This window comes from Staurois parvus, unplaced genomic scaffold, assembly GCF_062004578.1.
Source record: "Staurois parvus isolate SC_StPar_1 unplaced genomic scaffold, SC_StPar_1.0 ptg000479l, whole genome shotgun sequence".
NCBI classification, from domain to species: domain Eukaryota; kingdom Metazoa; phylum Chordata; class Amphibia; order Anura; family Ranidae; genus Staurois; species Staurois parvus.
Window position 1 is genome coordinate 1,903,961 of NW_028318275.1, and position 72,089 is coordinate 1,976,049.

At 43.7% G+C, this 72,089-nt stretch overlaps 1 protein-coding gene across 2 annotated transcripts; it reads right to left on the reverse strand.

Annotated features, from left to right (window-relative positions):
* Window positions 1-13,249: 13,249 nt before the first annotated feature.
* TTLL1 (TTL family tubulin polyglutamylase complex subunit L1) lies at window positions 13,250-60,083 on the reverse strand. 2 transcript variants are annotated; one of them, XM_089689513.1, is made up of 10 exons: window positions 59,953-60,083; window positions 59,208-59,324; window positions 55,858-56,066; window positions 46,989-47,169; window positions 43,726-43,860; window positions 38,257-38,365; window positions 34,945-35,088; window positions 23,718-23,804; window positions 21,002-21,165; window positions 13,250-16,587 (listed from the first exon to the last, which is right to left on the reverse strand). In XM_089689513.1, the coding sequence occupies exons 2-10, from the start codon at window positions 59,318-59,320 to the stop codon at window positions 16,458-16,460; spliced, it is 1,272 nt and encodes a 423-aa protein (XP_089545639.1). In that variant the 5' UTR covers window positions 59,321-59,324; window positions 59,953-60,083; the 3' UTR covers window positions 13,250-16,457. The 2 variants fall into 2 exon arrangements, with proteins under 2 accessions (XP_089545639.1, XP_089545640.1); XM_089689514.1 differs by having other exon boundaries at window positions 59,910-59,962.
* Window positions 60,084-72,089: the final 12,006 nt, after the last annotated feature.

The window sequence follows — 72,089 nt, forward strand, 5'->3', positions numbered from 1 at the left end:
TGAAAGTGGCACATGGCAGCAGAGTGTGGCGATGGAGACAGCAGCAATGGGAGGCCGTACAGGGACCCATGACAGACTCTAGACTTGGCAGCAGCATGAGGAGGCGGTATATAGGGGCCCATGGCAGATTAGGGGCCTGGCAGCAGCTATGTGAGGCCCGTAATCTGCCTGCACCCTATGTCAAAAAATTTAACACACCAGCAGTGTGAAGAGACCTGAAAGTGGCACATGGCAGCAGAGTGTGGCGATGGAGACAGCAGCAATGGGAGGCCATACAGGGACCCATGACAGACTCTGGACTTGGCAGCAGCATGAGGAGGCGGTATATAGGGGCCCATGGCAGATTAGGGGCCTGGCAGCAGCTATGTGAGGCCCGTAATCTGCCTGCACCCTATGTCAAAAAATTTAACACACCAGCAGTGTGAAGAGACCTGAAAGTGGCACATGGCAGCAGAGTGTGGCGATGGAGACAGCAGCAATGGGAGGCCGTACAGGGACCCATGAGAGACTCTAGACTTGGCAGCAGCATGAGGAGGCGGTATATAGGGGCCCATGGCAGATTAGGGGCCTGGCAGCAGCTATGTGAGGCCCGTAATCTGCCTGCACCCTATGTCAAAAAATTTAACACACCAGCAGTGTGAAGAGACCTGAAAGTGGCACATGGCAGCAGAGTGTGGCGATGGAGACAGCAGCAATGGGAGGCCATACAGGGACCCATGACAGACTCTGGACTTGGCAGCAGCATGAGGAGGCGGTATATAGGGGCCCATGGCAGATTAGGGGCCTGGCAGCAGCTATGTGAGGCCCGTAATCTGCCTGCACCCTATGTCAAAAAATTTAACACACCAGCAGTGTGAAGAGACCTGAAAGTGGCACATGGCAGCAGAGTGTGGCGATGGAGACAGCAGCAATGGGAGGCCGTACAGGGACCCATGAGAGACTCTAGACTTGGCAGCAGCATGAGGAGGCGGTATATAGGGGCCCATGGCAGATTAGGGGCCTGGCAGCAGCTATGTGAGGCCCGTAATCTGCCTGCACCCTATGTCAAAAAATGTAACACACCAGCAGTGTGTGAGGAGACCTGAAAGTGGCACATGGCAGAGTGTGGCGATGGAGACAGCAGCAATGGGAGGCCGTACAGGGACCCATGAGAGACTCTGGACCTGGCAGCAGCATGAGGAAGCGGTATATAGGGGCCTATGGCAGATTAGGGGCCTGGCAGCAGCTATAGGAGGCCCATAATCTGCCAGCACCCTATGTCAAAAAATTCTACACACCAGCAGTGTGTGAGGAGACCTGAAAGTGGCACATGGCAGAGTGTGGCGATGGAGACAGCAGCAATGGGAGGCCGTACAGGGACCCATGAGAGACTCTGGACCTGGCAGCAGCATGAGGAGGCGGTATATAGGGGCCTATGGCAGATTAGGGGCCTGGCAGCAGCTATAGGAGGCCCATAATCTGCCAGCACCCTATGTCAAAAAATTCTACACACCAGCAGTGTGAGGAGACCTGAAAGTGGCACATGGCAGCAGAGTGTGGCGATGGAGACAGCAGCAATGGGAGGCCGTACAGGGACCCATGACAGACTCTAGACTTGGCAGCAGCATGAGGAGGCGGTATATAGGGGCCCATGGCAGATTAGGGGCCTGGCAGCAGCTATGTGAGGCCCGTAATCTGCCTGCACCCTATGTCAAAAAATTTAACACACCAGCAGTGTGAAGAGACCTGAAAGTGGCACATGGCAGCAGAGTGTGGCGATGGAGACAGCAGCAATGGGAGGCCATACAGGGACCCATGACAGACTCTGGACTTGGCAGCAGCATGAGGAGGCGGTATATAGGGGCCCATGGCAGATTACATGTCTGGCAGCAGCTATGTGAGGCCCGTAATCTGCCTGCACCCTATGTCAAAAAATTTAACACACCAGCAGTGTGAAGAGACCTGAAAGTGGCACATGGCAGCAGAGTGTGGCGATGGAGACAGCAGCAATGGGAGGCCATACAGGGACCCATGACAGACTCTGGACTTGGCAGCAGCATGAGGAGGCGGTATATAGGGGCCCATGGCAGATTAGGGGCCTGGCAGCAGCTATGTGAGGCCCGTAATCTGCCTGCACCCTATGTCAAAAAATTTAACACACCAGCAGTGTGAAGAGACCTGAAAGTGGCACATGGCAGCAGAGTGTGGCGATGGAGACAGCAGCAATGGGAGGCCGTACAGGGACCCATGAGAGACTCTAGACTTGGCAGCAGCATGAGGAGGCGGTATATAGGGGCCCATGGCAGATTAGGGGCCTGGCAGCAGCTATGTGAGGCCCGTAATCTGCCTGCACCCTATGTCAAAAAATGTAACACACCAGCAGTGTGTGAGGAGACCTGAAAGTGGCACATGGCAGAGTGTGGCGATGGAGACAGCAGCAATGGGAGGCCGTACAGGGACCCATGAGAGACTCTGGACCTGGCAGCAGCATGAGGAAGCGGTATATAGGGGCCTATGGCAGATTAGGGGCCTGGCAGCAGCTATAGGAGGCCCATAATCTGCCAGCACCCTATGTCAAAAAATTCTACACACCAGCAGTGTGTGAGGAGACCTGAAAGTGGCACATGGCAGAGTGTGGCGATGGAGACAGCAGCAATGGGAGGCCGTACAGGGACCCATGAGAGACTCTGGACCTGGCAGCAGCATGAGGAGGCGGTATATAGGGGCCTATGGCAGATTAGGGGCCTGGCAGCAGCTATAGGAGGCCCATAATCTGCCAGCACCCTATGTCAAAAAATTCTACACACCAGCAGTGTGAGGAGACCTGAAAGTGGCACATGGCAGCAGAGTGTGGCGATGGAGACAGCAGCAATGGGAGGCCGTACAGGGACCCATGAGAGACTCTGGACTTGGCAGCAGCATGAGGAGGCGGTATATAGGGGCCCATGGCAGATTAGGGGCCTGGCAGCAGCTATGTGAGGCCCGTTATCTTGCAGCACCCTATGTCAAAAAATTAAACACACCAGCAGTGTGAAGAGACCTGAAAGTGGCACATGGCAGCAGAGTGTGGCGATGGAGACAGCAGCAATGGGAGGCCGTACAGGGACCCATGAGAGACTCTAGACTTGGCAGCAGCATGAGGAGGCGGTATATAGGGGCCCATGGCAGATTAGGGGCCTGGCAGCAGCTATAGGAGGCACATAATCTGCCAGCACCCTATGTCAAAAAATTCTACACACCAGCAGTGTGAGGAGACCTGAAAGTGGCACATGGCAGCAGAGTGTGGCGATGGAGACAGCAGCAATGGGAGGCCGTACAGGGACCCATGAGAGACTCTAGACTTGGCAGCAGCATGAGGAGGCGGTATATAGGGGCCCATGGCAGATTAGGGGCCTGGCAGCAGCTATGTGAGGCCCGTAATCTGCCTGCACCCTATGTCAAAAAATTTAACACACCAGCAGTGTGAAGAGACCTGAAAGTGGCACATGGCAGCAGAGTGTGGCGATGGAGACAGCAGCAATGGGAGGCCGTACAGGGACCCATGAGAGACTCTGGACTTGGCAGCAGCATGAGGAGGCGGTATATAGGGGCCCATGGCAGATTAGGGGCCTGGCAGCAGCTATGTGAGGCCCGTAATCTGCCTGCACCCTATGTCAAAAAATTTAACACACCAGCAGTGTGAAGAGACCTGAAAGTGGCACATGGCAGCAGAGTGTGGCGATGGAGACAGCAGCAATGGGAGGCCGTACAGGGACCCATGAGAGACTCTGGACCTAGCAGCAGCATGAGGAGGCGGTATATAGGGGCCTATGGCAGATTAGGGGCCTGGCAGCAGCTATGTGAGGCCCGTAATCTGCCAGCACCCTATGTCAAAAAATTAAACACACCAGCAGTGTGAGGAGACCTGAAAGTGGCACATGTTTGAGGCATGATTCATGGCGGATTTAGTCAGTTGTGTCAGGAACTGGTGGTTTGAAATCCAGACTAATCCACGCCTGATTCATTTTCACAAACGTGAGTCTCTCCACACTTTGGGTGGACAGTCGTGTCCTCCGCGGAGTTACAATACCTCCTGCCGCACTAAACACGCGCTCCGATGCCACGCTACTGGCCGGGCATGACAGCCTTTCAAGGGCAAATTCAGCTAGTTGGGGCCAAAGGTCAAGTTTCGTTGCCCAGTAGTCAAGGGGATTGTCTACCTCGGTTGGCAGGGTGCTGTCCAAGTAGGCCCAAGCCTGTTGTTTGAGCTCCTGCTCCAGGTCCACCTGATGCTGCTGCTGCTGCTGCGGCTGGTTAGTAGTTTCCTCACTGCGCTGGTGAAGAAAGCTACTCATCATCGACTGCAGACTGAGGCAGCCGCTGCTGGTGGAGCTGCCACTGCTCCTACCACCCCACCCCTCCCCTGCTGCCATGCCAGCGGAACGCGAGCGCACAGGGCCCACAGTGTCTGAGGATGGACGTTGGCGCACAAAGGCAGAGACCAACTGACTACATAGGTGGTTTTTATAGTACGTAATTTTGGCCTCCCTCTCAGCAGGTGTGAAAAAGGCCACCATTTTGGACCGGTAGCGAGGGTCCAACAAGGTGGACAGCCAAAAGTCATCCCTCTGTCTGATGGTTATTATTCGGCTGTCGCTACGCAAGCAACCGAGCATGCTATGGGCCATTTGTGCCAAGGAATGCGAGGGACTCCCTGCCTCCATCTCCACAGCATACTGCCACGGTGCGTCTGGGTCCTCTGTCTCCTCCTCCTCCTCCTCTACCAGATGCTCCTGCTCCTCCACTCCTGTCCGCTGAGTGGAAAAACCACCCATTTCACTCAATAATTCCTGAGCACAAATGTCCTCCTCTACCTCCTCCTCTTCTTCCTGTCCTGCCCCCACAGGGGTCATGTGGCGTTGAGATCTGTGCGCCACGTCTACCGCACCCTGACCAGCCATTGTTAACAGCATTTGTTCCAGGACGTGCAACAGAGGAATGACGTCGTTCATCCCATAGTCCTGCCGACTCACGAATAGCGTGGCCTCCTCAAAGGGCCTGAGCAAGCGGCAGGTGTCACGCATGAGCTGCCAATGGCTGACATCTAAGTTACACAGGGGAGTACCTTTATCCGCTTGTAACATCAGGAAATCGGTGATGGCCTTTCGCTGCTCGTAAAGGCGGTCTAACATGTGTAGGGTTGAATTCCACCTTGTTGCAACGTCGCAGATCAGGCGATGCTGTGGAATTCCGTTCTGCCGCTGCAGCTCAATGAGGGTGTTCTTTGCGGTGTAGGAATGGCTGAAATGCATGCACAGTTTACGTGACATTTTAAGGATGTCTTGCAGTGGGATGGTGGATTTTAGGAACCGCTTGACAACCAGATTGAACACGTGAGCCATGCATGGCGCATGGCACAACCTTCCTTGACGCAGAGCAGACACCATGTTCTTTCCGTTGTCAGTCAACATGGTTCCGATTTTTAGTTTGCGCGGAGACAGCCATCTGTCGATTTCTCTGTTCATTACACTCAGCAGTTCCTCCCCTGTGTGACTACGTTCGCCAAGGCATACCAGGTGCAGCACAGCGTGACACCGTTGCGCCCTGCACATGTGATATGCCGGTCGGGTAATGGGACTTGGCACGGGGGTGGCGGCTGAGGACACGGCGGAAAAAGAGGTGGTAGAGGCGGACATGCTTGCTGGACCAAGGACGTGCAAACGTGGAGGCAAAAGCGTCGTGACCTGTCCAAGTTGCTGGTGCGGCTGTGCCGGCACCACGTTCACCCAGTGGGCCGTAAATGACATGTACTGTCCCTGACCGTAGTTACAGCTCCACACGTCGGCGCTGCCGTGCACTTTGGCAGAGACCGACATGCTCAAAGACTGGCCCACCATCTCTTCTACATGTGAATGCAGGGCTGGCACTGCCTTTTGGGCAAAGAAATGACGGCTTGGCACTCTCCACCGCGGCGCGGCACAAGCCATCATTTCTCGGAAAGGTGCTGAGTCCACCAGTTGGAAAGGGAGGGACTGCAGCACCAGCAACTTGGACAGGAGGACGTTCAGCTTTTGCACCGTCGGGTGCGTGCTCGCAAACTGTTGTCTCTTGGATACGGATTCCAAGAAAGACTGTTGACGGAATCCGAGAAGAGGAGTAGCAGGAGAAGGAGCATCTGAACGAGCGGAAGATGCCAATGAGCGACAACTCCCCTCAGCAGAGGTGTTGGAGCCTTGACTGGCTGATAGAGGGCGATTGACGACGTCGGGTGACGGAGCAAGTAACGGAGCGGGTGATGGAGCGGGGGCTGGGGCAGGCAGAACCGCCGTATGTTTATCACGGTTTTCCCAGGCCACCGAATGGTGACGCTGCATATGCTGACGCAATGCTGTAGTCCCAACATGGGCCCCCTGGCCACGCTTGCATTTCTGGCCACATAGTCGACATACGGCTACGTTTACTTCCTCGGGCGGCTTGAGGAAAAATTGCCACACCACCGAGTAGGAAACTTTGCCCCCGCTACTCTTCACTGGCTGACTGCTACTTCCTCCGTGCGCAACGGCACCACTACTGGCCGTGGTGGTAGGCTGCAGTGGAGCTGGTGCTCTACTCCGTGGACGTTTGGCTCCACTGACACTGATGCGACCCTGCTGCTGTCTCCTGGGCAACCCACCGACTGTTTTGCTCGCTGCCAAGCTGCCACCCTCTTCTCCTGATGATGCGGAAGAAATTGCCTGATGACGACGAGGCTGCCAAGTGCGATCAACCTCCTCATCATCAAGTAGGGTCTCCGCCTCACTACTAGCCCCCTCGGCTGCGTCTGGGTCAGGAGACAGACCTGTCTCTAGACCGGCTACCGAGCCACTCTCCTCGCCAGTACTTGTTCGCTTGGCTGCTGAAAAGGCCGATGTCTCCCCCCGTTCCTGACCGCCCTCTGTTAGCTCTTCCTCACTGTACAGTGGGGCTGAGCCCACAGCATGCGATACTTCGCTTGGTGAGGGAACAGCAAAGGACAGGGGCAGGTAGAGGACACGTGATTTCAGTGGGCTTGGTCCCGGGCCATGCCAACTAACGGTTGTGTCTGACGTACCCACCGACCGTTGGCTGTAGGTGTCAGAGGTGACCTGGGAAGAGGAAGACGACCGAGCCAACCAATCAATGACGGCAGGGTTGTCGGTGGAGACACGACCGCTGGATGACACCGGGAGCACTGGCCTCTGGCTGCGAATACTGCTGCCTCGACCCCTTCCTCTGCTGCCACGTCTGCTCGCTCCTAAAACATTGCCTCCTCTGCCACTCCTCTGCATGTTGTCTGACATACTATTTAATTCAACGATTAGGTGTCCCTGAGTAACAATTCTCTGGCACTCAGTAACAATTCTGTCTGTCCCTGAGTATGAATTCTGTGGCCCTGAGTAACAATTATGTGTCTGTGCGAGTAACAATTCTGTGTCTGTGCGAGTAACAATTCTGTGTCTGTGCAAGTAACAATTTTGTGTCTGTGCGAGTAACAATTCTCTGGCACTCAGTAACAATTCTGTCTGTCCCTGAGTAACAATTCTCTGGCACTCAGTAACAATTCTGTCTGTCCCTGAGTATGAATTCTGTGGCCCTGAGTAACAATTCTGTGTCTGTGCGAGTAACAATTCTGTGTCTGTGCAAGTAACAATTTTGTGTCTGTGCGAGTAACAATTCTCTGGCACTCAGTAACAATTCTGTCTGTCCCTGAGTAACAATTCTCTGGCACTCAGTAACAATTCTGTCTGTCCCTGAGTATGAATTCTGTGGCCCTGAGTAACAATTCTGTGTCTGTGCGAGTAACAATTCTGTGTCTGTGCAAGTAACAATTTTGTGTCTGTGCGAGTAACAATTCTCTGGCACTCAGTAACAATTCTGTCTGTCCCTGAGTAACAATTCTCTGGCACTCAGTAACAATTCTGTCTGTCCCTGAGTATGAATTCTGTGGCCCTGAGTAACAATTCTGTGTCTGTGCGAGTAACAATTCTGTGTCTGTGCAAGTAACAATTTTGTGTCTGTGCGAGTAACAATTCTCTGGCACTCAGTAACAATTCTGTCTGTCCCTGAGTAACAATTCTCTGGCACTCAGTAACAATTCTGTCTGTCCCTGAGTAACAATTCTCTGGCACTCAGTAACAATTCTGTCTGTCCCTGAGTATGAATTCTGTGGCCCTGAGTAACAATTCTGTGTCTGTGCGAGTAACAATTCTGTGTCTGTGCAAGTAACAATTTTGTGTCTGTGCGAGTAACAATTCTCTGGCACTCAGTAACAATTCTGTCTGTCCCTGAGTAACAATTCTCTGGCACTCAGTAACAATTCTGTCTGTCCCTGAGTAACAATTCTCTGGCACTCAGTAACAATTCTGTCTATCCCTGAGTATGAATTCTGTGGCCCTGAGTAACAATTCTGTGTCTGTGCGAGTAACAATTCTGTGTCTGTGCAAGTAACAATTTTGTGTCTGTGCGAGTAACAATTCTCTGGCACTCAGTAACAATTCTGTCTGTCCCTGAGTAACAATTCTCTGGCACTCAGTAACAATTCTGTCTGTCCCTGAGTAACAATTCTCTGGCACTCAGTAACAATTCTGTCTGTCCCTGAGTAACAATTCTCTGGCACTCAGTAACAATTCTGTCTGTCCCTGAGTAACAATTCTCTGGCACTCAGTAACAATTCTGTCTGTCCCTGAGTATGAATTCTGTGGCCCTGAGTAACAATTCTGTGTCTGTGCGAGTAACAATTCTGTGTCTGTGCAAGTAACAATTTTGTGTCTGTGCGAGTAACAAATCTCTGGCACTCAGTAACAATTCTGTCTGTCCCTGAGTAACAATTCTCTGGCACTCAGTAACAATTCTGTCTGTCCCTGAGTAACAATTCTCTGGCACTCAGTAACAATTCTGTCTGTCCCTGAGTATGAATTCTGTGGCCCTGAGTAACAATTCTGTGTCTGTGCGAGTAACAATTCTGTGTCTGTGCAAGTAACAATTTTGTGTCTGTGCGAGTAACAATTCTCTGGCACTCAGTAACAATTCTGTCTGTCCCTGAGTAACAATTCTCTGGCACTCAGTAACAATTCTGTCTGTCCCTGAGTAACAATTCTCTGGCACTCAGTAACAATTCTGTCTATCCCTGAGTATGAATTCTGTGGCCCTGAGTAACAATTCTGTGTCTGTGCGAGTAACAATTCTGTGTCTGTGCAAGTAACAATTTTGTGTCTGTGCGAGTAACAATTCTCTGGCACTCAGTAACAATTCTGTCTGTCCCTGAGTAACAATTCTCTGGCACTCAGTAACAATTCTGTCTGTCCCTGAGTAACAATTCTCTGGCACTCAGTAACAATTCTGTCTGTCCCTGAGTATGAATTCTGTGGCCCTGAGTAACAATTCTGTGTCTGTGCGAGTAACAATTCTGTGTCTGTGCAAGTAACAATTTTGTGTCTGTGCGAGTAACAATTCTCTGGCACTCAGTAACAATTCTGTCTGTCCCTGAGTAACAATTCTCTGGCACTCAGTAACAATTCTGTCTGTCCCTGAGTAACAATTCTCTGGCACTCAGTAACAATTCTGTCTATCCCTGAGTATGAATTCTGTGGCCCTGAGTAACAATTCTGTGTCTGTGCGAGTAACAATTCTGTGTCTGTGCAAGTAACAATTTTGTGTCTGTGCGAGTAACAATTCTCTGGCACTCAGTAACAATTCTGTCTGTCCCTGAGTAACAATTCTCTGGCACTCAGTAACAATTCTGTCTGTCCCTGAGTAACAATTCTCTGGCACTCAGTAACAATTCTGTCTGTCCCTGAGTAACAATTCTCTGGCACTCAGTAACAATTCTGTCTGTCCCTGAGTAACAATTCTCTGGCACTCAGTAACAATTCTGTCTGTCCCTGAGTAACAATTCTCTGGCACTCAGTAACAATTCTGTCTGTCCCTGAGTAACAATTCTCTGGCACTCAGTAACAATTCTGTCTGTCCCTGAGTAACAATTCTGTCTGTCCCTGAGAATGAATTCTGTGGCCCTAAGAATTCTCTGGCACTCAGTAACAATTCTGTCTGTCCCTGAGTAACAATTCTCTGGCACTCAGTAACAATTCTGTCTGTCCCTGAGTAAAAATTCTGTGGCCCTAATAACGTTTCTGTGGCCCTAAGTAACAATTCTCTGGCACTGAGTAACAATTCTGTCTGTCCCTGAGTATGAATTCTGTGGCCCTAACTAGCGTTTCTTTGTCCCTAAATAACGATTCTGTGGCCCTCATTAACAAGTCTGTGTCCCTGAGTAATGGTTCTCTGTCCCTAAGTAACTTCTCTCTGTCCCCAATTCTCGTTTCTGTGGCCCTAACTCTGTCCCTGTCCCTAGTACAGAGCGGTCTGCCTCTGTTCAATGACTGCAGGCAAATGAAGATTTCCAAAATGGCCGCTATATATACCTCGACCATTACACAGTGCTGGCTGGCTGGCTGCTGATTGGCTGATGCGATCACATGTCGTTGAGGAATGCATTATGGGGCAGCGCGCCTTGTCTGCGCGCCTTCCCCGACATCCCCGCTCCGTCGCCGCACATGTCAGCCGCCATTTTCGGAAAAATTTCGATTCGCGCGTCCGAATTAGGCTGTTTTTCGGATTCGGCACGAATCGAAATTTTTCCGATATTCGACTCGAATTCCACTTCGGATACTTCGATTCGCTCATCTCTAGTTCCAATACATACAAAGGGAATAAACATGTGTATAGCAAAACATGTGTTAATGCAATACCTTTTTTGTGTGAAATACTTGATTTTCAGGAAAAATATCAAGGGTGCCAACAATTTCGGCCATGACTGTATATTTCTAACTCACATCTTCACTTTAACCACTTGCCTACAAGGTACGTTAACCCCCTTCTTGCCCAGGCCAATTTTCCGATTTCAGCGCTGTTGCACTTTGAATGACAATTGCGTGGTCATGCAACATTGTATAATTTTTTTCACACACATAGAACTTTCTTTTGGTGGTATTTAATCGCCACTGGGTTTTTTATTTTTTGCACTGTAAATGAAAAAAGAGCAAAAAATTTGAAAAAAAAAAAAGTTGTCTTTGTTGCTATTATAAAATTTTGCAAACAGGTAATTTTTCTCCTTTACAGATGTGCATTGATGAGGCAGCACTGATAGGTAGCACTGACAAGGCGGCGCTGATGAGGTGGCACTGGTTGGCATTAATGAGGAGGCACTGATGATGCACTAATAGGCAGCAATGATGGGCACTGACGGACACTGTGAGAGCATGACGAAAGTGCAGCCGATAACCAGCAACTGTATTTACATTGTGATCTGCTGTGTCATTGAAATTCTGAAGGACCCTCTGCACACTGGTATATACCCTTTCAAGCAAACTATGCAACAAATAGGGATATTTGGTTCACACATATTGCAATACATGTTTAAGCTGGCCAACTGCGTCAAAGTAATTCCTCTATGGCCAGTCCTACTCTGCCCTGCCTACACAAGTGCTACTGTGGACACAATGCCAGCATAGGGGAAAAGACACAATGGGGAGAGCTACAAGGTTCAGGTCTGGCTACTGACCCAACAATACAACAAACAAGAGATCCCTGTGCTCAAATCCATACAGCTAATGCATGCATTAGCTGTATGGATTTGAGCACAGGGATCTCGTTTGCTGCTGTGTCATTGGACACAGCAGATCATGTGTTAAAAGGCCACTGTGATTGGCCTTTTACCTCATCACATGATCAGCTGTGTCTGTAGGACACAGCGATCGTTGACAGCACCGGGTGCGCACCGCTGGGGGCGCGTTCTGGGAGGACACCCTCCCAGAACTGGACAACCATGTTGTAGCCGTCTTTCAGCTATAGTGCAGTTGGGAAGTGGTTAAAAGACTAAGGAGGCAGGTCCCTTTGAGAACGTGCATGTGCATAAAATGTGTCAGCCTGCATGCTGACGTCACGCCGCCACAGCCATGCATGGTCTGGCAGCCATTCATGTAAGTTCGGCCACTTAGTCTTTTATCTACTCCATGTGGATTTTATTGCTATTTGAATAAAATACTACACTATGTATGTTTCCTTGGGCTCCGTGTGTGAGCTTTTTTTTTTTATTAAGGTGCATCTTGGTCACTTCTGTTGGAGTCAGCTATGAGGAAGGAGTGAAGGAGTCCATCACAGATCTTAATATGATTTTGGGCATATGTTTGCCATATTTCTGGTGAGTGCATAGGGGTGAAGGTCTCACAGAAGAGGTGTCACCACTGGATTGTTGTCACTGATTTTCATGTTCAATAGTCAATGGACTTTATTATTTATTAGTCACTTTGCACTTTTCACTCTTTGGTGCATATTGTTGTATGTTACTACTACTAACATTGTATACCTTACAGTTCATAATGTTATTATGTGATTCACTTGTATATTCTGATTGCGATTTGCTATATACAATTTACATGTAGCATTTTTAGAGCTGTACATTCTGTTGTTTATTTTTTTTATGTGGGTTGGTCAACTTTTAGTGCTAGCAGCTTTTTTTTATTTCCAAGTGCTCACTACACCCTGTCTGTTTATACAAAACAACATAAGCAGGGTATTTATTATACTTTAAAAGAAAAAAATTATATATCCTTAAAAGAAGAATAAAAAAAATATTTATGTAGGCAAACATTATTGCACAGTTTACCAACATTTACTTGCACTATTAAACTTGGTCTGGTCATTTAGGCTTCAGTGAGTATTTATTCTAACCTTATGTCTTACAGGTAGATTTTTGCCATTGTACTGTATGACTTTTTGTTTTTTATTAGGGGACTTGATTTAACAAGTGTACCTAGAATTTTACTACAAGGCCAGCTTTAAGAAACACGTCTGTTATTTAGTACTCATGCACACGGGGCGTTTTGATAACGCTGGTAATGTTAGCAGTGTGAAGTTATGCTAAAAACACAATTTTTTCGGCTTTTTTTTATAGCATTTTTCCCACGTTTTCCCACGTTTGCGTTTTTAGCAGTTTTTTTGCAAAAAAAAGTCCATAAAAGACGGTTTTTCAGCGTTAGAGCGTTTCTACAGCTAAAAGACTCCTCTAGAAACCCACTAGTCCTGGGGGTTTTTTCCAGCCAAAAAAAGTTGATTACAGTCTATGTGTGCATTAACACATAGGATAACATGCTGGCGGGTTTACTTGCTGTAGAAAAAAAATGTCAAAAGCCAAAAACAGCAGCTGTAAAAATGTCAAGTGTGAATGAGGGCTTAAAGTCAGAAATCAACATCTTCACGTAAATTGCTACTAACATTTATGTGTCAGGAACAGATACATTTTATTTTTTTGGTGTGTAATATACAGTATCTAACAACACTTAATAAATAGACAGGAATATTATGAACTATCGTCCTTGAACTTGACAATATCATGTACATATTCACAAAATACTGTTATCATGGTTATGTGGGAAATACAGTTGGTCATTTCTACCATCATCAGGTTTGGTTTGAATGTTTGTGGTCATATTGAAGCAGTGTACATCTGATCCAGCTCTGTGCTCCCTCCCCTTACAGGCTGCTTGCTGATAACAGGGAGCAGTATATCACTACTGCTGCAGAAATGCATCACATCCCCCCACTGAAGCAAAAAAAAAGTAAAAAGATAAAAAGTAAAAAAAAATATATATATAAAAGTTAAATAAATATTTAAAAAATATATGGAAATGACACATTCTTTGTTAATACCTAGGACTCAATAAACATGTCAAATGACATTTGCACTTATGCTGTGAGCATCAAATGCTCATACAAGCATGTACAATGTCATTCAAAATCTCAGAAATTACAGATCCTCCAGAATGGTGCTGTCCATTCTTCTCAAACCCAACTCCATCATATGCTATTGCTACACTAATGACTTAACACAGATTTTTTTTTTTGCCAATAGAGCATCACAATGTCATATTGTAAAAGAAAATGCTCTCCTTGCAGGATGAACTCTGAGCTTGATTACATTGCTATATTACATCAAAATCACACTTCTGTGATATATTTGTAGTCAGTAATCACTGCATTTTTGGATCTGGGTTTGCAATTTATACACTATATAGCCAAAAGTAATGTACAGTGGGGAAAATAATTATTTGATCCCCTGATGATTTTGCAAGTTTGCCCACTTCCAAAGAAATGAAGGGTCTATCATTTTTATCATAGATGTATTTTTAATGACAGAGACAGAATATCAAACACAAATCCGGAAAAAACATGATACAAATGTTATAAATTGAGTTGTAATTCAGTGAGTAAAATAACTATTTGATCCCCAAGCAAAACATGACTTAGTTCTTGGTTGAGAAACCCTTGTTGGCAAGCACAGAAATAAGATGTTTCTTGTAGTTGGTTATCAGGTTTGCACACATCTCAGGAGGGATCTTGGTCCATTCTTCTTTTCAGATCTTCTCTATATCTTTAAGGTTTCTTTGATGTTGCTTGGCAACTCGAAGTTTCAGCCCCCTCCATAAATCTTCTATAGGATTAAGGTCTGGAGACTGGCTAGGCCACTCAATGACCTTAATGTGCTTCTTCTTGAGCCACTCTTTTGTTGCCTTGGTGGTATGTTTTGGGTCACTGTCATGCTGGAAGACCCATCCACGACCCATCTTCAGTGTTCTGGCTGAGGGAAGAAGCTTCTCATCCAAAATTTTACAATACATGGCCCCGTCCATTGGTCCTTCAATGCAGCAAAGTCGGCCTGTACCTTTAGCAGAGAAACAGCCCCAAAGCATAATGTTTCCACCTCCGTGCTTGACTGTAGAGATGGTGTTCTTGGGGTCATAGTCAGCATTTTTTTTCCTCCAAACACGGCGAGTCAGGTCAATGCCAAAGAGCTTAATTTTGGTCTCATCTGACCACTGCACTTTCTCCCAATCCTTCTCTGAATCAGTTAGATGTTCATTGGAAAACTTCAGACGGGTCTGTACATGTGCCTTCTTGAGGAGAGGGACCTTGTGGGCGCTGCAGGATTTTAATCCATGGCAGCATATTATGTTACCAATGGTTTGTTTGGGATTGTGGTCCTAACTGCCTTGAGATCATTCACAAACTCCTCCTGTGTAATTATGGGCTGATCCCTCACTTTTCTCATGATCAGCCTTACCCCATGAGGCGAAATCTTGCATGGACCTTCAGCCCAAAGGCGATTGATGGTTATTTTGTATTTCTTCGATTTGCGAATAATCGCTCCAACAGTTGTCTCCTCACCAAGCTTCTTGCTGATAGTCTTGTAGCCCATTCCAGCCTTGTGCAGGTCTACAATCTTGTCCCTGATGTCCTTTGACAGATCTTTGGTCTTGGCCATGGTGGGAGCCAAGAAAGAGATTCTGTGGATAGGTGTCTTTTATACACATAATTAGTTGTTATTAGAAGCACCTTCCTATATTGACAGGAGTAAACTGTGTACCATATGAGCACATAGCCAGTCTGTGGGAGCCAGAATTATTGTTGGTTGGTAGGGGATCAAATACTTATTTTACTCACTGAACTGCAACTGAATTTATAACATTTGTATAGTGTTTTTTTTCTGGATTTTTGGATGATATTCTGTCTCTCTCATTTAAAATACACCTATGATAAAAATTATAGACCCTTTATTTCTTGGTAAGTGGGCAAACTTACAAAGGCTGCATGGGATCAAATAATTAATTTTCCCCACTGTATGTGGACACCACTATTTAGCTCAAATGTTTCCAGTTAAGGGAACAGTTAATGCTACAGCATGCAAAGGAATATTGGACAAATATGAGGGAAGTGTACACGGAGAACTGAGTTCTAGTAGAGTTGAAGCTTTTCTTAGAAGGTGGGACATGGACTACATTCTTCAGACTAAACAGCCATATTGTGCAGAATCCTCTAACAGGTCCAAGGTCTGATTGCACCAAAGGGAAAAAAAAAAGATTTTAAAAAAAAGGTATACAGGGGTCACTATGACTACACGAGAAGACCTTATTTCTGATTTTGTTGGAGTTCCTCTTTAATTCTGTGTTCCTTTTTTTCTGAGAATTGTAAACATACTCAGCAAATTCTTCAGAGCCAAACTACTTCCATAGACAAACAAACGAAACCAGCGCTCAAATCTCCATGCAGACCAAGAGGAATTCACAATGGCAAACGAAGCGGTGCAGCCCTTCAAAGATCGGGAAATCCGGGTACTGATGAACAAAAAATGAAAAAAGGGCGCACTCTCATCGTGCGTTCGTTACCATGGTAAACCACGTGTTTATTGTATAATCAAATAGATATATACTCACAGAGCTCTGAGGAAGGGGGTTTGTCTCCCGAAATTCATCAGCTTATCCCCAATTGGGGCACAGCATTGCATTGACTACCATTGCGGACTATTCATACTGCTTTTATTATCCTTTGGTTTTTTGAGTATAAATCTATTTGATTATACAATAAACACATGGTTTAACATGGTAATGCACGATGAGAGTGCGCCCTTTTTTCGTTTTTTGTTCAAACTACTTCCATGTTGTAGTAGCAGATCTTCCAGAGTCCCTTGCCCGACTTCCTTTAATTCCAAAAGTCTGTCCAGGTCGGCTCCTCATGTCTCGATCTAGCCCGTCAGCTTGTGCTGCTTCTTCATCGTATCTAGAAATTTAAGATTATAATATCTTATAATAGAGCACACAATATGATGAGCCTTTAGCTTATTGAAGCAATTTGGCTAATCAAAAGCAGTTGTCATGCTATAAAACACGTTGTTTTGTATAACCTCCCCCGGATGACCAGGCTTTTCCCCTTCCACTTCATATGTGCAACTCCGTGTTGGTCATATGATCTCTCCTGAAGGTGAGATCAGCCAATCTGAACTTTGATACTCCTTAAAAAACAAACAAAAAAACAAAAAAAAAAAAAACACAAAACGATAGCCTATGGTTATGTGAGCAGTGCTATGGGGAGCTTGATGCAGCATTTTCTCTGGGACAGGTGAGTATTTTTGCCCTTTGGCTACTTATTTATACCTACAAACATGCTTATCAATGTTCCTATATGTTAAACAGATCCATGTTAACATCTAAAAACTACTGTATTGTAAAAAGCAAAAAAAAAAAAAAAAAAAAAAAAGCAAAAGAGAGGAGGTGTATTTCTAGAGTGCCATTAATAAACGGAGGTCAATGCACATTCAAATGACTATGATCTGAACTGTTACTAGACAGGTCAGATCACAGTTGCGATGTACAGAGCCAGAATGGCCTTGAACTTTGTGATTAAATGTAGTGTCTGCTCACTCACAATAAAAGAAGCTCCACTTTGTTTGTTGTTATTCTCTTGTTGACCGTGTAATGCATATATGAAGCAGCAAATAGGGTGTGCTTTAACAAAAACCACACATATGTGGCTGCGGCAACCTGAGGTTGCGTGCAGAGAGTGCGCCAACTACTCCCTCCAAGCACACTAACCGAGCTGTCAACGGTACAGGCTCCCGAATATGTGACAACTGTGGGAGCTAATCATACCGGTCACAATAGAGAAGCTGCCACCTCCTGGGAATTAAAGCCCACTTAAAGGGCTGCCAGGAGGCAGCATGAAGGGGTTAGTAGGCTGATTGTTTGTAAACACAAAAATCCCATCATTGGTGGCATGGGATGATGTTGTCATTTTTTTTTTTATGGTGTGTGTGGTCATATTCCCTCTGACTACCAATGACTGTGAAATTGCTTTTGTTGGGGGGGGGGGAGGGGGGGGATTAGGGAAACACAGGCCACCAATCGTGGATTTTTGATGTTGTGGGAGTTAAACTACTTCTGACTGCTGAAGATTGTGGGATAATTTTTTTTGGAGGAAAAAAAAATAGGCAAACCAAAATGTTACCTTTACATAGTAAAAGATGAAAAATCCAGTGGATATTAAATACTACCCAAATAATTGTCAGTCAAACTATCACGTCACTGAAAACTGTCTTGGCAATGAAGGAGTATTACAGACTGGTATTCAAGTGGATAAACACTGTCAGTCTTTGTATATAAATGTTAATGCTCATGGAGGCATCTGTATTCTGTGAAATTATCACCCACAGTAACTGAATCAGCGGTATTACAAATATTTAAATTTCCATGGTTGTTCTAAAAGATACTAGAAATGTCTGATCTCATTGCCAAGTTCTACTCCTGAATGGTTTTCCTCCCAAGTGCTCTCTTGCTGAACAGATCATACAAAGATTTTTTAAGTACACTAGAAAATCATCTGTTGCAGGTGCCATGGGCTTTTCATGAGTACTCAGCACTTCTCATCTCTAAATCATTACACTTCCCAAATATCTCTAACGAAGTTTAGATCAGTGACTCAGAAAGAAACAATTCAGTAGTATCAGGCCTTTCATACCAAATATGGTAGAGATTAATGTGAAATTCCTGCCTAACATAACTATTATTAAAAATGCCCCCTCCCCTCTCCTGCTACCTAAGCTGTCTACCCTACGTAAAAAAAAAAAAAAATCTGCATACTTCTCTTTCTTCGGCCCACTCAGGTATTGTCACATGATCTAGCAGCTCTGGCTTTCCTGCGTCAGTGAGCAATCGGCTGCAGGAGAGAGGAGGGAGCTCTGAAAATGGCTGGGCTATTGGAACTAATGGATGATGTCACTGCTCCCAGAATTCTCAGCTGTTGTTGAGTACTCCCTCCTCTCCCTGCAGCAGGCTGTAAAATATAAATTAATTACATAGGGTAGACCGGATAGGTAGCAGGCGGGGTTAGAGGTCATTTTTAAGAATAGTTATGGTTAAGCAGGAATTATTATTATTATACAAGATTTATATAGCGCCAACAGTTTGCTCAGCGCTTTACAATTAAAATGGAGACAATACAGCAACAATACAGTTCAATATAAGAGGGTTAGAAGGGCCCTGCTCCTGGAAACTAACAATCCTATAGGGAGGGGCTGGTGGAGCAAAAAGGTAGACACTGTGGGGGATGAACTGATGGGAGAAATAGAAGATTCAGTTATTAGCTGAAAGCAGGATAGGCTTCTCTGAAGATTTTCAGGGATCGCCTAAAAGTGGACAGAGTATGTGATAGTTGGACAGATGGAGGTAGAGAGTTCCAGAGGATGGGGGAGGCTCTGGAGAAGTCCTGGAGGTGAACATGAGAGGAGACAAGGGAGCTAGAGAGCAGGAGGTCTTGGGAGAAACGGAGAAGACGGTTTGGATGATATTTGGAGACAAGATTGGTGATGTAATTTGGGGCAGAGTTGCAAATGGCTGATTATGTTATTGTTAATGTTTTTAATTTTATTCATCGGGAAATGGGAAGCCAGTGGAGGGATTGGCAGAGAGGGATGGCAGACATAGAACAGTCGGTAAGGTGGAGGAGTCTGGCATCAGCATTCGAGATAGACTGAAGAGGGGATAGCCTGCAATTAGGTAGGCCAATGAGGACGGAGTTGCAATAGTCAAGGAGAAAGATAACAAGGGAGTGAATAAGCTGCTTAGTGCTTTCAGTGGTGACGTTACGGAGGTGTGAACAAGATTTGGGCACTGATTGGATTTGGGGCTGAAAGGACAGATCAGAGTCCAGGATTAATCCTAGTACCCTGGCATGAGGGGAGGGACTGATGGTTGTATTATTGATCTTGGTGGAGAAATCAGGGGAGGGGGCACAGGCTGGAGGGAATATTATGAGCTCAGTTTTAGAAAGATTGAGTTTGAGGAAGTGGTGTGACATCCATGCTGATATGTCAGTTAGTAAGGTAGTAATGCGAGAGGAGACTGAAAGGGTGAAGTGAGGAGTAGAGAGATAGATTTGTGTGTCATCAGCATAGAGATGGTACTTGCAGCCATGGGAGTTTATCAAGTGACCAAGGGAGGAGGTGTAGATGGAGAAGAGAAGGGATCCAATGACAGAACCTTGGGCAACCCCTACAGCAAGCGGAAGTAGGAGACAGAGTTAAAGGCAACACTGAAGAAGTGCTGCGATAGGTAGGAGGAGAACCAGGAGACAACGGTCTTGAAGGCCAAGAGAGTGGAGTTTTTTGAGGAGGAGGGGATAGTCAACAGTACAAAAAGCTGCAGAGAGGTCTATTAGTAAGTGTATGAAGTAGTGGGTTTTAATAGGGCAGTTTCAATGGAGTGTAGTGAGCGAAAGCCAGACTGTAAGGGGTCAAGAAGGTTGTTGTCAGATGATTGTAGACTAAGCATCCTAAGAGTTTAGAGGTAAACAGGAGCAAAGAGATGGGTCTTAAATTGTTCAGGTTGGTGGGGTCAAGTGAGGGCTTTTTGAATATAGTAAAAAAAACAAAAAAAAAAAACTTCTAGCTTTACAACCACTTTAAGCAGTGGTATAGCCACAGTTAGGTCATACCGTATTGCACCTTTTATATAGGTCTATTTTTTAACACAACAGCTGTAGAGAAGAGCTTCTATGCAGCACACTAGCTGCTAGCTGAAAGTGGTAATTTTAAAAAAGTAATATTCAGCATTTCTTATTTACCTGATTAAAAAGAACATAAAGAATGGCTTTTTAAAATTCTGAACCTAAAGTAAAATAACAGCCCCACACTCTTGCCCATCCTACTGACTTTAATTCAGTTACATAAAAAGAACCCCTGAAATAATTTAATGGAAAAAAACTGCAGCTCACGCAATCCAGCCAGTCATATGGCCAACTCCTAAGGACCTGAAAGTGAGGGATGGAGCCGTGATCCTCTCCTCCAGCTGAGATTCCATTTTTGGTCTGCTTTGCTATTTACAGAAAGAGAAAAGCGTTTGTCTCTTATCAGACCCCCCGAAAATCTCACAACATCTGCTAATACTGACCTTGCCACCTGCTTTCTTTATAAGGCTACCCCAACAGGGGCTCCTGCTTAAAAACGGACAGATCCATAGCAAGGGTGGGAACTTCACATGCGACAAATGCACTGAAGTTTCGAGAACTTATGTATATAGAATTGAATAGAACAGTGGTGAAGGAGGCCATGAAAGGGTTAATGATATTATGTGTACGGTGCAGCATTTTATTTGCCCAACAAGGGTCAATAATGATCCCCCGTATGACCATCACAACTTACAAGACTTCATAGCTTCCAAGAGCCTCTTTGGGGGGCACTTTATTCCACTTGCAGTCTGGGATCTCCCCGCTCGGAACAACTATATTAAGAGTGTCGTTGATGAGATTGTACTTCAAAATGCGGTCATTGGCTGTACTGGATGTTAGAGATGGAGAGGCATTGACCTGTTTTAATGCAGAAAGAACACAAAAGCTTACCAAAAACTCTCAACAGCTTTGTGGGTTTCTAGGTAAAAGGAATTTCCATATATTGATCTTGTATGTAAAATTAAAGTAAAAGAAAGCAGGAGAGTTGTACACAGCAGGCAACAATAAAATGAAGGAATCTAACTATTTTTGTTTTTGGCTGTAGTAGGGAAGGGTTAGAAACTCTGTCAAAGTTTTTATTGCTGTCTGTGTGCCCACTGGGTAGATTCATCCTCTATTTATTCTGAGGACTATTGTTATCAAACCAGAATATGATGGAAATCCAAGATTTTGTCACCAGAACATGAGGTGTGGGGTAAACCTGCCAAAAGGGACACTAGTCTAGGAGGGGAAATCCCCTTACTTTGTAGAGGTTTCCTCTTACCTTCTTGTGCATATTTTCAACATGAAAAGAAAGGCAATTCTCACCAACGAAACAGAAGCAAACAAAAATAGATTGACAGGGGTTTTAAAAAAGAACTATTGCTTCCCATTAAGAAAAATAAATATTCTGCAGCACCTAACTGTAAATGCATCAACACTAAGGTGTACATTTATTAAGCAGAGATAATCTCATTTCAGTTCTCAGGGAAAAATCTTCTCCTCTGTCCCCGTTTATGAAGCTGAGAACATTTGGTCTCAGAAGGAGAAGAGAGAAGTTTTTCTTCTGAGAACAGCTGAGATCTATGTAGAAGGGGGAGGGCTACATGTGATCTTGTGAAATAATTGTGTGATTACAGATCACCTGAGTTTAAACAGTGAAACCAAAGTTAAAAAAACCATTACATGAAAATAATAAGCACTTACCAACAGTATTTTTGAATGTACATTTTGCCACATTCTTTAAATGTGTATTTTGGCTCCTTTTTATTGCGTGTTTTAGCATTATTTACGTTCATTTTGCCGCTTTTTTAACATGCTGTATTTTTTAAACTCATTTTGATGTGGGTTTTTTTAATGTGCATTTTGGCACTTTTCTAAACACACCTAAGCATTTACTGCAGTGTTCTGCAGAAACGTAGTACAGTCCATTTAAGATGATTTCCTATGGGACATGTTCACATCTGTGTGTTTTCACCTGGAGCGTTTTTTGAAAACGGTCAGGGACTTTTTTTAACACAAAAACACAAAAAGTTGAAGTTTTTTTGGTTCTATAAACTTCAATGGAAACCTTGCAGAAAAGCATGTAGTGTCTTTTTGCCGCATTTTTCTTTTTGCAATTTAAATCTGTCTAGCAACAAGAACAATAACAAAAATGAAATAAAAAACCTGCAAAATGTATCAAAAACGTGGCAATAGTGCAAAAACGAACTTTAACGCACATTTTGGTACAGGTTATTTTAACATGCATTTTGGTGTGGTTTTTAACACACAATATGGCAATTTCTTAGCATGTATTTTGGCAATTGTTAAGATGGAATTTTGATTTAGTTTTTGTGGATATTTTGGCAAACTGCACATCTGCTAGCCACTTTTGGGTGCCAAACATGGCATGCATTTTGCATGCGTTTCCAGAACACACAAAAACTGAGGTAAAAAAGGAGCCAAAACATTAAGAAGCACCAAAATGCACATAATAATTTCAGCTCACATTTTTAAAAAAAATTTGCGTTGAAAAAAAGCAGCAAAATTTTGTTAAAAACTTCACCAAAACGTGCATTAAAAAAGCCCCAAAGAGCCAAACTGAACCTTTTTTGGGTATGGAGTGTTGTGTGTTTTTTTCAATATGTATTTTGGTGCATTGATTGCGTATTTGTCAAATGACAAAATGTGCAGCAAATGCATGTCTGCGAACAGCATTTGGGGTACCATTAACAATGAATGGCACCCAAAAGCACACTGCGTATTTTAAACACAATGTTAGCACAATTTGGAATTGAGGCAAGAATTGTGCAATTCTGCCAACAATTCTGCATTGCTCAGGTATGAATGCTTCCTAAACGACAATACATTATAACTATACTGTGTATATATATATATAAAAAAAACACAAAAATATACATACATAAATATATATAGTTATGAATATATCAATGTTAACCCTGAATATACCATACAGACTGTGCATAAAGGGCGTGACACAAATTTTTTTATATATTAATAAATATAATAACCAGTATACATTTTAAAAAAACTTTTAGTGCAGTCCCAGTGTACAAATAAAGTGCAAACGTGCAACATTCAAAGTGTGACTTGAAATGGTTAATTCACATGAAAGAGCGTGGGGGGGGGGGGGGGGGCTGGTGCAGTTGTTTTATTCAAAGCAAGATGTGATTAGAGGCTCAATTTACAAAGCTGAAACTGAGGAATTCAGAGATGGGGAGTCCAAAGAGATTTGAAAATTACAGTCACGTGTCTAAAAATAAAGATCCTTATCCTTCTGCAAATCTTTGTGAATCAAGCTTTATTTGATTTGTTAATATCTACATGTACCCTTATGAATCTGTACAAATATTAATAATAGGGCTATGCTAACACCCATTTAATGAACTGCAAGGGTCTCCGTTGCACAAAATGTAGAACTCACTCACCTCGATTAACCACGGCTTTAATCTGTCATCTATTATGATGTCATATCCATAACATTCAAAGCAATGCTTGTCATTGTTCATCACTGGCTGGAGAAAAGAAATGACAACTGTAATGGAAGCAGAACAGGAAAAAAAGCAACGCAAATAATAAAAAATAAATACCAAAGCAAACACACACTTTTGTGAATCTAATAAGAGCCTAATTTAATGAAGGCAAAGTACTTTTATTAAAACAAAAATTAACTTTCAGTTAAAATCAGCTGAATACCTTCCGAGTTCATCAAAATGAAAGATGTGCAAAGTTTGTTTTCTGTAGAAAGTGGACACAGCCAGAGTAGAAAAGCCAGTCCCTGCCAGCATGCTGCAGAAAAGGACCCTTGCTTTCTGTGTAGAAGCAGTGGTCTCTCCACAGAGATCCAATACATCCCTGATAAGTAACAGCTAGAGCTCTCCTGTCAGCAGGAAACATAAGCTGATTGTACAGCTATGGGTCTGACTCAGCAGGTGGTATATTGGACCTATGCAAAGAGACCACTGCTTTCATACAGAAAGAAACATTCTCTGCAGCATGCTGGCAGGGGACAGGCTTTTCTACTAAGGCTGTGGATACTTTCTAAAAAAAACAAACTATTCAGGCTGGATTCACACACAATAGACTGCTTTCTGTTCTGACTGAGATAGGGGGTTGTGCGGTGCACAATTCAGTGCATCATACAGCCCCCCTTTTTTTAACTGAACTTCATTTGAAGTGTACAAAAGTACACCTTATTCATGTCACTGTACATCAACACAATGCGCTGCACAGCGGGGTGCAATTCTGTACAGTAAGCTGCAATAAAATGCAGCATTTCTGCATTTTATCACAGCACGCTGCAGCACAGCTCTGAGCTATGTTGCAGTGTGAATGGGACACACAGAAAACAACAATTTTTCATGTGCACTGTAAAATGCCAGTCACCGCACTATGTGTAAATTCAGCCTCAGACTTTGCCCAGCTTTTGTCTTGTTAAGTATTTCAAATCTTACACGAAGACAGCCATGCACAGTTGGCATTTGGGCTAATAAACTGTCGCAGAGATCTGTTTGGAAGAGGATGTTGTCACTCCCCACACTATGATAGTCAGGGAAAGGTGAGTACTTTTCCTCCATGAATACATTTTTGCCCTTTTGTGAAACATTTAGGAAGGGGAATAGGAATTACATTTAAGCAGAGCTCCACCCAAAAGGGTAAGTTCCGCTTTAAGCCTTTGTCCCCTGCTCCCCATTAAGGATTGGCACCTTTGGGGAGCGGGTACCTGAATTTGACAGGTACCCACTCCCACTGCTATCGCCTAAAGCGACTGGACATTGTCGTCCTCCCCTCCTTCCCCATAGTCTTCGGGACGTGTGACAGGTCCCAGAAGACTACGAGGCCATTCACAAAGTGTAGCGCTACATGTGCATGTATAGTGGGCACCCAGCTGTGAAGCCACAAGCTGTCACAGCCGGGTGCGCACACTAAAGATGCTGGGGAGAGAAGGCAGCTGGTGAAACCTGCGGTGGTGAGGACACTGCTGGACCGAGGGACAGGTAAGTGGCTGTATTTTAAAAGTAAATAGCTACAGTTTTTGTAGCTGCTGACTTTTATTTTATTTTTTTTTTTTAAAACTGGAACTCCACTTTAAATAAAAGGACCTTGTCTGAAATGCATAGAGTACCGTATGGATAAAACCACTGTCAGTTTTTTTTGGCTATGTCCCATTGGGCAGATCCCCCTTTCATTTCCTGCCATGCATATGTAACAGGAAGTGGGAGGAAATATCTCTACAGTGAGGGAAAATCTCTCAGACTTGCCAGAACAGGTGTCCCCAGTGGAAGATTTCTGCAACCTCCTGTTTCAGTGACAACTGTCAAATTTTAATTTCCCATCTTTCAGTAGGGCCACTTCTCTACATCCCTGTGGAAGAATGGCAGCAATTCTGAAATAATAAAAAAGATCTAGAATGAACATTCCATCTGAGGCCCCTATGAGAGTTTTATAACCTTGTCTACTCTTTAGGAAACTTCTAAAGTCAAATCTATGTCCTGCAGAGCAGTTTCCATGTGATGAGTGCAATGTGATCCCGGGTATTACTCCGCAGAGACTGTAAACCACATCACATGCAGCTGTGACTCAGCCTGAACATCACAACGATAAGCAATGGCGGTCTCACACATTGAGGAACAACATCAATGGCCGTTCATTAACCTCTCACTGGCCAGGCTTCATTCCTAGAGAAAACTGTGCTTACGTAGAGAAGAACTTCAGGCAGATAATAAAAGATTATCAAATCCATCCATGCAGATACTAAAATGTTTACATTTATCTTTAAATACTGCTAGTATGAGTATCTGCCTTTGGTTTAGCTTCATGTAATCCCCTGCAGAACAGGCCAGTGAGGGAGAGCCAGTACTGAGCCAATCAGACTCTACTGCAATTAATAGTGATGTCAATCTATTTGCTTCCTCACAGGTGTTCTCGTCCTTTATTTCCAAACAGCAGGTTGGTTGGGTATAGTGAGGTCTGGCCATTGACAAAGCTCTACTTTAAGTGTATCTAAACCAGAAAACAAAAAAAAAAAAAAATGGGGGAAAATGTCTGTGCGTCTTATGGAGTGAATATGGAGCGGCCAGCCCGGTATTCCCGCCGCCGCCACTACCGTGTTAGAATACTCGGCTCTACTGTGCAGAAGAACCCGCTCCTCCATCCTACCTGTTCCTCAGTCCAGCAGTGTCCTGCTTCCATCGGCTGTCTTCTCTCCCTGGCGGCAGCATCTTCAGTGTGGGCACCCGGCTGTGACAGCTTGCGGCTTCACAGCCAGGTATCCACTGCACATGCGCGAGAAGCGCTGCTCTTTGTGAATGGTCCCGTAGTCTTGTGGGACCTGTCATGTGTCCCATAAGACTATGGGGGGGGGACAACGCCACAGAAGTGGGAGCAGGTACCTGTCAAATACCCGCCCCTCCCCCCACTCCACAAAGGTCCGCAGTCTCTGGCCATCTCCTGTAGTGTGTCGGCAGTCTCTGGCCATCTCCTGTACTGTGTCGGCAGTCTCTGGCCATCTCCTGTACTGTGTCCGCAGTCTCTGGTCATCTCCAGTACTGTGTCCGCAGTCTCTGGTCATCTCCTGTATTATGTCCGCAGTCTCTGGTCATCTCCTGTACTATGTCTGCAGTCTCTGGTCATCTCCTGTACTATGTCTGCAGTCTCTGGTCATCTCCTGTACTAAGTCTGCAGTCTCTGGTCATCTCCTGTACTATGTCCGCAGTCTCTGGTCATCTCCTGTACTGTGTCTGCAGTCCATTGGTTCAGAATTTATTTTTTCTTCTTTTCCTCCTCTAACATCTAGGTGCGTCTTATGGAGCGAAAAATACAGTATATATTGTACATTCACATCAGTCCCTAACCCTCAAGGAGCTTACAATCTAAGGTCCCTAACTCACATTCACACATACTAGGGCCAATTTAGACAGGAGCCAATTAACCTACCAGCATGTTTTTGGAGTGTAAGAGGAAACCGGAGTACCCAGAGGAAACCCACACAAAAACAAGGAGAACATGCAAACTCCAGGAAGGGAAAGCTGTGGTTAGGATTCAAACTACTGACCCTAGTGCTGCTAGGTGGAGGGGATAGCCACTTAGCTACTGTGAATAACACACTTGCTGTCTCTGGGGGTCTTCGGTCATTCCTCAACCTGTATCTATGGAAGGAACCAAGGTTGCCACCCAGGCTGAATATGTCTGCCTTTTTACCTCCATTACGTGGAGAATAGAGAGACGAGTAGTTTACAGGCAAACGATAACATTGTGTTTTCATTTCAGTCCCCTGTTTCTGAGCTGGAGAAAGGGGGAGAAATGCAAGAGGGCACCACTGAATGTTTGGTTTGACAGTTCCTGGATCACAGGAACTTTTATGCCAGGATCAACAATTATAATTTTAATCAAAGCTGATTAAGAAATATTGAAAAAGACTTTTGAAATCACATTAAAGTGTATGTACACTCCAACAATGAGCTTGACAAGTGCAAACAAAAACTGGTGAGCTGTCAGAAAATCAAAGCTGTCCCGTGTTCTCCTGCTATGTGGTCTCAAAATGTTTATTTAGCTCTCCCAGTTTTTATCTTGGACTAGAAGTTAATTAGTGCCCATGCTTTGGAGATGATGATAGTGGGAGGCATTCAGTAGTTTAGCAAAAGACAACTGGGCAGGGCTGACACCACTCAGTCCACAAAAATGGTTGGTGTTGTCAGCCCATCATAAGAAATTAAAAGCTGAGTGCATTTCTGGCGGATCATTTCCCTGACATACATTCTAACATGTCAAAGCTTATATAACACATTAGTGATTATGCTTACATCTATTTATTGAGTCTTATTTTAAAGACCCTGGGTATTCTACCTTACTGCTGAAGAGCTACATGTCTCTCTGTAGCTTTGCTGCATTAGTTAGGACTCGTAGTTCCTCAGCAGGTTATATATCGCAGTCATTAGATGAGAGACGTCTCTCCTAATGTTTCTGGCAGAGCTCTAGCAGACAAGGGATTGTGGTTAACACACCAGACAGAGGCTAGCCTTTTTAGCCAGCGCTGGCTCCCTGGGACTTAGGGAAAGTTTAATTTTCCATCCACAGCTTGAGAACGGATAATTAACCCTGAGGGCCGTGATCACAGGCAGCACAATGAAAGTAATCTTTTTTTGACAAAAATGAAGAAAGTCAGTAAGGTCTTTGCACATGGAGCTACAGGGGTATCTTTTGCATATTTTACGTATCACTTCAAGGAGGGCAAATGGTAAAATGACATGTTCTCTTGGAAGTAGGACCCCCTTTCCTGCTGGTACTTACCTTTAGAAACAAGATTCCATTTATACATCACTATACTGTAAGAATGCGCATTGCGCTAATATTTAAACTAGTGTTATCTGCCAAAGAAAGTCATGCATGTTTCTCCCATTCTGTACTCTATCTTTTGCTGTGAGCATCCACATCATACTGGTGGCAGTATGGAAGCTAGAGGCTATGTGATAGGTTGATCACACAAACATGTACCTGTACACAACCAAGCCCTTGGGTCCTAGAGTGTAGAGGTGCATACAGCATTGGCACTAACTTGGGAAATTCCTTACTGGCAGGATCAACAGGTCAAAACCGAAGGGGGAAAAAACTCCTTCAATGATATCACCATCCGACACTGAACTCCCACAGGGTTAGGACTCAGAAGTATATTTATAACAAAGTTGCACATGAAAACTGCATGTAAATTATTTCTGTGCGAATGTGCAACTCAAATGTGTTTGTGAAAAATAGCGAATTATGGCCGCTAAACAGTACTGAGGAGAATGCTTACTTCCTATGAGAGTCAACACCATCTAACACCAACACCATACTGTATTATAGCTGCTAGATGGTGCTATCACAGCAAATGAGGATGCTCCTCGCACCATCCAGTGGTCATAATGCAGTATTTTCCACATTCACACATTTGAATTGCAGAGAATATAGCATGGAAAAAATGAATTTTGCCCCATTCCCACAGACCAAATTTACTTGCAGTTTTGATGGACAAACAGCTATGTGATGTTTTTAACAAATACGCCCCATAGTATTCTAAGACTCTACTGCCAAAATATCTTCCTTTTACACGTCTTTGTGCCATAGAGCCTCAGTCCTTCTGCTGAGCAACATAAAAATAACAAAATACTCAATGAAAAGAATGAGATCCCTTTGGGATGGTAGCAGGTGGGTGTGACACGGACTGCTAATAATAAGCACTGACACTGTACTAATGACACCGGGCAGGAAGGAGTTAACATCTGGGGGGTGATCAAAGGGTTAACTGTGTGCTGTTTTACTATGTGTGCCTTGTGTGATTTACTGTGTAAGCACCGGTGCTTTATATTGCTCTGCTATGCAGGGCAAAACAAAGCAGCATGCTGGAGCTGACAGGGGAGAGATCTGTATTGTTTACATACAGACCTCTCCCGTCAGTGTTCTTTGGTGAACGTCGGGTGCCGGCGGGGAATCTCCAGCCGAGACCTGGTGATCGACAGCCGTAACTGCCAATGGCAGCGAGGGTAGGGTGGCGTTCGTGCGCCTCCTACCCGGAAATGCAAAATCACGTATATATACACACACGTGATTTTGCACAGCCCAGCCGCCCTGTAGCAGTATTTGTGCTATAGGGCAGAGGGGGAGCAGCTAATAATAAATTAAATGTAATGAAAATGGCAGTGAATTGTGTTGCACTGTGCTAACCTGAAAGAACTACTGCATGATGTATTTTTTTAGCGCACATCACTGTAATGTGGTGATGTGAACTGGCCTGGTGTGAATGCACCCTATATGACTTACATATACAGTACTTTGCAAAAGTCTTAGGCAGGTGTGAAAAAAATGTGGTAAATTTAGAATGCTTTCAGAAACAGAAGTGTTCATATTTGAGGAAGCCTACATCCACAGAAGAACTGTGGTTAGTTCTCCAAGGAACAACCTACCTTCAACAACTGTGTGTACAACTGTGTGTACCTAGAGGAATAGAAGAACTGATGTTGTTATGATGGCAAAGGGTGGTCTTACCAAATATTGATTGGATTTCCCTTCTGTTAATTTACTTTCTATTTTGTTAATTGATAAAAAATAAACTATTAACACTTCTATTTCTGAAAGCATTCTTATTGTGCAGCATTTTTTACACCTGCCTAAGACTTTTGCAGAGTACTGTAAGCTTCATAACACTATAGAAGCAGTCACTGAAATACATTATAATTTTTTCAGCCCCAATTCCTATAATGTACTTTATTATAACCCAGCCTCAGTGGTCAGACACAATCTTCAGAATTCAAAGCTTCTGAAAAAGAAGTCAAATTTCACTAATATTACTGATTTTGTTTGTGGATTACAGTCCAGAATCGAAATTGATTTTATGCCCTGCAGTTTAACGGCTCCGCTGTCAGAAAACACATGTACTTAGGTTACAGATAACCGCAGAAAATTGTGGGTAGTGCAGCCCGCATAGTAGCTTGTAATTACGCTCTACATTCTGTTTACCATCAGCCGCATAATTGTCTGTGCTAGTACGCGGTCTTCACATTCTACATCTGCGCCAGGCTCCCTGCAGGGATAATACCGTCCCAGTGCCGCCATCTGCTGGCAGTCACAATAAAACCTTGTCAGATCCAATGACAATAAATATCAATGATCCCATCCAATAGCAACAAATAAGAGGCTTCCAGTTCCCAGAAACTGCTGGCCTAGTAACAATGACAGAAGACATTTTTAAAAGAAATAAAAAGCAAAAGAAGTGGTAAAGTGTATCTAAAGTACAGCTTTTTTAATAGAACACCTGTCAGGTTTTTACTACTGTCTGCATGTTATTAGGGAGCTTCACTCTCTCTTTTTGTCCAGGCGAGTGATAATCCAAAATCATGAGTTGTCACCACAACAGAAATAGAGTGGAACGCTTTCAATGGGGATGCTGGCTCTGGTGACAGCTAGGAGGGGACTTATCTCACTTTGGAGATATTTTCTCTCACTTCCACTTGTGTCTTAAGAACAGGAAATGACATGAGTTTTAAAGTCGAACTCTACAATTTGACCCCCTCGCTCTTTTTCTAGATGATAACAGTCACCACTACAAATAGAGAGGGTGCATCTCATCAACAGGGACAAAGACAGCAATGAAAATGTCTAACCCTTCCCCTCTGTTTTCACAGCAATATAAAGTGTACAGTATTGACATCCCCCAACAATCTCTATTTTATCTCAGCAATTTTCAATACACACTTAAACATATATAAAAACTGTATAGCAGCTATGTCTGTAATGTTCCATAATGCACCACAGATCATTGTAAAATATAATGGTTCTACTAAACATTTGTCTTAAAAAAGATCTGTAAACAATACCCCAATTAAAGTGGGTCTGATCCTAGCCACTACAATCTCACAAGCTTTACCATAGCAATGTAATTTTAATAAACCTTTCCATTTTTATTACATACTTTATTTTAGACCCAATATGCCATTACCAGGTCCCTGTGCTTTTCTATATAATGTAGGCAGATCATGACTGGTGGGAGGGGTTGCCAGAGTGCTGTATATTCCTTAAACATAACAGCACCCTGCCTCAGTACCCTTCTCAAGAGGAGTTTTGAAAATATCAAAATGCCGTGATGGGTGTGTGTCAGTCTGGAGTAGTGGATGTTCCTAATTAGACTGTATTTAGAAACAGATTGTCGTAGGCAAAGACCACATGTGATGCTGAGACTACATGATTGAAAGAACTTAAATGCAATGAAGGAAAACATAGAACAGTACAGTTAATCAAGTTAGACCTGTTGCACACAGGAGTAAAAAATGCTGAGTTTTTTTTTGCTGATCTGAAATGAGATGCATTGTTGTCTATGGGATATTGCACACAGCTGAGAAAAGATCAGTAATACAGCATTGAGAACAGAGCAGTAAAACAAAATTAGAAAATTTGACATTTGAGTGCAGTAATTTACTCACAAGTTAACTCGTTTAGGCCCCTTGCACACAAGCGCCATAATTTACTGAGGTTTACTCCAGAACTTGTGACACCCGTGTGCAAGGCGCCACAATACTGGCAATGAAGAATTTTATTCGTCTATACTCCACCATAGACTTACACACCTTCACTTGCCTATACTCAACATTACTAAGGTCTTTACACACAATTTTTGGCCCCTTGCACATTAGGTGTCACAGCATCAATTATGACGCCTGTGTGCAAGGGGCCTATGGGTTTAGATCCATTCTTTATCGCTTCTCAGCATTTTGACTAAGATCACATGTTGTATCTGTTCTCATTAGTGACCACTAATGGTGCTCCACCATCATTCTGGCCTTCTAGCTGGCTGTACAGTATCCCTGCTGGCATGACTGGGGGAGGCATGGGGGATCTTTACCATAGGAAAGAAACTAAATTGAGCATGCACAATTTAAGGTATGAGTCAGGAGTATTTCCCTGATGTGAAGGGTTACAAGGGGCCCAGTGTCTGATTTGAGTTGTACTGCCTTGTCTGACCTGGGGTTGGAGAGGCAGAGAGCTTGCGGTGCTAGTGCCCCCTGGGAGTGGAGGCCTGGGGGTATTCTTATGCAGGCCATAGATGGGTCAAAAATCTGCCGATTTTTCGGCCGAAAATAAAATCGGCCGATTTTCGGATCGTTAGTGGGCTTATTGTTCGGCCGTTTTTCGGTATTTTGGCAGATTTTTTTTATCGGTAAAGTTGGAAAAAAATCGGCCGATTTTCGCAGCAATGATGGGCAAATCGGCCGATCTTTTTACCGATAAAAAAATCTGCGCATGAGCAGTGACCTGCAAGAGGCAGACAAAAAGAAGAAGAAAAAGAAGAGGAGGAAGAAGAAGAAGCAGATGAAGAGGAAGAAGAAGAAGCAGAGGAAGAAGAGGAAGAAGAAGAAGAAGAGCAAGAAGAAGAAGAGGATGAAGAAGATGAAGAAGAAGCAGAGGATGAAGAAGAGGATGAAGAGCAAGAAGAAGAGGATGAAGAGGAAGCAGAGGAAGAAGAAGCAGAAGAGGAAGAAGAAGCAGAAGATGAAGAGGAAGCAGAGGAAGAAGAAGAGGAAGAAGAAGAGGAAGAGGAGGAAGAAGAAGAGGATGAAGAGGAAGAAGAAGAAGAAGAGGAAGAAGAAGAGGAAGAAGAGGATGAAGAAGAAGAGGATGAAGAAGAAGAAGAAGAAGAAGAAGAGGATGAAGAAGAAGAAGAAGAGGATGAAGAAGAAGAGGATGAAGAAGAGGAAGAAGAAGAGGATGAAGAAGAGGAAGAAGAAGAGGATGAAGAAGAGGAAGAAGAAGAGGATGAAGAAGAGGATGAAGAAGAGGATGAAGAAGAAGAAGAGGAGGAATTCCAGTCCGGCAAAAAGTGTCCCTGCAGAGAGCTCTGCTATTTCTTTGACAGTTGCTTGACATTTATAGCGGTTGCAACAATGTATCTATTTGTTTCCGAATAAAAACATCTGTATCCTAAATGGATACAAATACATTGTTGCAACCGCTGTAAATGTCAAGGAACTGTCAAAGAAATAGCGGAGCTCTCTGCAGGGACACTTTTTTCCGGCTGTAGACGGGATGAAAATCAGCCGATTTTTTTTTACCGTTGCTGGTAACATCGGCTGCTTGAACGACCGATTTTTCGTTTTTTTAAAGAAAAATCGGCCGATTTTCGACCCGTCTATGGCCTGCATTAGTATCACTTTAGGTTTGTGATCCCACTGTGAGAATGAGCACTTGGCCACAGCACCTCTCGATTTATTTCTGCGCACCGCCTCATGGGCTAAGCCTGTTGGCCAAGACCAGGGCAATTTCTGTTACCAGGTCACAAGGACTAGGAAGGGCAGGGGAAGGTGGGCCAAGACACACCCTAATGTACTTTTTTGTATGTGTTTACATGCATTTTTTTGGTTCAGTGTTAACTGCGGGTTCAAGAAAAAAAAAAAAAAGGGAGAAATTAGATCTTCTCTTTATACCAACAGACTCCATTGGAAGCAGGGCTCCATAGCTATACCATTAAGGGCCCCCTGCCTCTCTAATTTCCATCTCAAAGGCAATTCATCTAGAGATAAAGCATGAATGGCCTTCAAAGCAGCTTCCAGACCTTGCAGGGCCTGCTGTGCTTTTGGTCCCCTTAGCAGTTTTATACTTTACTATAGCTATAGTCATGCCCTAGCTTCAGGCTTCACTTCTTGACTTAAACCAGGGTTGCAAAAAGAGGGAGAATGCTGGACATTCCATATCACATGACCAGCAAACCAACAAGTGATTAGAGCTGCCATATCAGTTTGGCATTTGTCCCTGACTGCCCAAATAAACCACTTTACATACCCTTCCAAAGCTGAGTTGACAAGGTAAATTTACAGTCAGAATGTCATAATAAACTAGAACAATTGTAAAGTGTTAAGTGTTATTTCCATTCAGAGTTTGACTTCATTGTTTTACTACAAATGTTAATTTCAGTTTTCATTTGAGGTCTCTGAATAAAGATGAAGTCACAGCAAACAAACGTTTAATCAACTAGGAACAATTTTTTGTTTTCTTGATCAACCAAATTTCCCATTTCATATTTACAGTAGGGTCTAGGAAAAATAAATTCAGAGTCTGATTGGAAGGCACAGTGCTCCCTTTAGACAGTCTGGTTCCTGAGGCTTCACACAGAACATAAAAGAAGATACTTACCGCCACTGCCTTCAGGGACTGCACGATAATCCAGTGAATCTCATCAAAGAGTTTATCAGTGACTTCTCGTCCTCTCGTGCTCTCCAGGTACAGACGCAAATTACTGACTGTCCATTTCCCACCATGGATGTGATTGTAGTCATCCTAGAGAAGACACTAACGTGTTATAACCCAGCAAGTGGCCTGAGGCTTGGCTGTAATGTGATTTAACAATTCTCGGGCATCACTTCTGCAGAAGATGTGATAGCTTGCTGTATTATTTTGTTTTTTTAAAACACTGTATTGTTCCAGTTGGTATCTTAAATATATTCTGCATTTATTCTTGTAGAAGAAATTTTCAGTTTTGTTAAAAAAAAAAAAAATTTATATCACATATATAATTGATACACAAACCATTCTGTAGTTAAATGATATTGAAAATCACCTTTCCATTTTAATCTGTGCCCAACTGTGATTTCCTTAGTCAGACCATACATTATGCAGCCCATAATTGAAGGAAAAAAAATAGCTTAATTCTCCCATCAACACAGTCAGTTTTGATGGGGAAATCCCTCCCGCATTGCTACTGTGTTCTTCCCATGGGGAGTGTGGCTAGGCTGATCACTGCTGGTGGCTATGACTAGGCTGGTTGCACTGAAGTCGATTGATGGATCAACTTCAGTACAACTAGTCTGCCTATAAACAGATCAAAATTCAGCTGGTTCCTGTTGAATTGGTCAAATTTCCATCTGTCTATGGTTGCTTTAAATTCTATCTCCAGGAAAAAAAACACAACTTTTTTGCAGTGGAGCTGCCCCCTGCACTGAAAGGGTTATATGTTCTTCTATGTCTAGGGTACTGAAAAATGCGTGGTTCACTCTGCATTCATGGCAGACTGCCCATAGCATGATTGCAGAGAGTGCCATGTCACAATGGTGACTCCCATGTGCATGCATTGGAGTGATGTCATCATGGCCCAGCCATTCAAGCAAGTGGAGAGTGTGAAACAGTAAAGAAGACCAGGTGAAGATGAAAGCGCCAGAAGAATCGACAGCTCAGCACTGTAGGGCTTTGCTTCACAATCTAGTCTGTCATAATGTGCTAGTGCAATGCATTCTAGCACACTATGGCTTCAACCACCTGGGGCCTGTTTAACAAAAGTTTAAAACTGCTTTACATTTCAGGTTCGGCTTTCTGTCTTGCAGTGCTACGCAATGTTTGTACTTTTGTACAAAAAGTCTATGAGCCAGTGGATTCATTAAAAACAATGCTCTTCCTGTGCGGCTGACATCCCAACAGCTGTCAAGGAGGAAGGTGGAGTGACTGCAAATTGTGTTTGCTCCCTCTAGTGGGTAATCTAGAAACTTTATATAAAATAATAACAAATACGTGCCTCACTGGCAAGGAAAAAACCTTGAGTTGCAAGTACCATGAAGGTTTGATTAAAGAAGCTCTAGTCTGATTAAAAATCAGGTTGTTGCTTTACCATTAGGAGCTGTTCAAAATGCTAAATATAGCAAATCAAAATTTTATCCACAGAAAAAAAAAAAAAAAAAAAAATCAAACCCCAACACCTTCACTAATGTCTGTGTCATCTTCTATGCTGGATCAAGGAGTAGTGCCATGTACAGCTCATGAAGGTCCAAAGCAGGAAAGCACCACTGTACCGTGGGAAACAATCACTTTATTCCTGGTTCAGACATTCTCAGCTATGAATTGCTTTGTAGGAGAAGTGAGACATAGAAGAATAATTCTGTATGTAGCCATCCTGTAGTGGGTGGGGCCTTCTGGGTGCCTCCCACAGCTCTGCTCTCTGCACAGGCTAAGTACAGAACAGTGAGGATGTCACTGTGCATTTACAAAAGAAATATCTGGGTCCGCAGAAGCATTGTGGACTTATATCCTTTGCGGCTTTTAGGAAATATATTTAGTGCCAAATAATATATACAGTAGTGCCCAATACTGTGTTATAAGGTTCTCTCCAAACCTCATAAAGTGAAGAACCAATCAAAATAAATCCCCAGGGTAATAACTCCCCGGACATAAATTCCAATAGACAAACAAAAAAACCCAACTGGTGTAAAAATCTGTGATTCCCCAAATAAGGGGGAATAATCTCCTAAAACAAAGTGACCAGAGTTTAAATACAAGCAATCAACAGTAAATAACAAAAAAATTATTATTCAGTGACAGGTCAACAGAAAAAAATCTCTAAATGTCCACAAAAAAATCTTATATGAATCGTGCTCCAAAAGATACATACCGTATATACTCGAGTACAAGCCGAGTTTTTCAGCACATTTTTTGTGCTGAAAAACGGCCCCCTCGGCTTATACTCGAGTCAACGTGTGCAGATGTCTAGCAGGGGGCGCTGCTTCTAAAGCCAGTGCTTCTCAAATAGTGGGGCACGCCCCCCAGGGGGGGCGCAAGGCTCCGTCAAGGGGGGCGCATACAGGGGTGGGCAGAGGGCTGCTGTCTCTTACTTGGCTCCCACGATGATCCATCCAGGAAGCGCTGCTCCTTCCGTCACTCCGGCCACTCCCTCACTCCTGCCGCTCGGCTCCGCCTCCTCACCGGTGATTGGCCGCCAGAACTGTAGCTCAGGAAAGGTACACAGGCGGCCAATCACGGGCGAGGAGGCGGAGCCGAGCGGACCCGTGAAAATCGAGTGAGGGAAAAGCCGGTAAGTGTGCAGTGCAGAGGTGCTGCTGCAACCACATATGCTGGCTGCAGCAGCACCATACTGCAACAGGGGTCAGCACTGATACTAATGATGGGGCATTATTCCTCCCACTGACACCAACGATGGGGCACTATTTCTCCCACTGACACCAATGATGGGGCACTATTCCTCCCACTGATACTAATGATGGGGCATTATTCCTCCCACTGACACCAACGATGGGGCTCTATTCCTCCCAGTGATACCAATGATGGGGCACTATTCCTCCCACTGACACCATTAATAAGCGCAGGAGGAACGTTTTAGTTGGTTTTAGGGAATATAATTAAATTATATTTTTGTGCCCAGAGTTCATCTTTAAGGGAATTAGTGTCACTTGTACAGGAAACCACAGAAACAATGAGAAAAAAACATTTCTGAAGACTCCAACCCTTCCATGTCCTACTAAAAAAGTGTTTTTTGTCTCCGCTCCTATTAGGGGAGATTTCCCTTCATTTTCTGTCTTTGCGACACCCTGTCCACTAGATGTCCCCACAATAAAGAACTAAGACCCAAAGTTCTAACCATTCTCCAGCCTAGCCAAAAAAAAAAAAAATAGCTGAAGTTGGGCTATGAAAAAACTCCACCAAAAATAAAAAAAATGTTCTTACCCCATGTTTCTGAATAGCGACATTTGTTAGATGTACAAACATATTATCTAGCTCGCTGGTGCTTGGAGTATATTTTACAGTACAGAACCGACAAAATCCCAGCTTGTACCTACAAAGAAACGCATTAATATTGTTTATTGTTCCTATAGATAAAAAAAAACAGTGACTGTTATATTCTGCATGATGATAGCAATTTTCATATCTTTGTAACTAAAAAGTGTTCAATCACTAAAGCACATGAAAAGGAGAAGATACAGGACAGAAAAGCAATAATACTGGCCATTTACTTTTATTTATTTTTTTATTTTCATTCAGCCAAACGATAAACTTCTGACAAGTGGGGACAGGTACATGCTGACTGAAATTCAGCCGGTTCATGTTAAACCATCCGAATATTGATCAGTGTATGGCCAGTCTAAGAATGGTTAAAGTGTTGGTGGAGCATTTTATTTGGATTCTAAGGATGATCATCAGAATTGCAGTAAACCTAATTTCACACCTATGCTTATTCCATTGCGTTTTGCATTTTTCAGAAACGCACAGCAGTCCATTTAACATGATTTCCTATGGGACACGTTCACATCTCCGTGTTTTCACCCGATGCTTTTTTTGGAGAGGGTCACAGACTTTTTTAAATGCAAAACGTTGCTTTTTTGGTTCAATAGACTTCAATGGAGACACTGCAGAAATGCATGTAGTGCAGTGCCATTCATCCAATAGCTTCATCCTGTTAGCCCAAGGAAGTCAATCACACAAGCCCAAGCTGACCAGGTACACACTGCACAGTTGCTAAAAAAAGGGATACAAATGAAGTCAAAATAGCTTCTATAACCTCAGTATAGACTATTATATATTACAGTGGCCTTATCTGGCAAAATATACTCACACATATAAATTAACTTTGTATTCCAAATGTCATAAGACTCTTCTAGCTGGACATACAGGAACTCCTAATCATTATGTCCTACTGAGAAAAAGATCTTCTTGTTAACATAATATAATACTGCAGGTCATTTCCATTCTTTAGATATACAGTTAGGTCCATATATATATTTGGACACAGGCACAACTTTCAGACTTTTGGCTCTGTATGCCACCAGAATAGATTAAAACTAACCAATCCAAATTAATTTGAAGTGCAGACTTTCAGCTTAAATTCACATAAATATCAAATGAACATAAATATCAAGTACAAATTTTAGGAACTGCAACCATTTTTATGCACAGTCCCTCCATGTTCAGGGTCTCAAATGTAATTGGGCAAATGAATATAATCATAAATAAAATGTTCATTTTTAATATTTTGTTGAGAATCCTTTACTGACAATGATTGCCTGAAGTCTGGAACCCATGAACATTACCAAAGACTGGGTTTCCTCCTTTCTGATGCTTTGCCAGGCTCTAACTGCAGCTGTCTTCAGTTGTTCTTTGTTTGTGGGTCTTTAGTTTTGCCTTCAGGAAGTGAAATGCATGCTCAATGGGGTTGAGATCAGGTGATTGACTCGGCCATTGCAGATTATTCCACTTCTTTTTCTTCAAAAACTCCTGGGTTTCTTTTGCAGTGTGTTTTGGATCACTGTCCATCTGTACCGTGAAGCGCCGCCCAATCAGCTTTGTTGCATTTGGCTGAATCTGGGCTGACAGTATCTCTTTAAACACTGCCGAACTCATCTGGCTGCTTTTGTCTTCTGTCACATCATCAATAAACACCAATGACCCAATGCCACTGAAAGCCATGCATGCCCATGCTATCACACTGCCTCCACCATGTTTTACAGATGACATTGTGTGCTTTGGATCATGAGCTGTTCCAAGCCTTCTCCACACTTTTTTCTTCCCGTCATTCTGGTACAGATTAATCTTAGTTTCATCCGTCCAAAGAATGCTTTTCCAGAACTGGTCTGGCTTTTTAAAAAATCTTTTTGGTAAAGTCTAATCTGGCTTCTCTATTTTTCAGGCTTCTGAATGGTTTGCACCTTATGGTGAACCCTCTGTATTTGCTCTTGTGAAGTCTTCTCTTGATTGCAGACTTTAACGATGATACGCCCACCTCCTGGAGAGTGTTATTCAACTGGTTGTTGTGAATGGGTTATTCTTTACCATAGAGAGGATCCTGTGATCATCCACCACTGATTTCTTCTGTAGACGCCCATGCCTTTTTATGTTGCTGAGCTCACCAGTGAGTTTTTCTTTCCTCGGAATGTACCAAACTGTTGATTTGGCCACTCCTAATGTTGCTGCTATCTCTGTGATGGATTTGTTTAGTTTTTGAAGCCTTACAATGGCCTGTTTCACTTGCATGGACAGCTCTTTTGAACGATGATGTAGGTTCACAGCAATAGATTCCAAATGCAAATAACACACTTCGAATCAACTCCAGACCTTTTACCTGCTTAATTGATGAAGAAATAATGGAGTAGCCTACACATGGCCATGAAACAGCTTTTGATTCATTTGTCCAATTGCTTTTGGTCCCTTGAAAAAGGGGGGGGGGGGGTGGCTACTCTTAAGAGCTGTAATTCCTAAACCCTTCCTCCAATTTGGATGTACATACACGTAAATTAAACCTGAGAGTGTGCACTTTCAGTCCACATCCATGATATAACTGTAGCTTGAATATGTTTTGGTAAATACCTGAAAAATCTAACATTGTGCCTGTATCCAATTATATATGGACCTAACTGTATTAAGCATCTCCTCTGCCATCAAGTGTGTTCTGTGAGCCGTGCAGTGTGTACCTGACCTGCTTGAGCTTGTGGGCTGCCACCAACTGCTCTCCCTATCTTCTTCAATTTTGCGGGATTTGTGAATGTACATATGAGCACTACTATGTTCTACTGTGAATTGTTATTGATAAGTACATATCTACACTGTGTGCACAATTATTAGTCAAGTTGTACTTTTGAGGATTAATTTCATAATTAACCAACTACAGTGCTCTCGGTCAATCCAAAATTTTAATAAACCTCAAACCTGAATATTTAAGAAGGTTTATTAGGATAATATCTATGTGTGCAAAATTATTGGGGGGCTAGTAGTGTGCATGATTATTATACAACTAAGTGAAAAAAATTCCCATCTCCCTTGTTTATTTTCATCTGTTAAAGTGAGAATAATAAACTTAAAATTTACAAATAAATATTTCTGACAATCCCAAAAAAAAAAAAAAAAAAAAAAAAAAAAAAATCATTGACCAATATAGCCACCCTTCTTTTCAATAAGGGTCATGGAGTCCGTCATCAGGTCAAGAAACTGACAATCAACTTTTTGTGCAGCAGCAACCACAGCCTCCCAGACACTGCTCAGAGGGGTGTACGGTTTTCCTTCACCGTAAATCTCCCGCTTAAGAAGGGCCCACAAGTTCTCATTAGGTTTTAGGTCAGGTGAGGCAGGAGGCCATGTTAATATTCTTTCATCTTGAAGGCCTTTACTGGCTAGCCATGCAGAGGAGTACTTCGATGCCTGTGATGGAGCATTTTCCTGCATAAATATCATGGTCTTCTTGAAAGATGCAAACTTTTTCCTGTACCATGGTTTGAAGAAAGTTTCTTCTAAAACTGGCAGTTGGGAGTTGATTTTGAGTCCATCTTCAACTCGAAAAAGGTCCAACTAGCTCATCTTTAATAATACCAGCCCATACCAGTACCCCACCTCCACATTGCTGGCGTCTGAGTTGAAGTGGAGCTCTGTGCCCTTTATTGATCCAGCCACGGGCCCATCCATCTGGTCAGTCAAGAGTCACTTATCTCATCAGTCCATAAAACCTTCTGAATATCTGTCTTCAGATATTTCTTGGCCCATTCTTGATGTTTCAACTTATATGTCTTGTTCAGTGGTCGGGTTTCAGCCTACCTTACCTTGGCCATGTCTCTGAGCACTGAACACCTTGTACTTCTGGGCAAACAATTTCAGCAAAATAGACTAGCCTGCTACATAATTTTTTCACTTTGATTTTCAAGGTGTCTTTGAATTCAGTCCTCTGTAGGTTGATAATTTTCATTTCCATCAAATGATGGGGCATCTTTACGTTCCTAACACATTACCCAGTCCATATCAGTGTAGATATCCAGCATATTTTTCTCCATTGAGATCTGATGTGTTTTCAAAGTGATCCTTTAATTGTTTTTGAACGGTGTATTTATTTAGTCAAGGCACTCTGCTTTGAATGCAAAGAGAAGGTCTTTGCAAAACTTTGACCTTAATGATTTGCTACTCTTGAAGGTATGTACAATTGATACATTCTATGTAATGAAGATGTAATTTTGTTGTCAGGGGCTACATTCCCTGTTCTTTTACTGTTACCTTTTAACAATATTGTAAATAAAATATTGTAATTTTAAGAACCGTGCTTTCCCTTGGTACCAGTAAAGCCTTCTATAATTTTCTGATGTGGTTAGAAGCTCATATATAAAAATAATGCCTCTTAGGCACCACCAACAAAATGCAAGAGTGTTGTCGTAAGCTGGAGGAAATAAGGGGGTGCCAAGGATCCCTGAAAATGGGAGATGGGGCAAAATTAGGTTGGCTGAATATTTCACCGAGTACCATTGCCTAAGGGATTGTTTTTGGGGGGTTTTTTTTGTATATTTCTCCTTGAATCACCCACCACCGAGAAGGCCTTGCGCCATTCTATCTGAAAAATATGCTTCTGTCCTCATGATACGTTCCTTTTGGAACATCTCCTCCCCCTTTCTTTTAATATACTATATGTTTACTGGTGATATTCCACCTACACAGACTCTAACTTCCCTACTCTTTTACTTTTATTCTTGAATAAATTAAAATAAAAGAACAAATTTAATAATTAGAATGATTTTTACTGTTGTTACTAAACCCTCTGTACTCTGTGTGTTAAACACAGTATCCTACATGTTTCGGGGGCTTATCAGCCCCCCTTTTTCAGGGTTAAGAATAGAATATATAGATAGAGGTTTGTCATTTGACAAGGTAAAAAATACACTATATGTGGATTTAGGACTAGACATAAAAAGGATAGGCTCACCGTCAGGAACATGATATATTTTACACCCGCATTCAGGGTGCAACATGTAACATGCTCCTCCTAATCACCTCACCACAAGAGCTCCCCTTCCCGGTGTTCCTGTGTGATTCACATGAGATCCGGGTGCAGTGCGATTTAAGCACATTTATTGAAATAAGCTAAAATCACGCTGGACCACAGCAAAAGTAGTGCAAGCACTAGTTTGCAAAACACAGAGCAACCGGATCGCATGGTAGTTCTGTACCATGTAGTCCGGTGCAGGCAAACACACTGCATTTGCAACCAGCATTTGGGTTGTCATTCGCATTGCACTGTCACCCTCTGCAGATTGAATGCGGTGTGGGAAACACGCACGGAATGCAGGTTTCTCACACTGCATTTCGAGTGAGTTGGCCCTCAATTTCAAAATCCCTCAGCATGACAGAATCCGCACTGATCATCATTAAATCATATACAAAGAATCTTACATGTAACACTTGAGAGGTCGGTAGGTGGTGACAAGGACATAGAGACGCAGGTCAAATTTTTTCCCTCCAATCAGCAATGGGTTGTCGATATACAAAGAGATAACATAGGCTTCTTTGGAAGACTGTGACACAAACCTAAATACATCCAGAGATTTATCACCATTTGTATCCAAAACGATCACCAAAAATAACATTGATTCGTGAAAGCTGAACTCCAGGCAAATAGAGTATAAAACATATAAATCAATTTACATGTAATAATTATTAAAGCTTTAATGCACGCAGTGTAAGTACTTGAACTTGAGTTGGTATTAGCCTCTTGTAAACCTCTGAACAGCAGAACTCAGACTGGGAGATGGAGAAGCAGTACAAGAAGCCATTCAACTGTGCTGTAGTGCCAGGAACATGCTATTAGGAGGAGCGAGGACAGTGACAGATGGACAGAGAGAAGTCTGCTGCTTCTCCATTTTAGTCTCTAATCACTGGGGAGGGACTAGACCTGTAAGTGCTATTGAACTGCAGAAGGGAAAGATTAGGTCCTCCTCCCCTGTGCTATGGGGCGGAGCTGTGTAAATCTCAGGACTGAAGGGACAGAAGTACAATTTCTATGGCAGTCAAAGCAGTTCTGAGTAATGTGTAATCTATATATTTAGTGGTCTGCCTGGAGTTCAGCTTTAAAAACATGTTTGTACAAAACTACTTTTATTTTTTATCATTATCATATACAAGTGTAATAACAATCAGACTGACATGTAGAAGCTTCAGGAATGTATCAGAGTGGAAGGTGATCAAAATAAACATTTTGGGCTAAAACTGGGTGCACAGCAATGCGGTTTGGGACAATGCATGTAATTCGCACAGAAATCACACCACATTCCTGTTACATGCAATGTCTGTGCAGTGTGATTTGAGGCAAACATGTTGTATGGCTCAAATCGCATCACATCCCCACCACAAAAAGGTACAGGACCCTTTTTTTTTACCCGCACTTGAATCACATTGCATGGGTGTTCTCACCATGCAATGCAATTTCAGGCAATCGCATCGCATTTTGCGATCTGTTTCGAGGTGTCATTAATTTAATATTGACACCTGCACCAGATCGCATTAAACGCCATGTGATTACAATGCGGTGCGGGAAATGCACAGGAATTGTAGCATTTCCCGCATCGCATCAGTGTGAACCCGGTCTAAATGTAGCAATAAATCTGTAGAGGAAAGGGGATACCAGGCAACTAGAGATGACAGTGACTATAAAACTTAACTGTAGCTATAGTCATTGCAGAGCTTTTTAGTGGAACTCCAAGCTTCAAGCTAAAGCCAGCCATACATGGATCTAAATTCGGCCAGTTCAGCAGGGACCGTCTGAATTTCAATCCATGTTATGGGCACTGTGGTTGTAGTCGAACAATCGACTTCTGCACAAATGCTGTGTCAGATTTTTCCCATTCAGTCAGAGCTGCGGGCTATAGACTGCAGCGCTGATCGGTATATTCTGATGGTGGGGAGGTCTCCTCGCAGTCAGAATACAATACCTCAGTGGGAGGGATTCCTCCATCCACCTCGAATGTGTGTATAGGGGAACTGGGTCTTTTTTTTTTGTTCAACCAGCTTGTTGAATGAAAAAAAACGGACTAATGTATGGGCTGCCTTTAAAGTAACCATCTTGGGTTTGCAAAAAAATATAAAGATTACATATTCCTGCAAGAGAACACCTCACCTCTCCAATATCTCCTACATTTTGTCTGTTATGATACTGCAGCCTTCACAAGACTCTTTTATATTTGAAACTTCTGGGAGTTTTGGATACCCCTGCCACATGATATGGTCTCATCCTCCCACACCTACATCACTACAGGAGTCAGCAGTGACATAAAGCTAAGATAAAGAAACCACTCCATGGCTTAGGACAAAAGCATTTGACAATACCAGAAGTGTCAACATGCCAAAGCGTCTTGTGAAGGCTGCAGAATTGGAAAGGACACTTATGAGCAGATAGGTATAGGGGGCAGGGGACAGGTACAGGGGTATTTTGTTCCCTCTTCTGGCCACCAGTGGACATTTGGGGCTAAATGTAGCAAGAAATCTAGAGAAGGGGGTGCCATGCCTGGTTAGGGGAATCAGGGGACTCGCAATAGTTCAACACAAAACCCATCTTCTTTTCTGTTGTTTAGTGGTTTGTAAGCTTAAAGTGGTTGTAAAGGCTGAAGGTTTTTTTACCTTCAGTTAAAAAACCTTCTGTGTGCTCCCCCCTTCCCCAAAGCCCCCTCTAATGCTCACCTGAGCCCCATCTCGATCCAGCGATGTGAACGGGAGCCTTGGCTGTCCCAGGTCTCTCTTTCCTCAATGGCTGAGACAAAAGGAGCAGGAGCCATTGGCTCCCACTGCTGTCAATTACAGACAGTGAGCCACTAAGGACAGAGCCGGGGATGGGCCCGAACCACAGCTCTATGCATCTTATGAATGTATAGGAGCGGGGCTTGGAAGTGAGCACGCACCAGTGCACCCATAGCAGCGGCTTGCTATTGGGGGCACTGGTCAAGGGGGCGGAACCGGAAGCACCGGTGGGGCACCCCGAGAAGAAGAGAATCAAGGCTGTTCTGTGCAAAACCACTGCACAGAGCAGATAAGTATGACATGTTTTTTAAAAGAAAAAACAAAAACAAAGCTTTAATGTCACTTTAAAAAGTATTTTTACATATAAAGCCATCACTTTTACTAAACCAAAAAAATTGCATAACACAAGTGGCAGATTCACTAGCCAAGGACTTTATTATCCAGGTGATTCTAGGATGTGGTGAAATAGAATTACAGCTCTGGAGCTGCCTGCTTTGATGTGCAAGGGAGAAGAGCAAGCTGAATATTAGAGACATCCCAAAAAATGTGTTCCCAAACTGAGAGGGTAATTTTTTTCTGTACAGCTACAAAAGGGTTTTTTTTTTTTTTTACAAGAAAACTAAACCTCCCTGTTCTTTACATCCATGGAGGCTTCCATCTTAGCCTCTGTTTAATCTGCGGTTGTCATGGTGCTGCACATGTGATCAGTGATCAGTTATGACACCGTCCATTTAATGCCTTGACAGTGCCATTGAGAACACAAGTAGCTGTGACAGTTATCATTCATGGAATGCCTTGAATGCAACTTGTTTCAGGAAACAGTTAAATCAATGGGCTTAGTTCTATTTTAAGGTGACAAATTACATATAAACTGAGATAATAAATCAAGAGTCATAAATGCAGCTGGAAAGACACGGGTTACTTACGAGGAGGTCTTGCTGTCTCTGGACCATTTTTTAATCTGGGAGAGTTTGTTTATAAGGAATATCCCCTTCCCTTGAGCTTTCCCACAAGGTTTCATGATCCAGGTGCTGGAAGGGTTTTTCCGGAACTCTTCCACAAACAGGTTATAATCTGCCGGGAGCATGAAGGTGACGGGCACAAAGTCTGTAAGAGACAGAGGAACACAAACTGGCATTAATATAGCTGAGCCATTGTGCAGACAAAATGTTTTGACCCTCCTGTGGTTGGCTGTACCATTTGAAACAAATGTACATTATCCTGCTGCACGGGTCATTGGGGCTTGTTATGGGAAATAAAATGGAGAAAAATACAACAAGCATTTGCAGAGGAGAAATTTTTTGAAGCTGTGCTTCACTCATCCCCAGCTTCACATGCTGCCCCTTCACATCCTTGCTCTTTTCACTGGGAGTAATACTTGGTATCTCCAGGCAGAAAGCAGGTAACAGTGCAGGTGCTTGACTGGCTGCTCGGGACCCCTATATTATCATCACAAGAAGGGGAGAGAATCGTCATCCCTGTGCGGTTCTAAGTCACGGAGACTTCACCCAGATGGTTGAATGGGGCAGTGGCATAAAGGCACTCATCCTTCTAGTCTTCTTTATTGCCTGACTTCCTCTATTACGGTACCTCCATTCCTTCACTCTCCCCATAATAATATTTTTCTATGACTTTTCCTTCTGTTTACCATTTCTACCTTTCCTCTTTAACAGGACCCTTTCCTCTTTACAATCACATGTTTCCCTTCTCTTATGGAGTTCATATATATTTGGACACAGGCACAATTTTCATACTTTTGGCTCTGTATGGCACCAGAATAAATTCATACAAAACAATTCAAATTAATTAATTCAAATTTCAGCTATAATTCAAGGGGCTGAACATAAATATCAAGTACCAGGCATTTTAGACTGAACAGCCAATTTCCAGGGTGCAAGGGCAGTTGTAGGGGCATTTGGTAATGAAATATTCACGGAGCCGGTCCTCCACACTGTAATATAAAGGGAACTACACTGTAAAGGGGCACTATATTGATTACAGTGCCCCTTTACAGCGCAGTCCCCTTTATATCACAGTGCTCCTAGAAAGCTAATCACAGTGCCCCCTATATATTCAAAGAGATGGCCCTATCCAGCAAAGAGACATCCCCATCCAGCAAAGAGACATGGTTTCCTCCTTTCTGATGCTTTGCAAGGTTCTAACTGCAGCGATCTTCATTTGTTCTTTGTTTGTGGGTCTTTCTGCCTTTAGTTTTGCCTTCAGCAAATGAAATGCATGCTCAATTGGGTTGAGATAAGGTGATTGACTCAGCTATTGCAGAAAATTCCACTTCCTTTCCTTCAAAAGCTCCTGGGTTACTTTTGCAGTGTGTTTTAGATTATTGTCCATCTGTACTATGGAGCGCTCTTATCCCGGCTAGCGGTCTCCAGAGTGGTGCCAGCAGCAGGAGAGAAGAGATCTTCATGTCAATGTGAAGCAATACACTGGGCATAATAGTATAGGGCTGCTTTCACACTGGTGTGCTGCAGTGTACCTGCAGCTTTGCTGTGCTTAAAAATAGACTTCTATTATATCCTGCGGGCTTGGCACACTTTCAGAAAGCACACCAAAACTCCTGGATGCAGGAGTTTTGGTGTCCTTTCAGAAAGTGCATCACACCTGCAGGATATAATAGAAGTTTATGGCGAAGTGTAGCTAACCCAGGAAAGTCACAGATGCATTGCACTGCACCCACAGTGCAGGTAAACCACAGACATCAGTGTGAAAGCAGCCTTATAGGGTGCTCTGAACAGTAAGGGTTCATTTACATTTGCAACCTGTAACCTTGTGCAGCACAGCAAACAAGGGGTTAAAGCCAACAGCGTTGTGTTGTTTTCTCACCACCTTCTTTAACCCCAGGACCCTGCAGAAGCATGCAGTTGAGGGGCACTTGCAGAGCAGCCCCATTTACTGGAATGGGTTGTGATTGGCAGGTGGTAGCAGCCACCAAAAGCAACAGGGGGTTTGATTCCTGCTGCAGCATGTATACACCTTTGTATACACCTGCTGCCTCAGCAGCCAAAATTAGTAGTAGATTGGCTTTAAAATCACGATTAAACCACAGGATTTTACCACCCCCCAACTTTATGTGTGAATGAGCCTTAAGGGTGCCACTGCTGAATGAAACGAAGGGCTCATTCACAAGTGCAGCAGGCATGGCTGCCCCTCTGAAAGGTGAGCCGAGTGTGTTTGACAGGTGGTGAGGAGGCGATATCTTGCCTCCTCAAATCTGGATTTAAACCCATGATTACCCTGCAATGAACGCAATTGCAACACTGTAGTACAGCGATTAGAGGTCTAAATCAGAAGGAGGTGAAACTGTGCCCACTGATCTTTGACTTCTCCCATGCTGTTCAGGTACAGTGCATTGAAAAAGTATTTATACCCCTTAAAATGTTCCATATTTTGTCATGTTACAACCAAAAACATAAATTGATTTTATGTGATAGACCAACACAAAGTGGCACATAATTGTGAAGTGGAAGGAACATGATAAATGGTTTTCAACATTTTTTAACAAATTTAAAAACCATTTATCATTTTCCTTCCACTTCACAATTATGTGCCACTTTGTGTTGGTCTATCACATAAAATCCCAATAAAATACATTTACCTTTTTGGTTGTAACATGACAAAATTGGGAACGTTTCAAGGTGTATGAATACTTTTTAAAGGCACTGTAGATCTTTGTCTCTTTAAGGTTTTAAGGGTATCCTTTCCAACATATACTTTGCTTCTACATAACAATAAAATATTTGTAAAATAACTGACATTTTTTTTCATAAAATATTGTTTTTGTCTTTTTTGCTCATTTTGTTCATCTCAGTGCTGCTGATCTCCTCCAGGCTCTCTCAGCTACTTCCTGTCTACATGCACTCCCTCCAGCGTAGTCTGTACATCGTTTAAATTAAAGCAACTTTTGAAATTATATTAAACACTTACATGAGATCTTAGTGACTGGGTTAACAACTAATTATTCCAACAATGTTTTGTTCCAAAATCCATCAACAAACACTTGTGATGGCTGTGACTACAGACCTGTGATTGCTCTTATTCCAAAAGTTATTTTCTCCTACACTTGAATGATGGGAATTTTCATCTGTGCGTGACTACGGTAATTATTCAACAATTTTGGGAGCTTATTGCACATTTAATAAACCAAGCAACCTGATTTTCATAAGCAACTGTCAAACCAACCATGTTGGTGTTCAACAAATTGGGGAACACTGGGCCGGAAACTCTCTTCCTCTTTAACACAACTTTTCAGTTAGTATATTTACATCTATTTTAAATGGAACAATGCAATAATTTGGAGTCCTTTATATTTTATTTTTGTTAAGTTTATATATTTTTTTACTAATTAAATAACATTTCCAGTTTACAAATAAGGGTGCACCAATGACAGGGATATCACAGAGGATCAGAGGTTTTCAATGGAGAAAACACAGCATTAGCTGTTTGCCTTCAGACTCTTTCCTTCTCACATGTGGAACCAACTGAATATTTTTGTCACTTTATTTGGGACTTGAAGTAACAGTGGTAGATTATACCTGCAGCACCACCTGTTGGGGAAATACTGAACTGCATTATAAACCTAGGGTGCTATAAAGAATGACACAACAGATTACCGTATTTTCCGGCATATAAGGCGACTGGGTGTATAAGACGACCCCCTAATTTTCCAGTTAAAACATTCTGTAATGTATTCTAATAAATACGAAGCCTGCTCGGATTGGCTGAGGTTGTGACATCATCAGCCCACCTCTCTGACTCAGCCAATCCGAGCAGGCTTCGTATTCATTCGTAGAATACATCACTCGCCGTGATTGGCCCAGTGTATACTGTATGTAGCTGCAGCTACCGTACATACACGCATCCAGCGGGCTGATTACAGTAGGGACGTACCAGTACGTTTTGAAACCGCTTGGCTCAGCGCAGTATACTGTATATACCGCACATCCAGCGGGCTGACAGATTAATCTGTCATAGGGACATTTGTTTTGAGCCAGCTTGGCTCAGCGCAGTATACTGTATGTACAGTATTACCACACATCCAGCCAGCTTGACCCAAACAAACTCAAGGTTCACATTTTACACCCCGCGTATAAGATGACCCCCAATTTTTGGGGTATATTTTTAAGTATAAAAAGTAGTCTTATACGCCAGAAAATACTGTAAGTCATCTTTTACAGCATATTTTTTAGCTTATTTAAAAAAGCATGTCAGGCTCTGATCTATATCCACCTGCCCCCTCATCTTCCTTTAGGCTACCAATTAAAATCAGTGACTAGCAAATAGAAAGGTCCAGGAGGGTCAAGAGAAGCAAGCTAGAACTTGACCATGGAAGAAGTAGACAATATATGGATACCAGATAACCCCAGGTATTAGGGATTCTGTATGTGAGAGACAATAAGGGGCCTGTAGAGGGCTCATCTAAGAACATCTCACCTTAATTACAAAGAGGTACACAAAAAGGACCCCTGGGTCACCAAATTACTGATGATAGGGAAAGAAGTGAAATGGTGCATTACAGCAAAAGCTAATGTAACACTGGAGCAGGGGCGGACTGACCATTTGGAAACTCGGGCACTGCCCGAGGGCCCGGGGTCAGTAGGGGGCCCCATGAGATGCCCCTGGTACCTTTTTTATAGGCTTATTTGAGTTTGGGCAAGGACACAGGGGTCCCATGATCCCCTATTGCCCGGGGGCCCCATGAGTTGTCAGTCCGCCCCTGCACTGGAGTGAGCAGAGAATGTGTTCTCTTAAACATTTTATCTAGTTATGTATTCCTAATGTAAAGGATAACGGAACCCAATACAAAAATGTAATATATCGCAGCTTACCAGTCCTTAGATAAGAATATTTTATTATCATTCCAGAAACATTTTATACATAAAAAGGAATGAAAGAAGGTATTCCGGTCTCAATGAACAATAAAAAAAAAATTAGGACATAAAAAAATAAACTAAAGAAGTATGTAAACATAAAAATAAAGTGTAAAGATAAAAAAATAATATCAATACCACTCATCTCAAATCGCAACAATGCCTAGAAAAGTAGTTGTATGAATATTAGCAGCAATAATTAAGGGAGATGTACAATCTGTTAAACTCACAGCATCAGAGAAATGTTTCTCAGTCTGGTGGTTCTAGCCTTAATGCTATGTAACCTCTGACCTGAAGAGAAGGGGACAAATAGTCCATAAGCAGGGAAGAGTCCCTCATAATATTGATGGCCATCTTCCTATACCTTCTGTTGTAAAATTGTTGTTGATGGTGAGCAAATTGCTGCTAATAACCCTCTGGACAGTCTCTGCAGTGCCTATTTTAGCAAAGCACCGTACCAAACTGTAATGCAAGAAGTAGGGACGCTCTCCACCACACACCAATAAAATGAAATAAGGATTGAAGTACCAAGACCAACACACTTCAAATTCCTTACAAAGTAAAGGTGTTGCATGTACTGGTGCCCTAGGTGAGGTTATCAGACACTGCATGTGCACTCCCAAACATTTAAAACAAAAGACCAACTCAACAGCCTCACCCCAGATGTAGTGAAAAGAGGGAGTGGTGCTGGTCTTCCTAAATTCCACATGAACCATCTTTGTCTTCTTTATGCTAACAGAGAGATCAACTTTGCACCAGACTTCCAGTTTCTCCACTTCCTGCCTGTACATGTACAACACGATTGCCCAGATACTTAGCTGAGCAATCATGAGTTACCAGATTGTACCGTAAGGAGCTAAATATGCCTCCGTGGTAAGAACAGCATTAGGGGTGAAATATTACGAATGCTAACAGACTGGAGCCTATTTGTTAGTCCAGTACTGGGCTGCACTAAATTGAGTTCATTCAACAGTGTCCTTTTATATAGAAGGGTTTGTAAAATACTAGTAGCAAAGGAAGAACTAATATAAAGGTCCAACATAAGAATCCCTAATCTCCAAGTGAGTAAGAGCTAGGTAAACCACCGATGACATAGCATTTGCAATGGATCAGCCCTGGCTGTATGAATCCTGATGAACTCCTAAGTCAATGGTCTTCCTTATTTGTGCCATGGCCAACCTTTCGAAACACTTCATAATTATTGAGGTTAGTACTACTGGGTGATAGTCAATTAGACATAACATTGTTTTGTTCTTTGGGACAGGAACAATTGTAGTAGTCTAAAGACGTGGGGAGAGTCTTCTTAGAAAGTTGTTATTAAAGATGTCCATCAACACCCCTGAAAACACTGTGCACAGTCCCTAAGAACCCAGCCTTGAATATTATCTAGGCCTGCGGCCTTTTGGGGGTTACATTTCTGCAGGGACCTCCTCACCTTTGCTACAATCACCTTGAGGGGCAGCTTACCTGAAGGAGAGGCGAACATTCATCCTGGGGAAGATTTGGAATCCTCAAAATGAGCATAAAAAGTGCTCAGATGAAGAGTAGGATCTCTCAGACATTCTCTGTTAATGTCATCTGTAATGTGCCGTATGCCCCTTCACACGCATAGTGGACATTGTTGGAAAAGTGAACATACTGCTCTGAGTCCAAATGCTTTGCCAGACCTCACGGACCCATTAAAGATCTGACACTCAGTACATTCAAAACAGTCCAATAGCATTGAGGCAGCATTACTGAGCCACATAATGTTGATTTACTAACTTTCAGTAGGGGGCGGTAGGCAGGAACCAACATGATGGAAATGTGGTCGGAAAGCCTGAGGTGGGGACAAGGGACAGCTCTATATGCACCCTGTCTATTTGCATATACTCAATCAAGTGTGATCATTCCTCGGGTTGCAATATTGACATGCTGATTAACCTTTGGTAGTACATCTGTCAAGTTGACATGATTAAAATTTACAGCACAACAATCATATAGAGAGCCTCTGGGTGCCTTTTTTGAAGTGAGAAAGGTTATTATGAAGTGCATCATTTGCCTTAGCACTCGGGGGAACATGGACGGCAATAATAAACACTACTAGTCTCCAAATATCACCCAAACCGTACTCTCCGCTCCTCGCACGACCTCCTGCTCTCTAGCTCCCTTGTCTCCTCCTCCCATGCTCGTCTCCAGGACTTCTCCAGAGCTTCCCCCATCCTCTGGAACTCTCTACCCCAATTTATCAGACTATCGCCTACTCTGCTCACTTTTGAAAACCTCTCTTTCTTCAGGGAAGCCTATCCTGCCCTCAGCTAATAATGGAATCTTCTATTCCTCCTACCAGTCCATCCCCCACAGTTATTACCTTTTGTACCACTAGCCCCTCCCTCTTGAATTGTAAGCTCCAAGGAGCAGGGCCCTCCTAACCCTCTTGTATTGAACTGTATTGTTGCTGTATTGTCTCCAGTTATATTGTAAATCACTGAGCAAACTGTTGGCGCTATATAAATCCTGTATAATAATACTGTAAACTCATGTGGCAAATAATGTGACTGGCATTTTACTTGTAGATATTCTACAGCTACTACCAGCCAGGAAACGGTTTGTGCAGCAACCTTTGTTAATATGAATACAAAGACCCCTTTCTCATTTCTCCCCGACAAATTATTACAGTCCACTTGGAAAAGTAGCACCCACCGAGTCGGAAAGCCAAGTTCAGCATCTTTTTTCATCCACGTTTTCATCCCTCAGTAGAAACACACAATTGTACATCTTGCGACAAACATTAAGACTCAGTTATCATCTCTTTCTGGTGAATGTACGTTTACATTAAAACTATGCTTAAACCTACTCCCACACTAACTACCCTGTAAAAGGATGATGCTTATACTTACCTATTCTCAGAGCATTCCAGCCTGGTCATGTGATCAGCTCCCAGCGGCGGCTGGGGGGAGGAGGGAGTGCCGACAATGGATGACTCATGGTAGGTCTATAGGTGACGTCACCACCCAGGCATTCCAGCCACCACTGGGGAGATCACAAGCCCTCAGAGTAGGTATGTATAAGCATCTTCATTTCACAGAGTAATTAGAAGAGGATTTAAAAGGGGGGGAGGGGAAGGTTGGAAGTGTTTGTAGACTTCTGAAATTAAATATTAACAAAGCATATCCCTCTATAGTGTGTACAGGTCAGAGCACTAAGTGTCTTTTCTGTCTGCTGCCTTGTTCCTCTGCTATTAGAATGAATCACTTTTGACAAGTTTTCCTGACACCAATAGGTAAAAAAAGGTGACAGGAGAGGGGGAGCTCTAGCAGAGTGCCAGCCTCAGCTCTGTTCCTGTGCACTGTATAAAGGAGGTGTGTCCCTTCCCTCCAATCAGCTCTCAGAACTCTCCTCACTGAGCTCTGCAGAGTAACTTCAGCTCCCCGACCCCTGCTTTCTGGAAGCTCAGACACACTGTATAAATTCTGCACTTTGAATGAAGGTAGTGAAGAGAAGACTACAGATAAATAGGTACAACATATGTAGGAGGAATTGTTTCATCTCTGTGTACCACCTGAGGCTAGTCACTTCATTGGGTAAATGTAAGGGTTTACAACCACTTTAAAAGGACAAGTTCCCCTTTTGGACAAAAATAGTAAATACGCATTTTTTTTTCAAGTAAAAAAAAAATGTGCATTTATTATTTTTGTCCAAAGGAGCCTGGAAAGCAGTTATGGGAACATGTTACATGTTCCACCCTAAAAACAGGTGGAACATGTAACATGTTCCCAAAGGTGAACTTATCTTTTAACCCAGGTCACCAGTCTGGCTGTGCAGTCTGAAAATGGTGCCTGAGCTAGCAACATTTTGTATACGTAATACACTTCACCTATATGTATTTAAACTCTACATTTAGCTATAGTTCAGCTATATAATCACTTACCCAAGTACAGATATTTGCCATTCTCATCCTTCTCTGCCAGTGGGCTTCCTTCTTTCTCCATTTCTTTCCTATATCGTTTAATGTTCTTCACCATTAAATCCTTCCTGGTAAGTTCATAGTGGTTGGGGAAGTGATTGACAATTTGGTCATCGGACAGTCGGAACCCAGTCTCCACGCTGAAGCAGTTTCTGATGGTCTGAACGCTCATCCTGAAACAAGAGTCAGGAAAGCAAGAAAGTTATCTACTAATTTTACTAAATCTACAATTGTATATTAGAATGGCTCCATGGCTAGTTCTATGATCTTGCCATGCTGGAATCCTCTGAGTTCTGCTACCTCCACCTCCATGCACAGTCTGATCCAAGAAGTCCAATGGATACAAAAGTCGTTTTGGAGAGTGACAAAATCCTGGCTTCAGCAATGCTGCTACCTTTAGGCCAAAACAGATTCACTCTATTAAAGCTTAACTCCAGCCTTCCCTTCAGTCTTGTACAGTTGTATAGGCTCCTTTCTTGTACTGAAATTCCTTACTCTGATGTCATTGCACACTGTGAACTTCTCACAATGTGCACTAAATGCTTCAGCAAATTGCAAAGAGCCAGCCCTATTTTCTGGCTGGATGAATACATCATCATCTACCTCTTTCTTCTCTAGCCTGACAATCCCTGGCCCTCTCATTTCATTCTTTGAATTTAAGTTCTTTCAATTGTGGAAGCTCAGCGTCACATGTTGGCATTACCTAGGACAGTCTGCATGCAAATACAGTCTGCCTAGAATGCCCACTACTCCAGACTGACATCCACCCATCAAGATATTTTGATATTTGCATAATAACTCCTAAGACACAGACCACTATTTGCATCAGGCTGAGGGCTCTTGGGAGGAGTACTGAGGTAGGATGATGTGATGTTTTCAGAAAACGATGTACTTCGCCATGCTGACTCCCCACCAGTCCTGGACTGGCCATAGGGCACAACAGGCATTTTACCAGTGGGCTGGGGCTGCTGGGCCACATGTCCTAAAAAGAGCGGCCTGTTGATGACCAGGCTGCACAGTGGGAAGTAAGCAGCGACCATGGATCAGACAGGGCTAACACGGACCATGGTCACCGCTCACCTCCCGCTCTGCAGCCATGCATAAAGCAGGTCTGGCAGGAGATGCGGGAGAGACAGCTCCAATGAGACACAGGAAGAGCCTGCAGGAGACACACACCTTCCGGGGATGTGTCTCTGCTGGACTGGGCTGCGTCTATGTTATATGGGGATGTCACTTTGGCTGATTGGGCCGTCTCTTTGCTGGATCTGGCTGTCTCTTTGCTAGGTGGGGGATGTCTTTTTGCTGGATGAGGATGTAGGTTTCCTGGATTGAGCTATGGGGATGTCTCTCTGCTGGATTGGGCTGTCTTTTTGCTGTATAGAGATGTCTCTTTGCTGGATTGGGCAATCTCTTTGTTGAATATATAGTGGGCACTGTAATTAGAGAGAAAATGGGGGGGGGGGGGGTCATGACTGCAAGTGGCACTATGATAGGAGGCTGTGATTGTCAGGGGCACTGTAATGTAAAGGAGCACTGTGATATAAAGGGTACTGCACTGGAAAGGGGCACTGTGCCCATTTACAGTGCAGTCCCCTTTATATCACAGTGCTCCTTTTACATTACAGTGCAGGGTACCAACTCCGTGAATATCCCATCACCAACCACCCCTGCGAATGCCCGACCCCCATTCTTCCACCCCCCACAGACCCTGGATAAATTGGCTGCTCAGTCTAAAATGCTCGGGCCTGGTCTGACAGTACTACATAGAGAAGCACAGAGACCCAGTGATGATGGCACTGGGTCTAAAATAAGGTATGTAATGAAAGGTTCAGCTTACAGTCAGAATTTTAAACCAAGCCATACTTGTATAAGAAGTCAGTAAATAATCCCCTTTCTTGCTGCCAGTTTTGCCAAACTCTTCTCAGATGCCTGTTCTGCCACATCTCTCACTGCATCTTCCTGACCTTCACATCACTACTGTATCCTATAAAGGGTGAAGGTCAGTGAAAGAAACCAGTGAGGGCTGCAGGAGGAATTAGGAGACTGACACTTATAGAGCTGTTGGTTACAATGTGGACTTCAAACGAAGATTTCTCTGCAAGGAGTGTAATCATGAAAGGTGAGTATGTACAGACTTCGTTTTAAGGTATGGCGGAATTTAGAATCCTGACTTAAAGACATGGTTGCTTTACCACACCAAACAGACTCTATACTGTTTTTAACTATCTCTGTGTGTATTGTATTTACTAATAATATGATATTTAGCAACTTAGCTCCAGCTTTTGCAGCCATATCTGGTGAATTCCATCCAGAGTGCAGGCTGGGTGGAGAGTCTGTCCAAACTGCTGTCTGAGCCACAGAATGGAAGTGATGTCCCGCACGCTACACACCAAGCAAGCCCATGCATCAAAAGGATGTCAGCAGCCTCAGTCTATCTCCGTCCTGTCCACACCACTGAGACATTTCGCCCCGCCCAGGAGGCCTCCATGACTAAACCCCATGGGTGGGGCGAAACGCTTCAAGGGTGTGGCCAGGACGGAGTTAGACTGAGGCTCCGGATTTGTCTTTGATGTACAGGGTTGCTTGGTGTGCGGCTTGTGGGACATCACTTCCATTCTCTGGCTCTAATAGTATGATGTATTCATAGAAGCAGCCTCATTCATCCTTTACATATACACACACTGTACTTCCCACTGCATAGCACAACACAGTGATTGTAAACTGATAAAGCAGCATAATGCTATTCACCAAAAGACTTTCAACCTGGATTTACACTGTTCCATGCAGGGGCGGACGGACAACTCATGGGGCCCCCTGGGCAATAGGGGATCATGGGGCCCCTGTGTCCTTGCCCAAACTCAAAAAAGCCTATGAAAAAGGTACCAGGGGCATCTCATGGGGCCCCCTACTGACCCCGGGCCTTCGGGCAGTGCCCGAGTTTCCAAATGGTCAGTCCGCCCCTGGTTCAGTGTGTATGCAGCATGTATGGAAGAGCACGTGTGTAAGGTGTAAATGGGCCAGTAGAGCGTCCCTTTGTCTTTTACTCTAAACTGCAGTGTATAGATGTAAACCAGCCCCATAGAAAAGGATAGGATTTCTACTGGACATGGATTTCCTTACATTTTTGGCTGAATTAAAATAGACAAGTGTGAATATACTGTTATATGTATAAATATATTCAATATATATTGCTAGATAAGATGCAGTTATTCAGTTTGGATCTTGTCCAGTCTTTTACTGGGCCCACCTACCCACTGTTACTTACAAATCTAAATATCTGACAGGCTAGAATTCTTCTTTATTTAAACCCTCACCAGTAGAAATTCCAGTCTTCGCTCTCCGACACCTGGACCCATCCTCTCTTCTCAAAATTATTTATCAAAACTGACTTCTCAATGTCTGTCACCCACTTCAGTTTCCCGGACATGGTCCTGAATGAGAAAAAGGAAAACAATTAGAGATCAGACAGCAGCGGACACACAGACCAGGGACAATAGATTGGGTGCTCTGCCGTGTACATCAGTGTAATGCAGCCTAGTGGCCATCAGGAGGTGCTGCTTTTCAACCAATAATAAAGCTCCAGGCACATACAGTATGAATATCTTTATTTATAACATATAACCTATACACAGTCTACAAACAATATACAGTCTATAAACTATAACCTATATACAGTTTATAAATTATATTCCATATACAGTCTATGACCTGTAAACAGCCTGTATCCCATATACAAGCTAAATCCCATATGTAGCCAATATACAGAACATCCTACATTCCCAAACACAGCCTATAACCGGAGCAATGCAGCTTATGGTCCCCTTTGCAGATGATTCTCCCGATCTGCAGGCCACCTCTATGTACCCATTGTGTAGTGAAAGGATGCAAATGACTCCCAGCCATCCTGCAGTCTGGAGAATGAATGGAGGCAGCACAATGCAGAGCCAGATAGAAGTCCCAGTCTGTGCTGCCAGCCATCCTTTCCCCTTACAGGGCAGACACCGATCTGTCCTCACCTGTGTTCTCTTCCCCACCCCCCAGATCTGATCGCACACTCACACTGCAGACAGTTCTGGGCACCCTCCCTGCCATGGACAGCTCAGTCATCACTTCCGGGTGGTCTCCATGGTGACCGGGGACGCTGAGAGCCACGTGCTCCTGTGCTGAATGCTGGATGCAGGGAGGACCACCTGTCAACACTTCACACATCACTGCTGCCGAGTGATTCACATACCTCAGGAGCTGTGTAAGAAGAGTGCAGGGGGAAAAAAAAAGAAACATTTTGTAATTCTGAGATTACCACTTGCCCTCCAGAATATTTACCCCCCTTCCTGACATTTTTTGCGTTGCGGTGCTACCTTAATTTAACTGACAATTGTGCGATCATGCAACGCTGCACCCAAGTGAAATTTACGTCCTTTTTTTCCCACGAATTGAGTTTTGTTTTGGTAATATTTGATCGCCTGTGCATTTTTTATTTTTTGCGCTATAAAAAAAAGCAACAATTTTGAGCAAAAAACAATATTTTTGAGTTTTTGCTATTAAACATGTCCAGTAAAACATTTTTAAAAAAATAACATTTCGGCATAAATCTAGGCCAAAATGTATTCTGCGACATGTCTTTGCTGAAAAAAAATCACAATACGTGTAAATTAATTGGTTACATGAAAGTTATAGAGTTTACAAACAGCGGTATATATACTGGGATTTTTTAAATGTAAAATTTTTTTTCACTATTAAATTAAAGCGGGACTGCGGCGGGCATTCTGACACTGGGGGGAACTGACTTGGTGTCACGGATATCCCCAGTGACACCAATACTGTGATCAGTGCTAATAAAAAGCACTGACACTGTACTAATGGCACTGGGCAGGAAAGGGTTAACATATGGGGATATCAAAGGGTTAACTGTGTGCTGTCTTACTAACTGCTGTGTGTGTGCTTCACTGTAAGCTTGCTGCCATGCTTGGCTCTGCTATGCAAAGCCATGCATTGCAGTGTGCAGGAGCTGACAGTGGAGAAATCTGTATTGTTTACATACAGTTCTCTCCCTTCATCGGTAATGCTCCTGGATCAGTACACAGTTTTCAGCTAACTCTCCCCCTCCCTTATTTCATGTGAGTAATATGTACCAGCTGGTAGCTAGTGCCCTTATCTGCAGCTGCTGTTCAAGGTTATATTTTGCAGAGTTTAGAAAGACTTTTGAGTGTATAGAAAGTGAAAGAAGGAATGTATGCATTGTGACGTAAGCACTGGTATATATGCATGTAACTCACTTAGCAGATGAGAGCATGAGCCGTCTGTTAAGTCAAACATCGCCGTTTTAATAAATCACTTGTTTTCCTCAGAAGTCCGTGTCCGGAGTTTCCTGGTTTACAAAATTGCTACTACACTCCAGCCCCCCTAATACTCACCTAAGCCCCCTCTCAATCCAGCGATGTACACTGGACTCTCAGCTATCCCTCGGCTCTCTCATTGGCTGAGCCAATGGCTCCCGCTGATTTCAATCACAGCCATTGATCCAGTGGGGAGAGAAAGAGAGCAGGGCTGAGCCGTGGCTCTGTGTGTGAATAGACACACAGAGCAGTGGCTGGGGGTATGCATGCTCGGGTGCCCCCATAGCAAGCTGGTTGCTGTAGGGGCACCCAACAGGAAGGAGGGGCTAAGAGCACTGGCGTGGGACCCGAGAACAGGAGGATGCGGGCTGCTCTGTGCAAAACTACTACACACAGCAGGTAAGAATGACATGTTATTTTTTTTTTTTAAATGTAAGCTTTTAGAATCACTTTAACCCTCTAGCAACCCAAGGCTAACCGACTGTACTGTTAACAATAAGCACTCTAGACACCACTACTGTTAGATAACACCATCCCATTCGTGCAGAATTTAAGAACCAGTACCACTGAGCCTGCTCCGGTATCCACCAATACCTGTCACCTCACTCCAAGTGACATGTCCACAGTTACTAATAGATACAGGAAATTAATCTCACTCTGTAACTATGTGCTAACTTCTCTCTACATAACATACTCTCCTGTGATCTCCAGGCCAGGTCCCTAGCTGCACTGTGCTGTGGGCCACTCCCCAGTATGTGAGGAACCAGCCAAACATGAAGGTGCCAAACACGTAACCCCTTTCACTACCACAGTAAACATACACCAGGGCAGCCATCAGAAATTTTGGGGCCCCTAACACAGCTTTAGGCCTGGCCCTCCCCAGTCCTGACCACCAACATTCCCCAAGGCCCACCCACTGGCCATCCCACCGAGTCTTTTAGTGCACCCACTTTTATTGTAATAGTCTTAATATATGAAAATGAAAAGTGTATTCCAAGTCATCAGTGCTTTCAAGATTTAACATCCCCCGTAGTGTAATCTACCCAGGAGAAAAGGCGTCCCCAGCATAAATCCTCCCAGCATAATGTTCCCAATGTAATCCCCCCTAATGTATTCCTCACAGTGTAATACCTGCAGTGCAATCCCCAAGGGTAATGCCCCCAATGCACTCCCCCCAGTGTGAAACTTCCCTGTGTAAATCCCCCCACTGTAAATCCCCCAGAATGTATCCCCCCGTGTAAATCCCCCCAGTGTACTGCCCTAGTTGACCATCCCCTCCTCCTCAAAAAACTACACTCTCTTGGCCTCAGAGACTCTGCTCTCTCCTGGTTCTCCTCCTACCTATCGCAGCACTCCTTCAGTGCTTCAAGTACCATCTCTATGCTGATGACACGCAAATCTATCTGTCTACCCCTCACCTTACCCCTTCAGTCTCCACTCGCATCACTAGCCTACTAAGTGACATATCGGCTTGGATGTCACTCCACTTCCTCAAACTCAACCTCTCCAAAACTGAGCTCCTAGTATTCCCCCCTGCCCGGGCCACCTCCACTGACCTCACCATAAATATCAGTAACACAATCATCAGTCCATCCTCCCATGCCAGGGTACTAGGTGTAATCCTAGACTCCCATCTGTCATTCCAGCCCCAGATCCAATCGCTGACAAAATCATGTAGACTTCACCTCCGCAACATCTTCAAGATGCGACCGTTCCTAACCACGGACACTACTAAGCTACTTATTCACTCCCTTGTCATATCACGCCTCGACTATTGTAACTCCCTCCTCAATGGCCTACCTCATCACAGGCTATCCCCACTCCAGTATATCATGAATGCTGCCGCCAGACTCATTCACCTTACCTAACCGCTCTGTATCTGCCACCCCTCTCTGCCAATCTCTCCACTGGCTCCCAGTTGCCCAACAAATAAAATTCAAAACACTAACATCGAAATATAAAGCCATCCACAACACTGCCCCAATTTACATATCCGATCTTATCTCTAAATATCACCCAAACCGTACACTCCGCTCCTCGCAAGACCTCCTACTCTCTAGCTCCCTTATGTCCTCCTCCCATGCTCGTCTCCAAGTCTTCTCCAGGGTGTCACCCATCCTCTGGAACTCCCTACCCCATTCTATCAGACTATCACCTACTCTACTTACCTTTAGGCGATCATTGAAAACCTATCTCTTCAGGGAAGCCTATCTCGCCCTCTCCTAATACTGGTATCCTCTAAACTTCCAACTACTCCATCGCCAACAGTTTTACCTATTGTACCACTCACCCCTCCCTCCTAGATTGTAAACTCCAAGGAGCAGGGCCTTCAACTCCCTCTTGTATTGAACTATATTGTTACTGTATTGTCCCCCACTATAATGTAAAGCACTGAGCAAACCGTTGGCGCTATATAAATCCTGTATAATAATAATAATCCCTCCTAGTGTAATCCCCTCAGTGTAAATTACCCCAAGTAAATCCCAACAGTGTAATGTCCCCAATGTATGTGTGAATCTCCCAAATGTAATCCTCCTACTGTAAATCTCCCACAGTGTAATCCCCCAGTTTAAATCCCCCCAGTGTAAATCCCCCCAGTGTAATCCTCCAAGTAAAATGACCCCAATGTAATCCCCCCAGTGTAATCCCTCCAGTGTGAATCTCCCAAATGTAATCCTCCCACTGTAAATCTCCCAAAGTGTAATCCCCCCCAGTGTAAACCCCCCCAGTGTAATCCTCCAAGTAAAATGACCCCAATGTAATTCCCCCAGTGTAATACTCACAGTGTAATCCCCCAAGTGTAATGCTACCAATGCAATCCCTCCAGTGTGAATCCCCTAAGTGTAATCCTCCCATTGTAAATCCCCCACAGTGTATCGCCATAGGGTGGTCACACCCGAGTAGTAGCAGCGAGTTCATTACAGGGTCCATTAAAGGCAAGAGTCCAAGACTGGCAAATAATCCACAAGTGATAGCAAAGAGTCCATATAGTCCATAATTAGCATTACTACTTAAAAGGCAATCAGTCTATCCTTGGTACCTTAAAGTACAGCAAGTTCCCAGGTTCCCATTCCCTTAGGGCTAGTCCCAGCCTGGGATTTAGCATAACAACCTACATATTGGCAGTGGTTTAGCAGGGAGCTCTCCATGCAACTCTCTCTTCTTCCTTGGGGCACCAAGGCCCCTATTTATAAGGAATGATCTGTAGGGAGCATTGGACCTTTTTTTTTCTTGTTTTGCAGGAAAAACCTTTTTATATAGAATATATATATATATATATATATATATATATATATATATATATATAAAATATATGATATAGAAAAAGTTTTTGCAGGATAAACCTGGCCAACAACGTTACAGTGTTACTAAACCCAGGAACCTGCATTCACTATATCTGGTCTCCCAAAGTACGCACAACATGGAAGTGCAATTATTTTAGTATATGTAAACTGATAAATACCTTTTCTCATCTGCAGTTAGAGCAGTCTTGTGACTTCTATTAGTGTCCAGCAGAACACATGTTAAAGCTTGAAGGAAGAGTTTTCATTTTGCTCTAGGAGGATGCAGAACTCCTGACTTCTGTCTTAACAGTGCTGATTGGCCCTGTGCTGATCACATGCACTCTCCGATTAAAAAAAAAAACTCTCTAGCAATACACACTGCAGATGATTAACCCCTTAGTTTCCACAGTGAGTATAACAAGCATACTTTACTGCATATACAGACTGATTTTACTGTTGTGATTTTGGTAACACTTTTTTTTTTTGAAAATTCTCTTTATTGACTTTTATTATTATTATTATACAGTATTTATATAGTGCCAACAGTTCGCTCACCGCTGTACATTAATGCGTGGAGAATACAAAACAAAGCCTATTGGGCATACCCAGACTTGATTGAGTCACAAAATAAAACAGGAAGAAAAAAAACATAACGGACAAAGTAAGGTTTAACAACAACAAACAGATGACAACCGCACCTGATAATATCACAGGACTTAGTTATGGCAGAAAACAATTCCCACAGAAATAGGACTGTTGGGGACCCCACACCAAGCAAAGTAACCTACGACAAGAGATGGAAAATCCATAGCTCAATCTTGATCAGAGCTGGAAGGGACCGATTCGCTAGAATCAGTCCAAATATGCCACGCCTTAGTAAATTCAGCGGGGCACCCCCTAGATTCATAAGTGTATTTATATAGTGGGAGGACCGTATTAACCAAATGTTTCCAGAAACTGGACGTGGGGGCATGAGGGGACTTTCACTTTAAGAGTATCGCTTTACAAGCATAAAAACACAAGAAACCAATCAAGGTTCTCATGACGCGAGAGATAGCCAAGGCCCGAACCAAACCCAACAGACAGACCTCAATAGACAGTGGTACAAAAATGGTAGTTATAAAGGATATATTGTCAACTACATATGCCCAGAACTTCTGAATAACAGGGCAGCTCCAGAAGATGTGCAAAAATGGTGCTGGATCCTCAGGACAATGCCAACATCTAGAAGGGTGAGCTGGGAACATCTGGTGCAGCCTCTGAGCAGTATAATAGATTCTGTAAAGAATTTTGAACTGAATTAATCGGTCCCGGGTTGAAACCAATTGCTGCACAGGATGCTCCCATATATCCTCCCAATCCTCGGAGTCCAAATCAGGCACCTCTGTATGCCATTGTGCAAAAAAGTGCTCAAGACCCACATTAATCGATTGGTGCAAGGCCTTGTAAATAGAGGAGAGGGGCTTCGTCAAGGAATCATCCCATAGTATTCATTAACGCCCTGATTCCAAGAACTGTAGTGGACTACCCTGAAACTGCCGTTGAAAAGCATGACATAGTTGGATGTATCTAAAAAAATAAGAGTTGGGAAGAACATAATGAACCTTTAAGGAATCAAATGTTCTGAGCGTGCCTCCCTCACATAACTGTTGTAAATACTTAACATTTTTCAATGCCCAAACCAGAGGGTCAGGGAAGAGAGAGAATTCTTTTAACGAGGGGTTCAGCCATAACGGAGTGTGAGGCGACCAAACTAGGGGTTCTATATGAAATTGCAACCGCCAGGCCTTAAGGACCACTCTCATGGCCATTGTAATGGGAAATGCTGTGGTCAGACCCCTGTATAGTAGGTTACGAAGGGCTTCATAAGAGCCCATGAAAGCTGCCTCCAATACTACAGCGGCATTGGTCTCATCAACCACTATCCAGTTGTGAGCTTGAGAAAGCAACACCACAACGTAATAAGTACATAGATCCAAGCAGACCAATCCCCCCCCCAGGATCTCTGCAACACCCTTAATTTAAATCTTGGTTACTTTGAACCCCACAGGAAAGAGACCACTGCGGCATCAAATTGTTTAAAGCAGGGCTTAAAATTTCAAGTCCCTAGCCAGGCCTTAAGAGTTACTCGCCACCAAAAAACATACACAAACAGAGACACCTGTACACACACACAGACATGTACATACACACACACACATACACACACAGAAACATGTACACACATGCACAGAGACACATGTATACACACACAGGCATGTACAGACACGCATACACACAGATACATGTACATACCCAGAAATACACACACACAGACACGTACATACACACAGACACATGTACACACAGACACATGTACGTACATACACACAAACACACACACACACATGTACATGCACACACACAGACACATGTACACACACACATACATGTACATACACGCAGACACATGTACAGATACACACATGTACATACACACAGACACATGTACATGCATACACAGACACACACACAAACACACATACATGTACACACACACACACACACACAAACACCCTATAAAAAGTTGCAGTACTTTGTTGTTCACTCACAGATCCGGGTACTGCACTCTAGGGGGAGGCAGAGAGCACAGCACACACTCCTTCCTTTGCTTTCACTGCACTTAGCTATTGAGCAGTCTGACGGCTCCCAGTGCCAATGATAGATCCAGCCTGAGCTCCAAGCCTGCTCAGCAAGATGGCCCTGGGGGACACACTCGCCCCCACCATGATTTCCACTCGCCATTGGTGAGCAGGTGAGTGGAAATTTCAAGGCCTGGTTCAAAGTATTTCTGTACTGGAGTATGTCGGAGTACATAGAGGAAGGAGGGAAGGAGTTTCATTTTGACTAAGTTAATTTTACCTATGAGGGAGAGTGGAAGGTTAGTCCACGCTGCCATACATTGTTTCGCCTTCAAGAGTAACGGTAATAGATTAAGCTTACAGAAATCTAAGGGTTCGATGAGACCATAATACCCAAGTATTTCATTATGGAAGCCCACTGCAAGGGAATGTCAGGGTCAAGCAAGGTTCTGGCTTCTTTGTCTATATCCAGGATTTGAGATTTATCCCAGTTGACCCTCAGTCCCGACAATGGCGAAAAGTCGGAAATCAAGGCCAAGCTCGCCTTAAGGGATGGGCCTTGGTCATGGAGAAATAACACCAAGTCATCTGCGTACAGAGTCACTTTCTCGATAATAGTGGCCACCTGTATGCCCAGAACCTTGGGGGACAAATACAAGGCCTGAGCTAAAGGCTCCATAACCAACGCGAAGAGGGCAGGGGAAAGAGGGCATCCCTGTCTTGTCCCCTACCCGCAGGGAAGGGGTCGGAAAGGTCGCCACCTAATTTAATCTGGGCTTGGCGATCACTATATAAAATAACTATCCAGGAGCTAAAATGTTGGCCAAATCCTATCACTTCTAACACTTTAGACATATAAATCCAGTCGACCGAGTCAAACGCCATTCAACGTCAAGCATTACCATCACCCGAGAGAATGACTCTGCCGAAGGGAGTTGAATATGCGACAAAACGCGTCGCAAGTTAATATCGGTAGATTTCCCAAGGACAAACCCAGTCTGGTCTATATGTAGGAGAGAAGAAAGGAGTTTCATCAACCTCTGTGCTAATATTTTGGTCAAAATTTTTAAATCATAATTCAATATTGATATCTACTATCTATAGGAGGTCTATAGGAGGAACAGTGTAGAGGATCCTTACCAGGCTTCGGGATCATGACAATATGGGCCTGATACATGGAGCGGGGGAGGGCTCCCTGAGCAAAACTTTCCCTAAAGAGATCATAGAGTTGCTGCGCCAGATCTGAAATATGTAATTTATACCAGTCCCCAGGCAATCCATCTGGCCCAGGGGTTTTATTAGGTAGGAATGAATGGATAGCTACTTCAATTTCAGGGATGGTGATTTCTTTATCAAGATCTGCAGCTTCATCTTCCGACATTCACGGCAAGGAAAGGCTCCGCCACCTGTCCCCCCAAAACCATGGGATCTGGAGAGGGGCGAGGACTATAAAGTGACTGAAAATAACTTCTAAATTCCTGCAGGATATGGGAATGCTCTAAAAGGAGGTAATCCGTAGAGGACAAAAGTCGGGGAATTATCGTCTGTTGATGAGAGTCAGCCACCAGATTTGCCAACAGCTTGCCGTTCTTATCACCAGATTCAAATAATCTGCCCACAAAAATCGCTGCATCAGCATGGGACAGAGACGTAAAGTGGAGTTCCAGTTCCCTGTGGGCCCCAGCCAACCTGACATAGTTGACCTCGGTGGGGAAGTCTGCAAATTAGAAACCATATTGACCATGTTGAGTTCCAGCACCGAAGTAAGGCTGGTGAAATCCTTCCTTGCCGTTTTAATAGCTGAGATATATTGCCCTCAAGTATAAGCTTTAAAAGCATCCCTCACTAGCAGAGGGGAGGTTGATTGGTCATTTACCTCCCAGAACTGAGAGCAGGACTCAGATAACAACTCCTGAACCTTTTAATTGCGAATCTACTTAGGATCCAGCCTCCAACATCCCGAGTGTTTCCTGCCTCCCAACTTCAACGTCAACTCCAATGATCAGAGATACCTGCTGGTAAGTAAGCAACCTTGCTCACCTATCCGGATAATAAGCGAGATCCAAATGCAAGGTCAATTTGAGAGGCCAACCTATGAGTTGCCGAGAAACATGAGTAGTAACGTTCACTAGGATGTTGAAGCCTCCACAGCTCAGTCAAACCAAAGGCTTGGGACCATATCTCCAAGTCCAGACAGATGGTCCTCCTAGGATTTGAGAAGTCCAAGGAGACGTCAAGTACCGTATTAAAATCTCCAGCAATAATTACCTTAACGACCTGCATCGGAGCCATTTTGGTAACACTTTAAGGGGTTGACGTTGCTAGCCAGGTTTTCCGGACAAAGCTCTCTCCCTCTGGTAGCCTGGGGACACAGTGTACACAACCAGGGCCAAATTAAGGACATCATGGGCCTGGTGCTGCAGGAGGAGTGGCATATCCCAGTATTCCACTTTCTGGCCACCCTCCTGCGTGTTCCAGGAGCCTGTGCTGGCATGTACCCAAACTTGAAAGGGCTCAACTGCACAGGTGTAACGCTAGGGAAGCCTGGCATTTGATTTGCAAGGCTTCCACAAGGGCCATGTGTCGGCGTGCACTCTGAGGTTAAAGGGTGCAGCCGTGCAGGCCTAATGCTACAGAAGCCCCTGGCTTCCATAAGAGCCCTGCATCGATGTGCAGGGCGCACCCTGAGTTTGGATGGAAGGGCGCAGCCTAGGGTTGCCATCTTTCTTTCAAGGCACTTTAGTGGCACACAGCAATTTTTTTTGTAGCATACACTATAGGATTGTAAAAACCCTGGAACACCTTTGGGTGCCCCAAGGAGAGTAGTAATGCATTGAATAGTGGGTGTGGTTGAATTGCATTAGCAGTGGGAGGGGCTTAAAGGGCTATAGTTAAATAAAACAGTGGACGGTGTTAGTAGAGCAGTGGACAGTGTTAGTAGGCCAGTGGACTTTGTAAACAGGGCAGAGGACGGTGTCAGTAAAGCAGTGGACAGTGTTAGGGCACAGGATGGTGTCAGTAGAGCAGAGGTTGATGTCAGCAGAGCACTGGAAGGTGTGAGTAGAGCCAAGGCTGCTGTTAGAAACCACGGAGTCCCATAAAGCCAACCTGACAGGCCCCCCCCCCCTCGAAAAAAAAACCACACCACTCAGTTTACTATGCTTCAGTTATAAATAAATACAGTGAGTGATTGGTAGCAATCACTAATTGTGTTCATTCAGAAAAGAAAGGGGCTGGTAAATGGGACATTTTCCTGACCCTTCTCCCACTCTCCATCCTGAAGGACCCTTGCAGCTTCCGGTGGAAAGGAGGGAAGCTGGCAGCACTGCAGGGTGAGGGCACATGGGGGGGGGGGGGCCTGTGCAGCAGGGGAGATTGTATTGTGCACAGGGAGGGTAATGGGTGTGGGGGGGGGGCAATTACTGTAAACGATCCCCTGTATGGCTCTTTGAAGCAGCTGTAAGGGGAGGAGGGAGAGGAGAAGAAGCCAGCGTTTAGCTACTGCAAAGAGAGCCATACAGGCGATCGGTTACAGTAATTGCCTCCCCCCCACCATGCCGATCACCCTCCGTGCCCACATCCGATTCACCCAGCTGCCTGGTACCCTCTTATCCATGGCCCTGAGTAGAGCAGTGGATGGTGTCAGTAAACCAATGGATAGTGTCAATGGGACAGAGGATGGAGTCAGTAAAGCAGTGGATGGTATAAGTGGGGCAGAAGATGGTGTCAATGGGGCAGTTGATGGTGCCAGCAGAGCAGTGGAAGGTATCAGTAGAGAAGTAGATTTTGTCAGTGCGGCAGAGAACGGTGTCAGTAGGGCAGTGACCCTCAGATAATGCATAGAAGAGTAGTACAGTGTTGGCCCCCAGGGGCCCCAACATAGAGTATAATAGAGCAGCACAGTGTTGGGCCCCGAAACACATTACTGCTTAGCTCCCAACTGTCCCTGATTTCGAGGGACTATCCTTCATTTGGAATAAAGTTCATCTGTCCCCCTTTCCTCCTCATTTGTCTTTCATTTTGGTCTGATCTATATAGTTGTATATAAAATGCACTTTTTATCTTTCAAAAAGTGTTTCCAGATTGCTGCATTTGTAAATTCCAAAAGCCAATGTAAAGGAAAGTAGTGGAAAAAAAGAGGTATGATACAGAAGAGCAGCAGAAGGTGGCCTCTAGGTGCCCCAGAATACAGTGTAGGAAAGCAGCAGTGTGGCACTCAGGGACCAAAAACAGAATGTAAGTGCACTACAGTGTGGCCCCTGAGGCCCCAGCATACTTTAACTACTGCCACACTGCCCTATAGCAGAAATACTGCAGCAGGGCTGCGCAAAATCACACACACATATATATACACACGTGATTTGCATTTCCGGTTAGGGGGCACGCACGCTTTCCGCCATTGCCGGCTACAGATGTCGATCACCAGGTCCCGGCCGGAGATTCCCTGCCGACACCCAGTGATCACCAAGAAACAGTGACAGGTTAGAGACCTGTGTGTTAACAACACAGGTCTCTCTCCTGCCAGCAGTAACATGCTGCTGTGCATTTCTCTGCACAGCAGAGAAATACACAGCAGCATGTTTCCCTAGTAAAACACACACAGCACATTATGTAAAACAGCATACAGTTAACCCTTTGATCGCCCCAGATGTTAACCCCTTCCTGCTCATTGTCATTAGTACAGTGTTGGTGCTTTTTATTACCACTGATCACTGTATTAGTGTCAGTGGCAGTTAGTTCCCCCCCCCCAGTGTCAGAATGCCCAACGCAGTCCTGCAGTCCCGCAGTCTCACTATAAGTCACTGATCGCTGCCATTACTAGTATAAAAGAAATAAGAATAAAAATTCCAATATATATTTGTAGGTGCTATAACTTTCATGTAAACCAATTAATTTACACGTATTGGGATTTTTTTTTAGCAAAGGCATGTCGCAGAATACATTTTGGCCTAAGT

Coding starts and splice junctions, on each gene's coding strand:
- TTLL1 (XM_089689513.1), bottom strand. CDS start 59,320: ATGTCCGGGAAACTGAAGTGGGTGACAGACATTGAGAAGTCAGTTTTG. Junction 35,089..38,256: donor TCGCTATTCAGAAACATGGG/GTAAGAACATTT, acceptor TGTCTTCTCTAG/GATGACTACAATCACATCCA. Junction 23,805..34,944: donor AGTCCCTGAAGGCAGTGGCG/GTAAGTATCTTC, acceptor TCTTTTCTCCAG/CCAGTGATGAACAATGACAA.